This window comes from Arvicola amphibius, chromosome 2, assembly GCF_903992535.2.
Source record: "Arvicola amphibius chromosome 2, mArvAmp1.2, whole genome shotgun sequence".
NCBI lineage: Eukaryota > Metazoa > Chordata > Mammalia > Rodentia > Cricetidae > Arvicola > Arvicola amphibius.
In genome coordinates, this window is record NC_052048.2 from 105,933,638 (window position 1) to 106,005,726 (window position 72,089).

Here is a 72,089-nt window from a genome sequence, read left to right on the forward strand (position 1 = left end):
ATAACCCAAGTAGCACAGACACTGAGAGCAACAATAAATAAAGAGGTGCTTCTGTAAAACAAAGGACACAGTCAATAAGACAAAACAGTGGCCTACAGATTGGGAAAAGATCCTCACCAATCCCACATCAGACAAAGGACTGATATCCAAAATATATAAAGAACTCAAATTAGACATCAAAATTCTAAATAACCCAATTAAAAAATAGGGTACAGAACTAAACAGAGAATTCTCAACAGAAGAATCTCAAATGGCCAAAAGACACTTAAGGAAATGCACAACATTCTTAGTCATCAGGAAATGCAAATCAAAACAAGTCTGAGGTACCATCTTACACCTGTCAGAATGGCTAAGATAAAAAACACCAATGATAGCCTATGCTAGAGAGGATGTAAGTAATGGGAACATTCATCCATTGCTGGTGGGAATGCAAATTTGCACAACCACTTTGGAAATCAGTATGGCAGCTTCTCAGAAAATTGAAAATCAACCTACCTCAAGATCCACCAATACCACTCTTGGGCATATACCCAAAAGATGCTCAATCATACTACAATAACATTTGTTCAACTATGTTAATAGCAGCATTATTTATAATAACCAGAACCTGGAAACAAAACTAGATGCCCCTCAACCAAAAAATGGATAAATAAAATGTGACATATTTACACATTAGAATAGTACTAAGTCATAAAAAAAATGACATCTTGAAATTTTCATGGAAATGGATGGAACTAGAAAACACCAGCCTGAGAGAGATAACCCAGACCCAAAAAGATAAATACTCATAAGTGGATACTAGCTATAAACAAAGCATATTGAACCTATAGTTTATGATCCTAGAGTGTAACAGGAGGGCCTGCTTGTTGGGGTTTCTGTTCTGCCCAGTTCCCACAGCTGGTTAAGTCCCAAAGAAAATCACAGAGAATCTACATTATATAAGTTATAAAACTGGCCCATTAGCTCAGACTTCTTATTAACTCTTATAACGTATATTAACCCATTATTCTTATCTATGTTAGCCACATGGCTCAGTACCTTTTTTGGCAGGGTAGATCACATCTTGCTTCTTCTGTGGTCTGGGAAGGACCGCGGAAAGAACTTCCTTCTTCCCAGAATACTCCTGTTCTCACTGCCCCGCCTCTACTTCCTGTCTGGTTGTCCCACCTATACCTCCTGCCTGGATATTAGCCATTTAGTGTTTATATAAAACATACTTGACAGAGTACAGAATTGTACCCCACCACTAGAGAAGCCAAGCCACAAGGTGAACCCTCAGAAAAATATATATAGATCCACCTGGAAAGTCGAAATAGACAAGATCACTGCTTATACATTTTCTAACTTTTCTTTTAAACATTTAAGTCTAAAGTTTCATGCACAGGAAACCAAGGACTAGTCTTTTGTCTAAACTGTAAATATTCTGATAAACTGTGTTCTTGAACTTTAACACCCTTTTGAAAGGGAACTTTAAAGGATATCAATATCTATTTTTTTTAGAGGAGTTATTTTGTCTCATATGCTTCTTACTTCTCACTCATTTTACCCAGTCTTTTCTTATACCATGGGTCTGCAACACCCTTACAGATATAGTAGCTATGGCAATGACTAGGGGGTTGTCTCTTTTTCTTGGACCATCCCCAGTGTTGCACCCAGGAGATGCCTCTGTCTTGAACAGTCTCTGAGAAAAGCTACTTCTCTGCCCTGGGCAGTCTTCTTGATTAGCTGGTGCTGCCCTCATGTTACAGAATGGTGCCCACGTGGATAACTGCATCCACGGAAAGCCTGAGAAAGCTTGGGAAAGAATAGAGTAAAGCATGTTTTCTTGGTAGCAGCAATATCTTGGGTCTGCTCTGCTTGCTAGAGGCAAGCAAGCGCTCTCATTTAAGAGATGCTTCCTGACTCAGCTTTAGCTGCAAAACCCTGTAGCTCTTTTAAGAGGTCCTGCCACGAAACACTTAAATGATGTTGATGAAAAGCTGAATGCATGCTTTTCAGTTTTCAGCTATAGCAGGAGAAAAGCTGCACTCTTTTAAAATGCCAGCTTTCTGGGCCGTCCTGCCAGGACAAACTCTGACTCTTTCAAGCAGGCGGTCCTGACTAGGGAGCTTTTGAGTGTTGTTTAACACTGTTGCAGCTTGCTTGCTGGCAAGGACCTTGAAACGCCATAGAGTTGTGGCAATAAACATGGCTTCAGTGGTATCTGAAATCTCAGAAAGCTAAGAAATGGGCTGGATATAGCCATCAAAACCATGGCTTTAATCCTCTCCATACTGCCTTGTAAATTAAAGACTCATGTAGTCAGAAAAAGAGAGATATACAGTAAAGAGAGATTCAAAGACAAAGAAAACCTCTAAAGGGTTTGCAGTGTGTTAAAAATATATGCAGGCTTGAAAAAAGGTTAAATTCCTTAAAATAAAAAGGAAAGAGAGAGTAGTTGGATGTGGTGGCACACGCTTTTAATCCCAATGCCTGGGAGGCAGAGGTAGACAGACCTCCAGGAATTCAAGGTGTGGTGGCAGACACCTTTAATCCCAGAACTAGGGGGGGGGAGGCAGAAACAGGTGGATTTCTGTGAGTTCAAGGACAGCCTGGTCTACAGAGTTATTCCAGGACAAAGATATACAGAGAACCTCTCTCAAAAAATAAAAGTAAAAATAAAAGTAACTGAGGTTAAAATAAAGCTGCATAAAGATGGAAAATACACAGAGAATCTTGATACTGTATGCTATTATGCTCTCTTTGAATTGTTTGAATGCTGAGGAAGGAGCAACAGCTGCTAAAAGATATTTGCTTATAAATGCTGCTGAATTAATCTAAGATAGGCATTTTGAAAATACCTTGACTTCAAAATTGAAGTCAAAAGATATGTTACTTTGGAGAAGAGATTTTGCTTTTGTTTCCACAGAAAATGAGAGGGTGTAGATTCATTCTGAGTTAAGAAAAATCCATTTTGATCGAGGAAGACCACCTGAGAAATCTCTGGTAGGAACAGATCGCCCAGATATCTGAGTTCTACATCCAGAACAGATTCAAGATTGCTGCCTGAGATGATCAAGACTCACAGGATACTCCAGTCAGGACTTGATCATATTCTAAATTTTCTTTAGGTCCCCATAAGATTATCAGCACCCCTACCAGCCAGAAGTAGCCTGGAATACTACGTCCACATTCCCAAAAAATGGACTATGGATGTTTTCCTTTGTTTAAAAAAAAAGAAAGAGAAGTGGTGCAGGATAATTGTCTGTATTCTATCAATCATGCTTTAAATAAATGCTGATTGGCCAGGCAGGAAGTAGAGGCGGGTCAACCAGGCAGGAAGTAGAGGCAAGGTGATGAGAACAGGAGTATTCTGGGAAGAAGGAAGCTCTCCCCCCCCACTCCTGCCCAGACCCCCAAGAAGCAAGATATAACCTGCCTGGCTGAGAAAGGTACCAAGCCATGTGGTTAACATAGTTAAGGATAATGGGGTAATATATGTTATAAGAGCTAATACAAAGCCTGAGCTAAGGGGCCAATCAGTATATAACCTAATGTAGACTCTCCGTGTGATTTTATTTGGGACTTGCCGGCTGTGGGAGTGGGGCAGGAGAGAAACCCCACAAGCCCGGCCCTCTTGTTACAATTATCCTTTCAGTATCTCTGTTTCTGAAGAGCCAGCCTCCAGCAGCACAGGACTTGAAAGGAATCCACAGCTGATGCTGTGGATTGGACATTTTTATCTGAGGGGTATAAATCTTAATTCTCTGGGGCAGGCAAGGGGGACAAAACTTAACTTTCTGGGGCCAATGAAAAAGCTCTCAATTCCTTTTTGCTTTAGGGTATGTTGCATTATATCATGATGAATCTTTCTAATTAGATTCATTATCATCCACAACTTTTTAAAAATTCTGTTTTGTATCTATAAAGAGTCTTTTAAAAAACTCTTTATATCCCACAACTTATGTATAGTTCTTAACTTTCCACCCAACTCTAGTTACTGGTTTGTTTCTTATCAAGGGGACTCATGAACCCCTTTTGGCGAAGTCAAATCCTTACCACAAGTACATTATCTCTGCAGGTCCATGTTCTGATACATCCCTGATGGTGAACAGATCCCAGTCAAGGCTGCAAGGAGTTGGTGGGGAACAGAGGTGAGCCAGGCCATGATGGTTGGGAGAATCTTGCAACCTGACTGACTAGTAGCCAGAATGCTTCTTTATTTACCCAGAATTTTGTAAGCAGAGATAAATTCATGCCATTATTTTTGGACCTGTGATTCAGTTCCTTTTGCTGATCTTTTAGTTATCATTAATAAACTATGACAGCACAGAATTACCATTTCCAATCATTTTTTTAAGTTTTGATAGCATTGGTAAACAGTTACCTTTTATAAACATTTTTACTCATCAATCCCATAACCCAGTTTTTAAGAATATAGAAGCATATGTCAGCTTGTTCTCAGGCTAGTAAATTTTGTAGCTATAACAACACTAGATCAAGTCAGCCTGGGCATATGGCCATGTCCCAAGCAGTGTAGTATTAACTCTTAATGGTTTGAGTGCCCTTGAAAAATATTCAGGCTAATGTTGCGGCAGTTATTATTCAAACTGTGGCATAATATAATTTTTACATTTTATATCTTTATAAAATTTGCCTATATGTTTAATCCTGGCATTCTGTTGTTCCTTAGTCATATGACACCACAGAGGCCCTGCATGTGTTAACTTTTCTAAGAAAGGGAGGTCCTGCCTGGTATCTCATCATTTTTCTACATCATTCTCTGCCCATCAATATGAGGACAAAGCTTAAATTTCTGAGGCAATGAAAAAACTCTCAATCCCTTTTTCCTTTAGGGTATGTTGCATTATATCTATGATAAATCCTTCTATTTAGACTCATTATCATCCATAACTTTTTAAAAGTTGTTCAGGACAGAGGTAAGTTCAGCTAATCTAACTTTGTTGCTGTATATGCCATGTAATTGCCTAGGTGTGCAGTGGGAAGAGGCCTGCAACCTGATCTGTGGCCAACTCCTCTAACCTAGTGAATCTTGTTGACCATTTTGAGTTTACTTTGTTTTAAATATCTTGTTCCTGTGTAATTACAGGGACAGATGTTTCATAGCCTCATAAAGAGACCTCTGGCTTCTTTATATATGTCACGACCTCCAAGGTGTAAGGAAGACCTAAGTAGGTAAGCTTTCTTCCTAAAAGTGGGAGGCGTAGTGTGTTCAGGACCTTCCTGGGGAAGCTGAGAAGCAGTACTCCTGGGAAAAGGCATACATGGTTCATAAGAAATTTTCCATTAATCCCAATTCCCCAAATCATACAAATATTAAAATTCACCCAAATAACGTAACAGGTGGAGATGAAAACAAAAGGTGGCCCTGCGGCCATCATGTGGCTCAGCTTTGCAGAATCTTTGTCAAACAGCTGTGCTGGCCTTGTGACTTTTGCCAATCTCGTCAGATACGGCTGTGCCAGGCAATAGCTAGATCACAGACTGAATTTTAAAGTTATGTGTTGTGGGGGTCTCCATCATAAAGAAGAACCTGACAGGGCAAGGGGAGTGACTTTCTGTGTAATTTCCCAGCACGTATTAATGCCTTTCATGTGAATGAAGAATGACAGAATTGGTGCAAGGTGAAAAACAAAGGAGGGAGGAGGGAGATCATGAGCAAGGAAGTCAGGACCGCGAGGGGTGCACCCACCCACTCAGATGGTGGGACTGATCTAATGGGAGCTCACCAAGGCCAGCTGGACTGGGACTGAAAAAGCATGGGATAAACCCAGATTCCCTGAACATGGCGGACAATGAGGGCTGCTGAGAAGCCAAGGACAATGGCACTGGGTTTTGATCCTACTGCATGTACTGGCTTTGGAGGGGCCTAGCCTGTTTAGATGCTCACCTTCCTAGACCTGGATGGAGGGGGGAGGACCTTGGGCTTCCCACAGGGCAGGGAGCCCTTACTGCTCTTCGGACTGGAGAAGGAGGGGGAGGGGAGGGAGGGGAGAGGGAGGGAAATGGGAGGCAGGGAGAAGGTGGAAATTTTTAATTAAAAAATAATAATAAAAAGAAAAAAAAGAAATTATACCAGAAAAAAAATAAACTTCTCCCTAGAAAATGGAAAAACAAACAAACAAACAAACAAATGAGGGCTGGAGAGTTGGCACAGTGGTTAAGAAACCTTGTTAATCTTCCAGAAGACCTGGGTTTGGTTTCTAGCATCCACATAGTTCACAATCACCTGTAACTCCAGTTCTTGTGGAACCAATGCCATTTCCTGACCTCCATGTACGCCAGGCAGCTACATGGTATACATACATGATATAGGCAAAATATTCATACACATAAACTAATAAACTAAATAAATTAAAACAATTAAGGACAAAAGGATATTTGGATAAAAGATGGGAGTGAAATTTGTTCAATAAGGTAATATCCTATAGGATAAATAAATATTAGGTAAATGTAAGAAAAGGGATAACATTTAAAGTCATAAAAGCTTTTAAAAGCAAGATGTAATGGTTTTAATCTCTGCACTTGGGAGGCAGAGACAAAATATTTCTGTGAGCTAAAAGCAAACATAGTGAGTTTCAGCCTATAATGTGAGACACTGTTGCTTTAATTAAAAAAAATCTTTTAAAAAGAAAAATATAGGGAGGCAGAGGTAGGCAGATTTCCGTGAGTTTGAGGCCATACTGCTCTATAAAGAGAGTTCCAGAACATTCAGGGCTGTTACACAGAGAAACCCTGTCTCAAATAAAATAAAATAAAATAAAATAAAAAATAAAAATTTAACAAAAAGGTTAAATGCCTTACGGTGGTGATACATGCCTTTAATCCCAGCAATCAGGAGGCAGATGCAGACAGATCTCTATGAGTTCAAGGCCAGCTTAGCCTACAGAGCTAGTTCTAGATAAGGCTACCAAAGAAATCCTGTCTCAAAAATCAAAACAATCACACATAACACAAAAAAATTAAAAAACAGGAAAATGAAAATATTCAATGCTAAAGTCTTAGAACAGCATCTTTGTGAACACTGGAATCAGACAAGTGGATAGGTTCGTCAGTTGAAGCTGGAGTCTCTTGTCTCTCCTAACATTCAGTCTTGTTACTGAGCAAAGCCAACAAAAGCCAGTTGTCTACAAAGCCTGCATTCACTTCATAAGCTTCCTTCTTTCTGCATGAGAAGCCACTAGTGACCTCTCAGGACAGTGGGTTCTCACTTGTTCCAGAGACACCCGAAGTTTGTTTACCTGTAGATGCCTCGTGCTTGAGCCAACCGGTTTCCCCCAAGTGTACTTGAGAGTGGAAGAAACAAACAATACAGAAGCATTTTCAAGTAGTAATGTCCATGACAATATTCATGTTGATCCCCCACAACCCAAAAGGAGTTTCCGCTCCTATTGTGCCTTCTGACACTGCCCTATGGGAGGGAAGAGACTTTGAAAATGGACTGACTCTCTGGACCTGAATTAGAATTATTCAGTGCTACCAGAAGCAAACCGCGTATATGGGAACTGGAGGCTGAGCAATCTGTTTCTTAGAAACACAAGTCTACCAATCTCCAGTGTAATCTCAAGGCAGGAAATTTCTCAGCACAGAAGGCAGGGCCATATACTACCTTCACCTTCACAGTGCAAATCTGCTGTCTACAAATCTCATCATGTCATGTCCAGCTTTACGTTGCTCCTATCTGCTTCCTATAACACTCTCCAATATATACCATATCAGAGCATCCCTGACTTGTGATATGTAATTCTGTTTAAACATTAATGTATGGAATCTGGAATTATTGAGGGGTTTTTTTTTGGTCTGTATTTACAAGTGTAGGTCTGTGATTCGTGATCTTTGTAATGTCTCTGCTTTGTTCTGGTGTCGTGGCACTATGGGGACTCATAGTATGAAATAATTCTTACTTCTCTTACAGTGTCCTGGAAAGGGCTTGGTCAAAACTGCCTTGGGTGATTATCCACAACTATTTTAATATTGTAAAATAAGGGTTCCTTTGTTGTTGTTTTTTTTTTACTTATATATGTGTGCATCTGTGCATGGGATGTGCACATGCACGCAGTTGTTAACTGAATCTAGTATTAGGGCCCCTGAAAGTGTAGTTACAGCTGGCTATGAGCCACCTGAGGTGGTTGCTAGGAGCCATACTCAAGTTCTCCAGAAGAGCGGCAAGCTCTCCTAACCACTGAGCCATTTCTTCAACTCCTAATTTTTTTAGTATATATATTCTTATATTCTTTGACTTCTTATGAGTTTTTGTTGTTCCTTGTTTTGTTTTTTTTGTTGAGGTAAAACAAACAAAAACAAAAAAGCAACCTCTTCATTTCTCCTTCTTCCCTCCTCTCCAACTGATGTGGGATTCCCCTCTGTATGCTGTGAATACCATTGGTTTATAAAGAAACTGCCTTGGCCTGTTGATAGGGTGGAGTAGAACTAGGCAAAGAAAGCTATACTGAATGCTGGGAGAAAGACGGCAGAGTCAGGAGAAGCCATGTAGCCCTGCCAGAGACAGATGCTGGTTGGAATTTTGCCAGTAAGCCATAGCTATGTAGCAATACACAGATTAATGGAGATGGGCTAGTTTAGGATATTAGAGTTAGCCAAAAATACACTTAAGCTATTGGCCAAACAGTATTGCAGATAATATGGTTTCATTGTGTTTATTTCAGGGTTGAGCAGCCAGGAACAAACAAGCAGCCCCTTACTACATCCAACACCTCTTCATTTGTCCTGTTGGCATTGGAACATGTATGTGTCATATAGTATACCCTTTTGTTTTATCAGTTTTACTAGCAAATGTTCATTACAATGAGACACTGGTCTGGTTCAAGGCCTCTGGTGTCCAGTACACCATCATCACCAGATCCTCACCAAAACTCCTCTGAGATATCCCTTGGCCACCCTGAGTCTTGGAGATCCTGCAGATATTGTTCCAGAGGACCAGTCCCTTCATGAGCTCCAGCAGGTCCCAGATGATAGATGTTTGGGTGGGCCAACTGAAGGCCCTGCTGTTGGCCCGGGTGGTAGCTGAGTCCTGGCCACTGTGGTTACCCACCTCAGGGAAGGGGGCAGAGTCAGCTCCCCTAGACCCATGCCCTCAGGGTGGGTTCACCCTTGCTTGTGGTGAAGGGTGAACCACATTAGAGACCTAATATTCCAAGCTATCCAAAATACAGAAGAGTTAATCCACTTGCACGTGTCAATAACCTGACCAATGGACCATATCTCATAAAGGTAGGAATATTCCTAGGAAGGTAGGAACATCTTATGTCATGCTAATGAGATCTGTAGAATAAGTATCTCTCTAGCAAGATGCTGTGCTTTTCCTCTCCAGAATTCCTGCTCCCTAGTGCAGTGCCTGCCATCCTCTCTGAGGTTCAGATGGGTCAGGTCACCTTTCTGAGAAAGGTATATTTTTTTCTTTCTTTTTCAGATACTGGTCAGGCCCTAAATACACTTTTTCTGGTGCCTTTGCTATCCTCTGGGTGTCTTGATTGGGTTTGTTTTCTCTGCCAGTTGAAGAATTAAAAGTCAGGGGCTGGAGAGATGGCTCAGCAGTGAAGAACACAGGCTGCATAATGAATAAATCTTTTTAAAAATTTTTTTAAAAAGAATTAAAAGTCAAGAAAATTCTCAAGTGCAACAATTAGCAATGGGAAATCTCCAACACTGCAGACAGAATTAACCTGTAAGGGTATTTGGGGTGGTGCACACAGAAAGACCCTCTGGAAAGCAAAGGGGTAAGGATCAGGAAGCTTGGAAGGGTCTTTCCTAACTTAGAGTTGTTCAGGTTGAACAAAGACAGGGAATCGAATAGGCCCATACTTTGGAGTAAACATGTCTGATCCCTGTTTGTGAGCTTGTAGGACCTCTCTACAGTCAGGAGCCCTAGGAATAAAAGCCTGCTAGGCCTTTTAGACATTTGTCTATATGTAGAAATATAAGGAAAAAGCTGGAAGTTTGCCATCTTTATTTTTAATTGTGGCCCCTCTTTCTGTCTGCCTGTCAGAGATCTGTCTTAAGTCCTAGACTATGACTTTGGGTTGCTTGCTTTCCCCGTAGTTTCCCTCCCTGCCACGTAACTGTCTGCCTCAGTGTGGCTGGCCTCCAAGTAGGCAAAATTCAAATGGCACGCTTTCTTCTTCTTTTCTCCATTCTTCTACTCCAGTAGCTGCTGTGACTTAAAGCTTTGCTTCCCTGGATTTTTTTTTTTTAATTCTAATAGAACAGATTTAATTGGCAGAGCAAACGAACTGATTCTTCCGCCCCTAGAGGACGTTATGATGCTACCATGTAACTACACTTTTCATGTACATCAACTCTATCCTCTTGGCATGTTTTTCTTTTCTTGACTGAAAGAGTGAGAAGGTAGGGAAAATCTTCTGCTATGGTGCAAGCTACATTATCTCAAATTTCTTGAGCGTGACACAAATACCTTCTCTTCTTTTCCAGTGTGTCCTGCCCTTGCCTGGCACCCCATTTTCTATGTGGCTGATCTTGGAACCCTTTCTCTAAGGCTAAGTCCGTGGTACACACTAAATCTGACCTTTAAAAAGTCGACTCGGGACCTCATTTCCAGGAGGAAGCAGCAGGAAAACCCTTCTTTGGGAAAACCAAGTGAAAATTCTGCTTAGATGCAGTTAGCTATCAGGATGGACCGACTTCTGCCTGGGCAATGAGAACTGTGGATGCGACCGGACTTTTGAGCCCTGCTTCTTAAAATCAGAGCTTACACCAGGCACAGCGTAGAGGGTGGGCTCTGACCGCTATCCAATCAGTACCGCGGAGCACAGCGCGGGCTACCCAATCAGAAGCGTCGATTGGTGGAGCAGCAGTTCCTAACCAGACATCTCTCTTCTTGCCCGGCTGTGAGGGTGACACTGTCAGGTGAGGGAGTCACAGGTGGCCGTACACACCAGGAGCATCCCTAAGGGCCTCACGGAGCCCGGGGCTCAGACGTGGTGAGTATCCTTTGGTCCAATCAGGAATACCGGGAGGCAGACCGGATGTTCCTCACCCGCCATCTTTCTTTCTGGCACCGTTGGGCCAGCTGAGAGGGGCGGGAACATGGTCAAGCCTCTGGCTGTCTTGAAACTTCAAAGAGACCTAAGAAGCAGGCGTGGTAAACGTTGGCGAGTGAAGAAGTCCCTGGGTCTGCACCGCCCCTGCTTTGGGAGCTAAGGGACTCAGGTTCCTCTGCTCTCTGTGTGACGGAACCCAGGGCCTGCCCCAACTCTTGCAGAATTCCCTTCTCTGCCTTTGCAGCGATACCCTCTACTGAAAAGTATATAGAGTTAAGCATGTTAGCACATGCGAGAAGGTCATGAGTAAGACCAATTTGGAGTGAATCCCACATTCTAGACCAACCTGAGATAGCTGCAAAATTTTGTTAAAGAAAAAAAAATGATGTAGAAAATGCTTTCTAATTAGTTAATTTGAAAATCGATTAAGAAATTCCATAATCTGTGCCGGGCGCTGGTGGCACACACCTCTGATCACAGCACTAGGGAGGCAGAGCCAGGCGGATCTCTGTGAGTTTGAGGCCAATAGACTAAAGTAGAGTTCCAGGACAGGCTCCAAAGCTACACAGAGAAACCCTGTCTCGAAAAAACCAACCAACCAAACAAACAAACAAAAAAACCAAAACAACAAAAAAAGGAAGAAAGAAAGAAATTCCACATTCTAGCCAGGTTTTCTGGTACATTATAATACGTTATGACCCTCTTCTACAGTGATTTGTTCTTTTAACTTACACTAAATTAAAAAAAATGAGCAAAATAATGGGAACCATATTCACTTAATTTTTGCTTACTGACTACCATAAAAATTGCCTGGTTTTGCCTGGAGTGGTGGCCCATGTCTTTAATCTTAGTATTCAGAAGGGAGAGATGCCACGGACCACCTCTCGTGGAGACCACCGACCGCGAGAGAACAGGGGTGAAGGCTAGGAGAAATCAGGAATCGGCGAGGAAATGACAGACAGACACACTCAACAAGGTTGAATATGCTGCTGCAAATTTACTGAAGTTCAAGTATCAGTTTTATAGGATTACAGAAGGAAGTTGGCAAACAAAAAAGCTTAACATGAGAAGAATGATTACAGGCAATAATCAAAAGCTTTACATGAGAAAAATTGATTACAGGCAATAATCAAAAGCCTTACATGAGAAAAATGATTACGGACAATTGATTGTTTCCAGTATGTCTTGTGGTTAGGGCCAGGTGGGCAGAGCTCTTCTTTGAAATCTGTCTCACACCACTAACCAACTGCTTTCTCATAGCCCTAAATCATATCTGTTCTCATGGTAACCCAAAACACCGTTCTTTAGGGTTTTACTCCCAAGTCTTGCTCCGATACTGAATAGCCTGCCTTTCTCTCTTATCTAAGATGCACCTGGGGTTTCTCATTCTGGCTAGCCTCTCCCATTATGAGCTCCTTTTGTTCTAGGGTATTCATAAGTTTTCCCAGAGAGCGAGCCAGAGTCCAATATGCCTCAGTAGTTTGATTATTATTATTGGTAATGTCCTGGAACTTCTTGATCTGCTGGCAAGATAAAAGAAATACACAGAAACAAAGAAGGAACAGAAAGCTCAATACAGCTCCAGGGCTAGCGAGGGCGAGTTAGCTGATCCGGAATCATGACTGTGGCTGATTGCCAGGGAACCGCCTGGGGCTCAGCTCCTGGGAGCGCAGACCCCAACCCTTCAGCGTCGTTTCACCTTAGCGGCTTTTTTCTGCTACACAGGCGTGACAGCCGTGGGCGTAGCAGAGAGACAAGTGAATTTCTGTGAGTTCAAAGCCAGAGAAGTCCATTAGTTCTGACCTGAAATTCCACCTACTCAAGAGACTAAAGCAGAAGGACAGCAAGGGCAAGGTCTGTCTAGGCTACAAAATGAATTCCATACAAGCATGGATAACTTAGAAAGTGCATGTTTTAAAATAAAAAGAAGAACTGGGGATGTATGTAGTATAGTGTCAGAGAAAATTTGCAAGAAAAAAAATGGGAATGGAATAAATACTTCACAGGATGCCTGGAGGACATCTGATACCAAAACTAGGGTATTCACATGGGTTTGTTGTTGTTTTAAGAGAGTGTCTCATTTGCTTGACTGGAACTCACTATGAAGACCAGGCTGGCCTGGAATTCATAGAGATTTATTTGCTGCTGCCTCCTGAGTGCTGGGAATAAAGCTATGTCAGGAAACTCAGCCAAGTTTTCTTAATAGCCATGTACAAATGTCTAAAGTCCCCAGTCATCTGAGAAGTTGAAACCACAGCCAAGAAGGCTGTAGTGGCATAGCTTGTATTCCCCACTCTTGACAGGAAAGAACATCACAAGTTTGTGGCTAGCCTGGGTTACATAGTAAGACCTTATCTCAAAAAACTCTAATCATAGACAGGCAGTGGCGACAAATGCCTTTAATCCCAGCACTTGGGAAGCAGAGGCAGGCAGATCTCTTAAGTTCAAGGCCAGACTTGCCTACAGAAAGGAGACTCTGTCTCAGAAATAAATTGGGGTTTCTTTTTTCTGTGTGCATATTCAGTGTGTAAATACGTCAGGGTGTTATCCTTGAGCATTTCTGTTACCATATCCAACACTAATTCTGTACCAGCACTTGTTTGTGTGTGTTTATGAACAGTGTGGGGTGCTTTGGTCAGTCTAGCCTGGCAAGACTGTCACGAAACACTAAAGATAAGAAGCATAGGTGTGATGCATTTTGCTAGTTTAGTTGTTGCCATGCATGTTGTATTAGTCATTTTTCCCTTGCTGTGATAAAACACCGTGATCAAGGCAACGTGCAACATACAGAAAAACCGTATGGTTTCAGAGGAATAAGAGTTCACAGTAGCTGGGAAGCTGGAGGCAGGCACGGAAACAAGAGTAGGAAGCAAGGTCTCATCTTTAAGTGCAAGCATGAAGCAGAAAGGGTGAAATGGAAATGATAGGTGGCTTTTAATTCCAAAGTTCATCCCCTGTAATGCATTTCCTCTAGAGAAGCCATGCCACCTAAATCTTCCCAAACAACTCCACCAACCTGGCGCCTGAATGCTTAAGACGGTGGAGGAAGTTTCTCATTCATCCCTCTGCACACACATGTAGTATGTAATTCTGAGTGTGGACACGAGAGTCTGGAACTGAGCTTTCTTGTTACTTTGAAACCCAGCTGTCTGGGTGCATCCATTTAGCATCACTTGAAGATTTACAAGTGCATTTTTATGTTTTATTACACTTCCAATCAAATGGACCCTATTACCACCCCATCTCTCAACACATTCTTACCAAGTACCCTAGGTTGGCCTGGAACTAGCTATGCACACCAGGCTAGCCCCAGATTCATAGAGATCCTCATTACATTCTCTTATGTCTCTCCTACTCCCATGGATCTGTTTTCTTTTTCTCAACTAGTGCCTTCCCAGTTTCTCTACCACCAAAAGAAATGTCTCTTCCTCCCCTAGAAACCATTAACTACATACAGATCCTCAAGGAGTGGGTAAACCTCATGGGCCCTTCCTCCATAGTTTCTGGTTAATGGCCTATAATTTCATAGAAGTCCCTCTCCCCTCCATAAAAATATGTTGATGAGCCCAATAGTGTACATATATTTTGCAGGTTACCACAGCTGCTAGGAATTCAATTTCATGATCTCTAGATAGGATAGATGGATGGATGGATACATAGATCGATAGACAGATACGCAGTGTGTGTGTGTGTGTGTGTGTGTGTGTGTGTGTTATACGCACTTGATTGGCAGAGGCCAGACAAGTAGATGGGTCTCGCTGTACCTGAAGTGAGGATGGGAGTCAGTAGTGTTGTCTCAGCTCCTCCAGATAACTTCCCCTCTAAGGGCACATCCTAGGATCAGAACTCAGATCCGCTTGCTTATGCAAGCATCCATACCCACTGAGCCATCTCTCCACCCAGTATGTAGTGATATCAACCACATCCTTCAAGCCCTGTAGTTTTCCCCAGGTTATGAAATAGTTCTGATTATTTATACACTCAGTGCTGTCTCATTGTGACTTTTTCTTTTGGCTCTAATAACAATCTAGTCTACTCTGATGTCTCCCTTTGAAATACTAAAGGAAGTCACTCTCAAAAGCAGTAATTAAGGTAAGCATCAGGGTGCCATTTTGATTTGAATACTACCTTAGTGGGAGAGGGTATTGTGATTTGAATGTGAAATGTCCCCCATACTTCACATGGTAGGACACTTGATCTCCACCTGGTGGTACTCTTTGGGAGGCTGTTGAACCTTCAAGAGGTGAAGACTCACTGGACGAAGTAGAATGGGGAGCCGGGCTGAGACTTTATTGTGTGGCCCATTTCCTCCATTCTCCTTTCCTGAGTATGGGTGCCTGTGACCAGCCAGCTTCCTGCTCTTATCCCCGTGCCATCCCTGCTTGCTGCTGTGTCTTCTTTGCCATGACTGACAATATTCCTTTGAAACTGAGTTTGAGCCTAGCCTGTTATACATAGCAAGTTCCAAATCAATCAGGGATGTACAAAGAAACCCTCTCTCTACTACTACTACTACTACTACTACTACTACTACTAATAATAATAATAATAATAATAATAATAATAATAATAATAATAATAATAATAATAATAAAAGACAAGCAACTTGAGAGAATGGTTTATTTAGTTCTCGAGTCCAGGTTACAGTTTGTTACTGCAGGAAAGTCAAGGCAGGGACTTGGAATGGAATGTCACATGGCCTCCTACTCACAGTCAAGAGCAGAGAGAGTTGAATGCATGCATGCCTACCACATAGCTCCTTTTCATCTCTTACCCAGTCTGGGACCCAAACTCAGGGACTAGCACCACCCACTTTTAGGCTGGATTTCCTCACATCAGTTAACACAACCAAGACACTCCCTCACAGACATGACAGACCAACCCCATACGGCCAGTCTCACACTGAAACTTAGTTCCTAGGTAGTTATAGATTTTGTAAAGTTGTCAATGAAAGCAGCCAACACAGTTCCCTTTAACTGAATGTTGGCAGAGAAATGGACAGCAAAGCTTTAGTGATGAGATTTTAATTAGAAGTAAGGACGTCTGATTGTAAATGGGAAATTGCCATCCTCATTACAAGTGTCTAAAAGGCTGAATTATTTTTGTGTCTAAGGACAGTATGGAGAACAGAACTTCAGTGATGAGCTCGTATATTTGGAATGAACGCTCTCAGCTAGTGTTTGGGTAACTGCGTCGCTTCCGTTACTGTGAGTGAAAGTGGGGATCTGACTGCTCCAGGATGGCTGAGTACAAGAATTTTATCTTAGATGTGGAGAGTTTAGTCTGAGGCATGTGGGAGGGTCCAGCCTGAACCAAACCATGAGAGGAAAGAGTGGGGCAGGGGTTGGGGGGACATCAAGAGAGGGAGAGAGAGAAGAGAGCCAACAGGGCAAGGAGACAAGGGTGAACCAGCAAGGTGCTAAGAGGCCAAGAGAGCACATGGGATCCAAGAGAGTGTGGCCAGCTTGGCTGGCTTATAAAGGGTCAGAAGCTGGGGAAGGGAAGGGAAGCCCAGCCCCTGGGCTGCAGAGGTTTAGGATAGGGGGTGGGGTTAGAGGTGCTGGGAGAGCCACAAATACAGAATGAGACTTGTTCCAGGTTTCTTTTGGATCTGACAGCTGGCTTCTAAGGAAATGCAGGAAATGAGAAAGGACATAAAAACTGTTACTGTAATCAAAGAGGAAGTTGTGTGTCAAGATCTGGAACATTCTCAGCCTAAGTATATAAAATATAAATACAGTATATTTTGAGAAGAACAAGTAGCATCCAAACCACCTTACCTGGTAGATTTGGCTACAAGGAAGCCTGGTGCTCTCCAAGAAACTCCCCTTCCCATATTTGCAAATGTATGGATTATTTTGTTCATGTTGGGTTTTGTTTGTTTGTTTGTTTGCTTGCTTTAAGACAGTATCTCCTTATATAGCCCAGGCTGGCCACAAAAATAACAGTCCTGTCTCAGCCTTCTGAGTGTTGAGATTATAGAGATGTATCATATAGTCATGCCCTTGACGCAGAAGAGTTTAACATTGAGGGAGGGGAGCTCGGAATACCAACTAACCTTGAGGCTAAGGCCACAATAAATCTGGTTCTTCCTTGCTGTACTTGAGTGAGCCAGTGACTTACCCTCTGTCTTCTGATGAGAAGTCACAAATAAATCTCAAGCTATGTGTTTCTAATACTCCAGGTCTGCAGAATATAAAAACTGAAGAGAAGAGTAGACTTCTCCATGTATATTCCAAGAAATCTTTCCAACATTCCTAAGGCCAAGGCAAAATTGTCTGGTGGGAGGAGAGCTATCACAGAGACTCCCAGCAGGACAAAGCCCAGACAAATTGTGGCTGTTGCAGTCTTCAGCAATACAGTACATGTAGGGTCCATGGAAGAATGGTCATCCGTGACACCCCAGAGATGGAGCTCCACCAGCATGCAGCAGAGTTATGTGGCAGTCGTAGGGATATTTGCTCAATGTGTGACAACAAAAGCATTTGCTTCACCTCCCAAAAGGTTTCCGGTAAATCTATCCAAGTTTTGGGCTTTGAGCACGGCCAATATATTCCACATCAACCAAAGAAGAAAAGTGCCGTGTACTGTGACAGAAACTGACTCATTGGGTATCACTGCTGTAGTTCTGTTTCACGGTTATATATACTGTTGTAAACCTCTTCTTGTGTCTACTTAGCTAATTAGAGTTTCTCACATGTATGCGTAGGGAAGCCATAGTATATATTAGGTTAACTACTAGCCACTGATGTTTTCCACTGCAGGTCTTGGGACACACCTCCTTCAGATACTAGTCATTGCTATTTATTTATTTTTTCGTATTTGTACTTTTCACAATTTCAGATACGTATATTTTGATCTTTTTCACCCACCCTTACACTCAGTCATCCCCATCCCACTTCTAATGAACGGGGTCTCAGCAAGTCCCCTCTGACTTTCCCTTTTGTGTTGGTTTGCGACCTTGTGACCCTAATTACGGTTAGTTGACTTAACATGGGTGAGAGTTATAATTTTCTGTACCATGGCCAGTTTATCCGTGGCTATATCTCTGAAGACAGTGACTCTGCCCCAGCAAACCACCAGTTCTTAATAGCTCCTCTGGAAGGGTGGGGCCTCCTTGTCTAATGTCAGAGGCCCCATTTTCTGCAGGTCTGTGAGTTCAACAGCTTTATCGTGTGCATAGGACAGCATTCACAGCATTACTCCCCACCCTCCAGTGCATGTATTCTTCCTGTCCTTTGTGATATTCTCCATGCCTTGGATGGGTAACAGACATCACTTACTCTCAGAACGTGGACCACTTACCAGCGTCTGTATTGAGTATCACCCGCTGCAAACAGATGCTTCCCTGGCCAGCCCTGATCTTCTGAGAGCAGCACTCATTTATGAGCACAACACAGATATTTGTAAGACAGCCTGACATAATGTCCATATAGCAAAACAACAGAACAGTTCTCGCCTGGGGCCTATGCCCTCCCTAGTGATGGGCATTTGATTTTTTTTTTTTTTTTTTTTTTTTGAGACAGGGTTTCTCTGCAGCTTTTAGAGCCTGTCCTGGAGCTAGTTCTTGTAGACCAGGCTGGTCTCTGCCTGGTCTCGAACTCACAGAGATCCGCCTGCCTCTGCCTCCCGAGTGCTGGGATTAAAGGCGTGTACCACTACCGCCCTGCAAGTGATGGGCATTTGAGTAAGTTTACATTATCACCCATTAAGTTCCCTCCTGGAAAGAGAGCTTAAATGCAATCAGAAGTTTGTTACAACCGTAGCTCCCATTCCACTATTATACCAATGGGTATGTCATGACTCGCAGGTCGATACTGATGTTACAGGGTTCATAGCTGGCTAGGACGCTTGATGGCTCTCAGCTGCGAGGGTATGGTTTGATTTTCCTGGTTTTTTGCAAAGTGGTGTGCTGTCAGCATTAGAGTCCTCCCGTTTAGTTCTAATGGTCAACCAGAAGCAGGCCTCGAGCCAGCTAGAAACCTAGGAAGCAGATGTAAGATGTGCCCAAGGTTGGGGGAATCTGTCAGTTCAGAGGCGGAAGTTCTTTACCCGCCATCTTTCTTCCTGGCGCAGCCATCCTAGTGTCAGCGGAGGAAGTCTTGGCTCAGTCTCCGCAGCCAGGGGAGCTCCGACTCCAGGAGCGGAGGTGAGGCCGCAGGCAGCCGCAGGCGGAGACATGGTGAGCGCGGGGCTGGGGTGTGCGGTTCTCCCCGGGTTAAGTCCACGGTCCACGGGGGTGCACCTTGGGGCTCGCGGGAGCGCTCAGCCCCTCTGCTCCATGGAGGCGGGAATCCGTCGTTTTACCAAAACCTGGCTTCTTGTCTGCAGCTCTGCCCTCGCTAGACCAGACCCCCGCCCGTGTGGTGACAGCCAGAGGGTCCTGGGCAGAGCTTTCGCCTCTACGTGGGGCCGTGAGCGGGAGCTGCTGCGGGGCTGGGTGCCTGGCTCTGTGCTGCAGCGGTAGTTTTCCGGGACGTCTTTCCAGTTCCCTCCCGAGAAAGCACAAATCTGAACTCTATGACCTTCAAATCTCCCCGTACCCAGGCGTCCCCTCACACTGCCCAGCTCTGTGGAAAGTATCTGCGCTGTTGGAGGAAGAGACTTGCGCTCCTCTCTGACGTCATTGTTATTGTCCTTTGACCGTTAGTTCGTGACAGTGGTTTTAAGTTTGCATGCTAATTGGAAGACTTGGCTGTGAAAAGTATCGCAATCACGATAAGCCAGGAAATAGGCAGAAATGGGCGTAATGTTTATGTTTCCAAGTTTATGTTTCTACACTGGGATAGAAAGGAGGTGTAAGGGAAGGGGTGAGGGGTTCCCCCTCGGGTCATCCTGCTCTTTGGGTGAGCATCATGGAAAGGTTGTGTGCATTAAAAGGAATATTTCACAACAACACTGCTCTTGCAGAATACTTATTTGATTCCCATATCCATGTTAGATAGCACAAAACAGCCTGAAGCCTCAGTTCCAGCAGGGTCCTAGCTCTCTGGCCTCCTCAGGCACTCAGATGCATGCACTGCATGCACACATGCAGACACATGCAAAATTTAAAATAAAGGGTTTTTTTTTTTTTGAAGTAGAAAGGACAGAGGAGAGAACAGGGTTTTTTTTTTTATTTTTATTTTTTATGACCTTAAGCTGAAGTTCATGGAAATAGGAAATACTTGTCTCTAGATTTTCAAAAATTAGAATCCTCCAGCCTTGGGAGTATTGTATATTTTCTATCTGGGTATTCGATTGCATACTGAGTTTGTAGAATATCAGAGCATTTCTACTGACCAAATCTTGGCAAAATGTAGACTGGATTGGACGTTTGCTCTGGAGATTTTTTTTTTCCTTTTGACTCTTGTCAAGAAATGATGGGAAAAATTCAAACCTCACTGGAACACTACAGTGAGCTACTGAAGCACCTAATTCTCTCCTGGGTTGTTTGTATTCTGTTTACCCCAGTCGTGGCAAGTCTCTATGTCTGCTCCCAGTCTCTTGAAAAACTGCATAGTCTGCTATTGCTTCACGACAAAAGAGAGATCACTGTATTCTTTAGTCTCCCTCGCCACAATCCATGCTCCATGCAGAACTAACCTATCAGGATATTTATGTCGGAGGTGCTATCCATAACTGTCCCATGTGGCACCAGCCAGTCAATGTGGATGGATGGATGGATGTCCACCAGTGCTCTTGAGATGTGGCTGCAATGGATTGGCTGGTCTCTAGGGTAAAGACTAATGATAGCTGTCTTCTTAGGGTGGATACTGACTGTTGCACTACACATTTGCTTACCAATTGATTCAATGGGCTTTGTTGGGCTGAAGCTACCTTGTTAGCTGACTCTAAGCTTCAGATTAATTAATACTGTTCATCCAAGGGATACATCCTTCTTTTGTCTGTGTCTGTGCATGACCTCGCTCTCCAGAGAAAAGGTTCCCCTAATACAGTGGCTTGAGTCTCAACCTTCCTAACGCTGCCACTCTTTAATACAGTCTCGTGTTGTGGTGACCTCCAACCATAAAATCATTTTGTTGCTACTTTGCTACTGTTGTGACTCGTAATTCCAATGTGATATGCAGGATATCTGATATGGGACCCATGGGTTGAGAGCCACTGCAGTGAGGGTCCTGGGAGCATTCCCTGGACTTAAGGGGCTCCAGCCCCATCTTATTCTGGTAAGCCCTGTTGATTGACAGTGCAGGGATTGCTTAGATCCCAGCATGCCCTCCCACCACCAAACTGTCACCAGATAGGATTCTCAGTCACTTTTGCCTCACCTTACCTGGATCCTTCACTAGGTTGGGTAAGTCCCTTGGACTACTATAAGTAGGGCAGATATTGGTGCCACCCACCTTGTCCTCACCTGGGACCTACCTACAGTGACAGATGGGAGTTACCACCTCTGTCCAGAGTAAGGTGAGCTATCTCTGGCTTCCAGCTGTGGCAGATGGGGCACTAACTCACCACTTCTGATTCCGCTTTATGCTATTTCCCTTCCTCCAGTGGGGCATTAAAAAACTAACCTTACCCCTCTTCTTTTGCTCCTCCCTGCCCCCCATTCTGGTACCATCTTTCCCTCTGTTCACAAGCTACCTCTGGACATCTGTATTGTTTTTTGTTCTGTGCTCATTCTTAGACACCCACCATTGCTGCTGCTACCAGCAACAAACCTTCATCCTCTGTTCTGGCTGCATTCTCCTCTCCAAGTTACTCAGGGAAGAGGGGATGGGGCCAGCAGTCTGTTTATTAACCCAGCTTAGAGAAGATGGATGTTGATGGGGAAGGGTATGAGGACCACCTTCTCTTGTTCTGCAGGGGAGGGGTGGCTGGTATTTGTCTCACCTAGGGCTCTCCCTCCGGTTTCCAATTTGTGGTTACTTGAATAAAAAATGACCTTTTCTTTTTTTTTTTGGGGGGGGGAGCTTCAAGACAGGGTTTCTCTGTAGCTTTGGAGCCTGTCCTGAAACTATGCTGGGATTAAAAGCATACACCACCACTGCCCGGCAAAAGTAACCTTTTCAAATGGGAGTGGTGGCATCTTGAATTCATTTGCGTTCCATTTAAAATTTGTGGCACGATTCCTATTATTTCATTGTTTTTTGGCATTTTCTATTTTTCTTAAGTAATATTTGTTATTACCTTAGTAAATTCTTCTCCAGAATTCCCATGGTTACTTTGTAAGAAACCAGGTATAACCTCCCAGAAGTTTTCTATTAGTGCACAATAAATATATTAAACTCCATAAATAACAAGTTATGAAAAAAGTGATAAATATTATCACACCAACTCAATGAAGATTCATCTTTCAGATGGCACTTTGGGGAAGAATCAAGTGGTCTCCCTCTGGTGATAATATTGGAAATTTTCAAACATTTAGAGGGAACTTAAGGAAATAATGTTATGTACAGAAACTATATGGATACATTTTAACTCTGGACCCTGCTAAGATCCACCCAAAGAGCAAGAGCTAGACACCAGCGAAAATACACCAGTCATTTCTAAGGCTATGATGGTAGCTAGTGTTAGCTGTGTGTGCACTAAGTGGCAGTGGCAGGACTATTGTGAGAGAGTCTATGTGTACCAAAAAAAAAAAAAAATGGATCCAGCAGCATTATTGGTGTCCCTGTTCCTATCCTGTTGTTTCTTTAACAAAGAGTTCTCATCCAAAGAAATGCTGGGTAAAAGGAGGAGTGTTGTATGGTGAATAGAGTACCATGACCTCTGAAGGGCACAGAACCCTGTGACTTCCTGCAGAGTACATCTGCGTTACAGTGCTGTGAATCTTACTCTTCCTCCTGCTGTGGGATGTTTTAGGACTGTCTCACTTTTGAGGATGTGGCTGTGAGCTTCACCTTGGAGGAGTGGGATTTGTTGGATCCTTCCCAGAAGCAACTCTACACAGATGTGATGCAGGAAACCTTCAAACACCTCGTTGCTATAGGTAAGGATGAGGTTATTTCCTCAGTTAACGATAGAGAACAAATCTGCCTCACTCACCAATGCCGTTTAGTGCTTTAGGATGTGAAGGGTAATGTGGTGAATACACCAGGCATAGATATGTGATATCATGGACTTACAGAATATTATAAGTAGACTTCATCATGATTTTTCCTACCTCTGCGTTTTAGGACAAACTGAGGAAGGCCAGAGGATTGAAGATGATGAACATTATAGGAGAACCCTAAGGTAATCTGCCCCCTCCAGATGAGAATGCTGTTTGAGAGTGTGGGCATCAAAGGTAGAGAGATGGTTCAGTAGTTAATAGCACTGGTTGTTCTTTTAAAGGACCAGGATTAGATTGGCAGCATGCCCACATGATTCATAACCGGCTGTAACTCCAGTCCCAGGAGATTGGACGCCCTTTTCTGGCCTCCTGAGGCACTGCACGTAGGTGTTATACAGACATACATGTAAAACACCTATACACATAAAGCAAGATAAAGGGAAAATGTTTCTGTGAATCTAGCAATGACTAGAAATTTAAAAAATAGGCCAACCAAATAAATATGCCCAACTTTAAAAAAACTAAATCTCAAATAATTTTAAATAAATTCATAGAGGAGGGCTGGAGAGATGGCTCAGAGGTTAAGAGCACTGACTGTTCTTCCAGAGGTCCTGAGTTCAAGTCCCAGCAACCACGTGGTGACTCACAACCATCTATGAGATCTGATGCCCTCTTCTGGCCTGTAGGTGTATATGCAGGCAGAATGCCGTATGCATAATAAATAAAAAAAAATTTTAAAAAATTCATAGAGGATTGGTGACATATGATACACCAACAACATGATATGGTTGACTTTCTGATAATCCAGTATACACAAAATTTGTTTCATAGACAAAATTAGTTTAAAATGATGCTGGACAGATAGATGGGTCAGGTGGCAAGAATACTTGCTGTGTGAGGATTAATACCTGAGTTCAATGATCCCCAGCACCCACATTTAAAAATAAAAGTGGAGCCTGGACCGTCGTTAGGGTTTGCTGACTCCCAGCCTAGCTGGGGGGAGGGGTGAGACAGGTGGCATGCGTTCCATATTCAGTACGAGGTCCCAGTCTCAGGGGTAAGATTGAAAGTGGTAGGAGAGGGGCCTGACCTTCTCACGACACAGCACGTGTATATACATTAACCACATAACACACAGTAGGGACCAGTGAGATGGCTCAGTAGGTAAAGTGCTTGCCACCAACCTAATGACCTGACTTCCATCCCCTGGACACATGTGGTGAATCAAGAGAACCAACTCTTGGAGGTTTTCCTCCAATAGCTACATTGAGGTAGTGGTGCATGCATTTTCACTCACTCACCTGTGACCACACACACACACACACACACACACACACTAGATACATACATACATACATACATACATACATACATACATACATACATACCAGTGCTGTTTTTGATTAGAGCCTGTTTTTGTTCCCAGCATCCATGTTGGGAAACTCACAAGCACCTGCAGTCCATCCAGTTCCAGGAGGTGTGAGCTCTTGCCTCTACAGATACTGCACTTATGTGCACGTACCTACACAGACACTCACAATTAAAATCCTGAGTGCTGCGATTAAAGGTGTGCGCCACCACCGCCCGGCCCATGTTAAAGAGTTCTAATGGTGCAATATGAACAATTCTCCTAACAGGTAACTTGTAAACAAAATTTGAGTAATGTGCCTTCTGCTTTTCACAGAAATGAAATGGTGGAATTATTGTATGGACCCAGTGAAGGTAGACAATGTGAGAAAATCTTCAGCCAGTTTCCAGGTACTGTTGTGAACAAGAAAACCCCTCATGGAGTAAAGCTGTGTGGAAGCAATCTAAGTGAAGGCATACTTATTGGTCTTCCACCCCTAAGAATGCATAACCCTGATCAAACAGGACATAGACCGTACGGATATGAGATGTATGAAGACAGACTCTATAAATTTAGGGAATGTAGGAAAGCCTTGATGTATCCTGAATGCCTTCTGAAGCATGACAGTAATCACACCATAGAGAAACCATATAAATGTCAGCAGTGTGGAAAAGCCTTCTCTTCTTCAAGTAAGGTTCGAAGACATGAAAGAACTCATACTGGTGAGAAACCCTACATATGTAACCACTGTGGGAAAGCCTTCCCTAGTCGTGGTTCCCTTCGACGCCATGACAGGATTCACAGTGGAGAGAAACCATTTATTTGTAAGTATTGTGGGAAAGCTTTCACTGGTCAAAGTTCGCTTCCTCGACATGAAAGAATTCACAGTGGAGAAAAACCCTATGTATGCAAGTACTGTGGGAAATGCTTCATTTCTTCAAGTACCTGTCGAGTACATGAGCGCACTCACACGGGAGAGAAGCTCTATGTCTGTAACTTGTGTAATAAAGCCGTCACCACTCGCACCTCCCTTCGAAATCATGAAAGAATTCACAGTGGTGAGAAGCCCTATGTCTGTGAACAGTGTGGGAAAGGTTTCATCTCTTCTGGTACCTTTCGAATACATGAGCGAATTCACACGGGAGAGAAGCCCTATAAATGTAAGGAATGTGGGAAAGCCTTCACTATACAGAGTTCTCTTCAGCGTCATGAAAGGATTCACACTCGGGAAAAGCCCTATGACTGTAAGGAATGTGGGAAAGCCTTCAGTGGTTACAGTTCTCTTAGACGCCATGAACGGATTCACAGTGGAGAAAGACCCTATGCATGCAAGCAGTGTGGGAAAGCCTTTCCTGCTTTGGGTGATTGTCAAAGACATGAACAAATTCACACGGGTGAGAAACCCTACATATGTAAGCAGTGCGGGAAAGCCTTCACTCGTTGTGGTTCCCTTAGAATACATGAAAAGACCCATACTAGAGAGAATTCTTAAGCGTAGAATGCAGAAATGCCTTCTTATTGCATGTCCCTTCTATAAATATAACTTGACATTGTTTAGGGAAGAAAACAAGTGTCAATATGAAGTTGTGAGGACTGCCACTAATCATATTGTTAAATTAACAAACATAAAGGAACAAACTAAGGATAGGGTACATCCAATATCAAAACTTGTACAGAAACATTAGAAAGTTGAAGATTGTAAGAAATAGTTTTCAAGTTCTGTGAAATTCTTCAGGTAGTGGAGTATACAAATGTGCATTCTGAAAGGTCAGTGCGAAGTAATGTATGCAGAATGCTCCAAAAGTTACATAACCTGGGGGAAATGTCCAAAAATTATGTTATACTCTTATTTGAAATAGATACATGAACTATTTATTTCTAAGTTTAACTCTTGTAAGTAAATGGTGGCATGACATAATTCTCTGAAGTTTGCTTAAACAGTGTGCCAAGGGTTAATAGGTAGTATCTTTTTTTTTTTTTAACCATGTTCCCTACTGTTGTGAAGAATTTTGGTTGATTGAATGGTGGAATGGCCTTCCGAAATGTAGTTTTAGTGGTAGTTCACAGTCCTTGGGCAGGATTCTCCAGAAGGATGGGTTTGCTCTAAACTTGACATCTAATATGCTATCGTTTCTTTTGTGGGTCTAGGAGTCAGGGCAGGGGAATCATCCCTGGAACTCACAAACTTTTGCTTCCTGTTCTACTGATCTCATGGCTCAACAAAGGGATGTCCTACTACCAGGAGGAGCAACCATTCCTTTGAACTGCAGGCTAGGGCACCCACGCACGCTGTGACACATCCCCATTTACTCCAGGTTCCTTGTGTCCTTGTTCCCTTTAGTTAACTAAAATCAGTTACTATTACCACGAGTGGTGCTCAACACTACCAAAGAGGAATGAAACTACACTGCAGCAAAGGAGTTGTGCCAGGTATTTTTTGTCTACTTGACACTATTAGAGTTACCTGGAAAGAGAATCAGTTGAGAGATTGCCTCCATTAGATTGGCCTGCAGGCAAGTGTATGGAGATTTTCTTGACTAATGATGAATGTGACAGGGCCACTGTGGGTGGTGCCACTCCTAGGTAGTGGTCCTGTGTTGTATAAGAAAGCAGGCTGCGCATGCCAGAAGGAGCCAGCTAATAATCACTTTTCCTTCATCGTCTCTGCTTAGGTCCTACTTCCAAGATCTTGTCTTGAGATTCTACCCTGGCTTTCTCGGTGCTGAAGTATAAAGTGTAATCCAAAACAAACCCTTTCCTCCTCAAGTTGACTTTGGCCAGTGTTTTAGCAACAGCAGCAACACACTGCACTAGGACAAGGGAAACAGGAGAGATTCCTGGATTCCCTTTGTATTACCATGTCTGGTGATCAAAGCCCATGGGAAGCTACAGCTGAGCTAATAAATAGCTCAGATACTTCAAGAGTGGATTCCAGGTCACTTTTCAAGGTAAAGAGCTAGCTAATTTGGAGGTCTGATGCTTTTATTTACTTACAAACTTTTTTGCACTAAAATTTATTTTAAATTAAATTTTTAAAAACCAAGATGCTTAGTGCTTGCTGAAGATGAAGACGTACAAAATGACACCAGAAAAAGATACTTATAAATATAGTATACCTGTGGGACCTCACAATATTCTAATTGTTTTCTGTCTTATTTTGTTAAGAATATATATGCTGGGGTAGGTTTGGTGGCATATGCCTTTAATCTCAGTACCAGGAAGCAAAGGCAAATGAGTTTTGATGAGTTCAAGACCAATTTGGTCTCCATAGTTAGCTTAGTTAGCTCCAGAACAGCTAGGGATGCATAGTCAGACCTGACTCAAAAACAAAAAGAATATATGTGCTTATTTTTATAGTGTGATGGTTACTGTCGATAGCTAGCTTAAAAAAAAAATCTAGAACCACATGTGAGATGGGCCCCTGAGCACTCCCGTGTGCAGTTATTTTGACTGAATAATGAGGTGAAAGGACTTACCCACTTTTGGAAGTGCCATTCCCTGACTGGGACCCAGGAGTGTATAAACGTGGAGAGAGTGAGCACAAGCACACGTGCATTAATTCATTGCTCTCAGCCTCCCCTCCCCCACCACCCGTGGATGTAATGTGATCAGCTGCTCCAAGTTTCTGCCATGTTGGCTTTCTTACAGTGATGGAATTATGAGCCAAGAAACCCCCTTTCCTTTATATTGCTTTTACCTGCATATTTTGTCACTACAATAGAAAATGAAGCTGAAACATATATACACATATGTTAAGAAACTGGTCGTGTTTTCTTTCATGGATGTTCCTTCACCATCGATGGTATTTATTGAGTTAATGCCAGCATTGGTTTTGCTATGTATTGTCATATTTAATTATGGTATAATAAACGAATAAAGTTTCTTCAGGGGACTTTGACACCTATTCTAAGGAAACAATATGTTTTCAGTTGTACATGAAAATTATGTTAGGTGAAATACCTTATTGTCTTTCTTTAGAAACTGTGTATAACATAGGATGTTGTTGGGTATTAAATTAATGAAGGCTGGACTTGGAGTGGGTGGTCTCTGTTATCCACTTGGCTGGTGAAATACACCTGTGTATTTTGATGGGGAAACTTCCACAGGGGTGACATGCGGAACAGTGACTGAAGGGGAAAACTCACACTTAATGTGGGCAACAACTTCCAGCAGCGTTTCAGAGGCGTCTCAGGAAAAGGCAGCAGGTACACACCTGCCTTTCCTTCCGGCTGAGCTCATCTGTCAGTGCTGCTATGATCCTCTGCTGATACCAGACTCCATTTTCTTCTTCCTCTCAACATGGCCTCAATTTGAGTGACTCTCCAGGAGTTTCCAAACTTTTAGCCTCAGATTGGGGCTCCTGAGGCATTTGGCTTCTTGGAGTGGGCATCTACCAAGTTTTCTTCTTCCCTGGTGTGCAGCCAGCCCTTTTTGGATCACCAGCCTCTATCATATACAACAATCTCATAATGCCTTCTATAATAATTTCCTTTGTTCCATTCCTTTGGAAAACCCTGACTAACATGGGCTCATTAGCTCAAAGATGGGTTTTTCTCTTTTTCAGCTTGCAAAATGTATTCAGTTTTAAAAAGAAAAATGTTAAAGACATGTACAGAATCAGGTTTTGTTTGTTTGGTCTTGGTCCCTGCTACTAATTGAGTACTGTCTACTTTTTAAAGGCCTATGTGTGTGAATGTGCATAAACTACAGAAAATGTGTCTAAGGTCCAAGGTCAGCTCTGGGTGTCAGTCTTTACCTTCCACCTTAGGTGAGGCAAGAACTCCTGTATCTGCTGCATATGATAGCTACCCTGTGAACTTCTGGGATTCTCCTGTCTGGTCATAGGAATGCTGGGATTACAGCTGTGCATTGCTGCATCTCATGTTTACCTTGACTTCAGGAGATTTTAACAGAAGTCCTCTCACTTGTGTGCTAAGTGCTTTATCCAAAGCCACATCACTAGACCGGAATTGTTTTTCAGGTGTGTCACGTGTCTCATCATAGAGCAGGACTTTCCTGTGACTGTTAATGCCATTCATCTGGACGAATTTTAGTTTTTATAACTTACTCAAGTATTTCCAACAATGCTCTGGACACTGCCTTCCAGTAAATATAAATGCTCTTCACATATTTGCTTCCATAAACTCAAGCTGAAATGAGTTCATAAATTGAAAGTGAGTACTACATCTAGGTTGTCGAGCTTCAAAGCTGAGTTGAGGCTAAGTTGAATATGTTCAAATTGAAGCAGACTAGAAAGAGAGAATTCAGGAAAACAAGCCACCCCCACCCCATGGTCTCATTGGTCCTATTTGCAAATAAAAACAGGAAACTTGAGATATCACTGATAAAACCCAAATTGAAAAGCCTGGCATGGTAGTGCACACCTTCAACCCCAGCATTTGGGAGCCAGAGGCAGATGTATCTCTGAGTTTGAGCACAGCCTGTTCTCTGCAGCCAGTTCCAGGCCGGGTAAGTCTAAATCTACACAGTGAGACCCTGTGTCAAAAAAGAAGGGGAAAAAAAAAAAGGAAGAAAGAAGAAAGAACCAATTTCCCCGTGTGGAAACTAATATATATTCTATGGCATTCTTGTCAAAGACAAATTTTTCTGTGAAGGCCAAAATGATGTATAACCTTGAGTTTCAAGCACTTGCCTCTCAGTGCCAAATCTGGAAAATTACCCACATAAAACTGCCTTACAACTTGGTTTATAAAACATTCTTTTTTGGTTTTTGCTTTTGTTTTTTTTTGTTTTGTTTTGTTTTGTTTTGTTTTTAACAGGTGTGTTTGGGTAGGGTAAGGGGATTTTTCACAGCAATCTTTAAAGAGATTATTTGAGAACCACCAAAATATATATTTTTTAATTTTTTATTTAATTTTTTTGTTTTCTTTTCATTTTACATACCAACCACAGTTCTCTCTCCTGCCCCTCCTCCCACTCCTGCTCCTTTCTCCAACCCAATCCCCCATCTGCTCAGAAAGATTAAGGCCTCCCATGGAGAGTCAACAAAGCCTAGCTTATCAAGTTGAGGCAGGACCAAGCCCCTCCCCTCTGTATCTTGGCTGAGCAAGATAGGGAATGAGCTCCAAAAAGCCAGTTAAGCACTAGAGATAAACCCTGGTCTCACTGCCAGTGGCCCCACAGACTGCACAAGCCACAGAACAATCACCCACATTCAGAAGGCCTAGTTTGGTCCTAGGCAGGTTCTCTAGTCCATAGTCAGTGAGTTCTGGTCAGCTGTCTCTGTGGGTTTTCTCACCATGATTTTGGCCCCTTTGCTCATATAATCCCTTCTCCCTCTCCGAATGGATTCCAAGAGCTCAGCCCAGTTCTTAGCTGTGGATTTCTGCATCTGCTTCCATCAGTTACTTAATGTAACCCCTCTCAAAAATTTCACTACAAGAAAACTTTTATACATAAAACTTGGAAAAAGAATCTGCATAGTCTTTATAAACCAATTACAAGAGTTAAGTCCTCCATCCCATTTCAGGGGGTCAGACTTTTCCTGAAACCCTCTTCTTGAATTAGGGTTTGCCTCCCTGAGACACTGAGCACTGTGCGATCCCCACTTTCAGTAACAGGAAAGGCTTCTTGAAAAAAAGGATGCCAGGAAGGCAAAGAGAAAATTCTGTTAGACATTTCCTCAGGTTATGAATGGAAGTAGTTTAGTTGATAAAGTACTTACCAAACATGTAGAAGGTTCTCGGTTCATCCCCAGCATTGCATAGAGTATAGTGACTCACCCCAGAAGTTGATAGAGGAAGAGCAGAAGTCTGACTATAAAGGGAGACTCTGCTTTTGTTTCCCAGCCACCCAGACCCAAATAATCACACAGAAACTATATTAATTACAACACTGTTTGGCCAACAACTCAGGCATCTTAAATTAGCCTATTTCTATTATTTTATATTTTACTACGAGTCTCATGATTTCTTACTTCACATTTCGCTTCTTGGGTGGCTACATGATGTCTGCCTGTCTTCATTTTCTTTCTCCTTGCATTCAGTTTAGTTTTCCTACATAGCTATATTCTACCCTGCAATAAGCCACAGCAGCTTCTTTATTAACCAATGGTAATAAAACATATTCATAGCATACAGAGGGAACTCCCACATTATTTCCCCTTCCTGTGTAAATAAAAAGGAAGGTTTTAACTTTAACATAGTAGAATTATATATGAATAAACAGTTATCAAAAAAGAATTACAGTTACAATATTTGGTCTATATTTGTATCTGACAAAATTAAAGAAAATATTCTATCATCTACTTTATATTTGTGAGTCTAAAGTTTCATATCTAATTTATCTTTTATTATAAGTAAGGAAAACTATAATTATAACTGTCTTCAACTCCATCATGGACCCAAGAAGGATATAATATTACCTAAGTAAATAGGAAGTGCATTGTAAGCAAATTCTAAAACACTAGAATCGACAGAGACATCATGCTGCCTAGACAGTCACCCAAAGTTCTTCTGTAACACTGGGGCATCCATCATTATCCTACAGTCCTATAATATCTGGCATTTCAGTGAAACATGAATTTGAAAGACTGTTTTGCCTATATTGGCAGTTTTTCAGTCACTTTCACCTGAGTACTTCAGAATGTCTGACTGTTTATTTGGTGAAGTAGAAACCCTGAAGTACTGTCTCCCCTTCTTTTGGCAAGTTCAGCTGTCTTTGTGTGTGTGTGTGGGGGGGGGGGGGGGGGTCCTGCATGTCCAGGTCATACAGTATACCATCAAACAATTCAGGTAAGAGTAGTTCCTTGCCCAAATGGCTAGCTTTGACATTGAAAGCAAATTACATAACAAGTTTCTTCTATGCCTATCAGCCTCTTGAAGGTCGGTGCTGCCTGAAGCAGACATGTCTCACTGTCGAGAAAAGTCTAAGTTCTTAAAACATTTTAAATGCCATATTCTGTAGGTCTTTTAAGTCTTTGAAGGTTATCTATCTAACTGAAATAAATCTCTGTATATCTAGAAAACCTAACTAACATGACTACAAGTTTAACTATTATAAATTACTATTAATCTGTAATTTTTAATTATATTATATTTTAAATGAGCTATATAAAATAATACTTTAAACAAGAGTAGAAATAGATAACAAAATTGACCTTCAGTTTGTCTCAATAAACCAATGTCTTACTAATGTATTCATGTTTATATCACACCCCTTTTTTTTTCCTTTAGAAAAACCTTGACTATAACCATTAACTATTTATAATCCACCCCTTCAAATGAAAACAAACATTTATAAACAATCATTTTGGGGGGGAATTTGGACATTATTTTCTCCAAACTGCTTCCTGCTGATTGGTGGGTAAAATATTTTTAAGGTTCATGAAGATCTTTCAGGGGGTTTTGTTCCATCAAACCACATTAGCTTGGAAGGAATCCACAGGTTCTCACCTTCTGTAGAAACAAAAGAACCTTTTTTCCAAAGTAACATATCCTTAGAATCAAATTTTGAAGTCAAGATACCTTTAAGATATATATGTTGGTTTAGCTTATCAGGCCCCAGAATCAAATGTTTTTCATCTGTTAGTTCATTAACAGTCAAAAAATCCAAAGAAAACACAATAATACACATAGTTTAGAATCTCTGTGTATATTCCATCTTTACGTGGCTTATTTTTTACTATGTTAAAGTTTAATATTTATTTTATTATCTTTACTCCTTTTATCTATGATTGTCTATACTATTTCTTCTCTTTCCTAAGTCCATGTACATTTACCCAACACTATGACCCTTTCAGAGGTCTTTTTCATTTGAATCTGTCTTATAGTGTATCTGTAATCATTTTCTGACAAGGAGAGGTTTTTCTTTTTTTTTTAAATGATAAGTAGGCATAGCTAGGACTAACACTGTAGCTTTGCCTATTTGCACTGCCCCATTCAACATGGAGGAGGTATGTTCACTGCCTCTGTGAGCTATCCTTACTGCCCCAGTTTCAGGGATGCAACGGATCTATGTCAGCATTAAGCAAGTTGTAGCATTCTGCTCACAAACCCCATTTAAGTGCTGTGTAGGAGGATCTTCCAAAGTAGGCTGAACAATCTATAGTCAGTAACCCAGCAAGTAGCACCCCTCCACAAGTCTCTGCCTCTAGGTTTCTACCCTATTTAGCTCCTGTCAAGATTACCTTTAATTATGAAGAGTGATGTGGAAGCATAAACAAAATAAACCATTTTCCCTGCAAGTTGCTTTTTGTCATGGTGTTTCATTACAGCAATAGTAACCTCAACTAAGACAGCTTATAAGTAATTGTGTGTGCATGTGCAGATGTATGGTATGGCCAAAAGTTACTATCTGGTGTCTTTTACTCTTTATTTATTAAATGAGATAATGTCTCTTACTAAATCCAGAGTTAACTAACACTGCCAGTCTAGTTAGCTGACTTGCCCTGGGTATCCCATCTCCACCTCTAAAACAATAAGATTATAAGTAGGCCACAATGCCTGCTGTGGTCATTTGAATATAATTGGCCCACATAATCTCATAGGGGTTGGCACTATTAGAAGGTATAGTTTTGCTGGAGTAAGAATGGCATTATTGGAGGAAGAGTGTCATTATGGGGGCAGACTTTGAGGTTTGTTTCCTATGCTCAGGATACTGTGGAGTATGCCAGTCGACTTCCTATTGCTTGCAAGATGTAGGACTATCAGCTACCTCTTCAGTGCTATGTAGGCTGGCAAGCTGTGAAGACATTATCATGATGATAATGTCTGAAACTGTAAACAAGCCACCCCAATTAAATGTTTTCTTTACCACAGTCACGGTGCCTTCATAGCAATAAAACCCTAACTAAGACACCTGCCCATCTGCCTATAAATGCTTTTTTTTTTTTTTTTTTTTTTTTTTGGTTTTTCGAGACAGGGTTTCTCTGTGGCTTTGGAGCCTGTCCTGGAACTAGCTCTTGTAGACCAGGCTGGTCTTGAACTCACAGAGATCCGCCTGCCTCTGCCTCCTGAGTGCTGGGATTAAAGGCATGCGCCACCATTGCCCGGCCTGTAAATGCTTTTTTTTTTCTTGCTGGTATTCCTCTTCTCACTCTTATTTCTTCTGTTCTATCCCTGCCACTGCTACTTCTGGTCCCACAGAAATAGGCAAGATTAGTTGGATCCACAAGACAGCTGTTTCCAGTTCCAGTCCTTGCTCCCCACCATGGCTAGTGACGTAGCGGCTTAGTCACAGGACAGCTCATGGTGCTAATTTTTCTGTCTACTTCATGTATGAAAAATGTGTGAATGTTGTGGCCACATGGATGTAATTTTGTTTTAAATGTATGTTCTACATGGCCTCCATGTCTTTCTTGTTATTTATATCTGTTTGAAATTCCTTCTGAGGCTCTAAAAACATGGTTTCTCCATTCAATATATGGCTGCTGCCATTTTAACTGAGGGTAGGTCAGATGACCTCACCACCATTTTGACTAAGGGCAGGTCAGGTGACCTTACCACCATCTTGACTAAGGGAATGTGAGGTGACTTCACCACCATTTTAACTAAGGGCAGTCAGGTGACCAAGTCCTGCCAACTTTACTGAGGTATTCCTTGCCTTGTTTTGCAGTTTACTTATGTGTTTGTCTCTAAATTCCTCTTGCTGACTCTTACAGGTGTGTTTTGTGAGGTGGCATGCTTTTGATAGGGCCCAGTAAAAGCATCCACTTTGCTCAACTCCTGTTTAATGTGTGAGTGTGCATGCATCTGACTTAACTATGTATAAACATAAGTTAGCTTTAACTCTATATGTATGTGTATAGAACTTAAATTCAACTAGGTATAAATGTACATATATTTACTGTTACTTAAAGCTATAATTGTCTGTTTATTGTTAAATGTTACAATTTCTGTACATTGTGTCTCATTCCAGACTAAGAAAACAATAAGTCTCATGTTTTAAATTGGTATGTACTCTTAAATCTCTTACAAAACTACTGTATATTTAATCCAACCCTGCTTTAAAATATATTAAGCTGTTCTCCACTATTGTCAATTCTACCATTAAGTTTCTATTGCAGATTTTTCTTTTTTGTCTTCCACAAGTATAAATCATACCTATTAAAAGCCAGCACACTCAAGCTTTTACCTAGCTCTCCAGGCAGATTCTATACTGTAGTTATAACTTATCTATCTATCTATCTATCTATCTATCTATCTATCTATCTATCTATCTATCTATCTATCTATACCCTATAAACAGCCCTCAACTGCTCAGAGATCTGGGGAATACGGCATTTAAATGTTTAATTATTAAAAGGTTTTTCATAACAGAGAGACAGGCTGACTCCTAGTAGCATCACCCCGTTTCCTCCAAAGAAGAGAGAAGACAGATGGGCACAGAAAAACATCCATCCGCAATTTACTTCATCAAGTGAAAGCACTAACCACTGGGCAAAACTGCCTTTCATCTAAACTAAAGATCTCCATATGTGGACAGAACTGGAATCGACAGCCTAGCTGTTCAGATCAAGGTAGGCTTCTCTTCCTACAGATTTTCTAGTCCACAGGATGTTCTAAACAGCAAAAGGCAAATACGACCCTCAACAACCATGGAGGACCCTGAGGAGAGGCTCTGGGTAGACAACCAAGTAAGTTTTCTGTCATTTTTAAATTAATAATACAAGTAAAATTTTATCCTTCTCAAAGATCTCTGATGCAGTTTGACAGCTAAAATGTTTTGTCAGTTTAAAAGGACAAATGCACCAAACAAATTTCAGAATAACTTCTTAACATTTTCTAAATAAAGAGTGTTTTAAGATATACAAGTGCAAGTTATTAAGTTGTGTGCCTGCAAGTTATAAAGGTCTGAGGACAAACGCAAGTTATCAAATGTTTCTCTCACACTGCCTTTCATAGTCTTTCATTGTGCAAAAACATCTGTCACAGTCATTCTGACATAAATATGCTGCTGCTTAGACAATTCATATATCTAAAACTTAGGTATTCACAAACTCAAAAAATTCTTGTGAGTTCCAGTGAGCTGAATTGAAGAATTCACCTTAAACAGGTCAGATACACCCCTGTGAATTCCCTGGTCTTGAAAATTTTTTCTTCCTCAACTTAGTTTTGTCCTCTGCTCTGCCAACACCATGCCAGGTCTAAGAAACACCAGATAGTTCCATACCACAAACGCTGGACAGGAGTAAAGTGACCAGCTACTTCAGGATGTGACCAGCACCCAGCTTGCTCAGTGCCCCCAAGACGACACCCACAGATAAGCAGGCAGCAGTCTTGAGACTCTGCCATCCCAATTCCCTCAGCCTGCTATGCATAACTTCTTGCCTTTTTATTATATAAAAAAAAGGATGGGAATGTTATAATCTGCTGGTCTGGTCTGTCATCTGGGTATCCTGTCCCTTTAAGAGACAAGCTCCACCCACTCCCAACCTCCCCCACTTCCCCAAGTCTCCTCTCCAGCCTCTTTTTCTTCCAATCTCTCTTCTGAAGAGGTAAATACTGCCTCGCCTCTGTCTTTCTCTCTCTCTTCTCCCCGCTTCTTCCCCTCACCCTCCATAACCCACCAAATAAACTCTATACCCAAACTTTCTCTCTCTATGGCCTATCTGTCTGTCTCCCACCCTCCAAGGGGACCCACCACAGCCCCTTGTGGCACCAGCTTCAGGCCCCCATGTCTTTATAACTGATAATGCTCCTCAGCCCACGCCACCTCTGGAGCACAAAACCAACTTGCCAGACTGTGAAGTCTTCCCTAAATCTTTGTCGCCATGGCCAAAGCCAGGGAGATCTCTGGGCGGAGCAAAGCTACCCGGCAAAGGCTCTGCTAGCTTCCACACGCAGGGGCCCGGTAGGACACAGAGGCTCTACGGATTAGCCAAGCAGCACCAAGCAGGCCAGAGAATGACTGAGAAACTAACTAAGGCGCACAGACTGCAGAGTTGAGGTGAGAAGCAGGAGAAGCCACAGCTGTCAGCAGCAGTCCTGTCCACTTTATCTCCCCGGGTCTGGGGACCTGAGGATTTTGGGATGAAGTGGGCGGGACAGTTTCTCCACACTCACCATTTTCTTGCCTCCGTGAGGTCCTTTGTCTTTTTCCCGCCTCAATAGCAGTATATACAAAGTCATCGCCCCTCTGTAAGCGAAGCACCTAACCGCCACACCAGAAAAGAACACTCTGCAATTTAAGCCGGGTGCTTCCTCCTCCCGGTTGCCTTGGCAATTCTGTTTGACCTGTGATCCAAGTCCTCAACGTCCTGGGAGACCGGACTGCCGAAAGCTAAATCAACAGGCTTCAACCACACAACCTCTTAGAAGGCATGGCTTCCTCCTGGGTGCAGATCCCGCCCACGGAAGGATTTTAGTTATATTTAAACAGAACTTGATACTGTTTTTTCAAGAGTTTCCTCTGCTTGTTTCCCTCGAACCTCACCCAGAAAACTTCACATCTGGTGTCCCAGGGAGACGACCTCTTGCTCTCAAAGGTGTGTTGGCAGGTCAGGTGAGGCTTTCCGGAATAGGCTGTCATACGCCCAGAACTTTGAGGAAGGTACTCGGTTTCGTGGACAAGGATTTCTCTCTCACATCATGCCTCATACTATTGGCACAGTTAATAAAAATACCGCCAGAAGGACGTTAACATTATTAAATATCCAGAGAAACTGGAGATTTAGCACCACAGATGACTGAAAAGAGAACGGAGGTGGGGGAGGTGGGCTTTCCGAAGACCACATGGCACACACACACTCTCACATTTTTATATTTTTATTTATTTTTTGCTAGATTCATTCCTTGTATTTTAAGTATTGCTCTTTTGCCTGCATTTATGTGTGTGCACCATGTGCATGCTGAGTGCCCGTGGAGCTCAGAAGAGAGCATTGGGTCTCCTGGAACCACCGGGTAAGTGTTGGAAATCAAACTAACGTTTGATATATAAATATAATATATATATATATATATATATATATATATATATATATATATATATATTTTAAATTTAAGTGTATGGGTGCTTTGCCTGTATGTCTGTTTACCACGTACAAGCTTGATGCCTGAAGAAGCTAGAAGAAGTGTTGGATACCCAGGTCCTTTGCAAGGGTGACTGTAATGATTCTGCTCGAAAGGAGCCTTGATGGTGGGTGGGTCCACACTGAAAGAAACAAAACCTGTCAGAGAGACCTAATTGCTCTCTGCCTGAACCACGCTGTTTAGGCCAGGCTGTTTTGAAAAACACTTTATGCGTGTGACAAGGGCCAGAAGCCGATAAGGACTAGGAGAGCATTGCCAAGAACTGACCAATTAAAAATGTGTCCATAGTATGCTTCATCTGCATACCCCAAGGGCAGATAGGAACGGGCCAACTGAGAACACTGGCCAACTGAGAACAGGCTCACGTCCATACTTCACTTGCATAATGGCATCATGCTTATTGAATTCCGCGCCCTTTTGTAATCATTTGCTGTCCTCAGTTAGGTCCAGGTTTGCAAATTAGGTGAGAACTGGTGGTCTCTTTGGGGGGCAAGAAGTCTGGGGACAACACACACCACAGTGTGTGAGAGCCCATGCTGGGTCAGGGACAGGCAGGCCATTCAGACAGAGCTCAAGTGGGGAGTTTTATTGACATAAAGGGAGAGGGGGAAGGGAAGGAAGAGAGAAAGAGACAGACAGAGATGCAGAGGAAGAAAGAGGAAGAGAGAACTAGTCAGAGTTTTGCCTCTTAAGGGGACAGGGTACAGTCGTCCATGCCTGACACAGGAGTGACTGCACACTGTCAGGTCCCCACGGGGCAGGGGCAGATTCTCCTGGATCTTAATATACCTCCTTTCTTTATTAAAAAAATAAAAATAAGAAAATAAATAAAAGGTAAGGAATTAGGCATGGCAGCTTAGGAAATGAGGGCATTAAGTTCTAGAGACTACTTCCTGCTAATCTGGGGACATCAGCTTCTTGGGGGACCTGAGAGAGCTGAGATGATGGCCACATCCTGGGGTATCTGGCTGCTTCACTGTTGTCTAGGATATGTGGAACCATCTGGTGCCTCTTGTACCTAACAAGATGTTGGCAGAGCAGAAGGCAAGGTTAAGTTTAGAGAAAGTTTTTTTAGATCCTGGTAATGTGAGAAGTGGGCGGGGTGGGGGTATCAAGACCAGGCAAAGGTGGGGAGGTTTAGGCTGCTTAGGGTCTGGTAAATGAGGGTCGATCTGGCCTGTTTGAGGTGAATCCAAGTCGACTTCCTGGAACTTACAAGAATTCTTTGAGTTTGCAAAAAGATATAAGTTTTAGACACATTAGAAACAGCAGTATGAAGCTGGGTGGTGGTGGCACACGCCTTTAATTCCAGCACTTGGTAGGCAGAGGCAGGCAGATCTCTGCAAGTTTGAGGCCAGTCTGGTCTACAAGGGCTAGTTCCAGGACAGGCTTCAAAGTTACAGAGAAAACCTGTCTAAAAGAAATGCAGTATACTCATGCCAGAAATGATTTTGTTTGAAAACATTAACCCTCTTTCTTTTATCCAGAAAATGATGACATATTTTTAGCACAATGAAAGCGTCTTTTAAGTCTATAGTTAGGAAACAACCAAGGGGAATTTGAGATCTTGAGCCCGTGGCTATGATGATAGTGGTAGGTACTTTGCCAGGGCTAGATTAATGGCTTATCAGAATTTTATTAATGTTAAGAGTAATGGCTTATCAGAATTTTATTAATGTTAAGAGTAACGGTCCATCAGACCTTTATCATTTGCATTTGTACACCTTAAAACACCTTCTTAGACCCTGAAACATTCTTAGATCCTCACATCTTAAGCTTTGCGTCTTAAGACACATTTTATTGAAACAAAGGGATGGTAAGAAGTTATACTGATCTGCTTTGTGAGTTTGTACCTTTCCTAATCTGGTAACGAGGTAAATTATGTCTAGGTTTAGTATCGACTCTAGGAGAGTGAGGCCTGTGACCTGAAATTTTACACAGAGAACTGAGAAGCAGCTGAAGCCTTGGTTCCTGCTGTTAACCTGGCAAAGCTGTGAGCTGTCAAGCTGCATCAGAGTTCTCGAGAAGGATAAATCTACCCGAGCGAATGACACAAGGATGTGGTCTCTTTGTCGGTCTCCCAGACTCAAGCCTGTACCTGCAACATCATCACTCCCCTGGTCCAAGGCAATGCCGATTTTGGTCAGAGGTCTCAGTGTTCACCATGAGTGCCAGGGCAGGAAAAAGATCTGAACACATTTTACTTTCATGCCTTCACCAGTTGTTGTCAATACTCATCAGAGTCTACCCACTTTCTCTATTTTCCCTTTCTTTCCCCTCACTTGGAGTGGCAGCCTTTTTGGCTTCATGGAATGAGGAAAAGAATGAGGCAGTCCCTGAGGCGGGGGGTAGAAGGAGTTAACCTGCTTTTTCTTGTTGGCACTGGCTACAGGGGCATGTGGAGAAAGATAAGAAAAACACTTATGAGCCTGGCAGTGGTGGTGCACTTCTTTAATCCCAGCCTGGTCTACAAGAGCTAGTTCTAAGACAGGCTCCAAAAGCTACAGAGAAACCATCTCTCAAAAAACAAAAACAAAAACAAAAACCAAAAAAAAGGAAAAGAAAACACGTATGAGGGGCCAGAAAAATGGAATAGTGGTTAAAAATACATACTGTTCTTCCAGAGGATCTAAGTTCAGTTTCTAGCACCCACATTGGGCAACTCACAGCATCTTGTAACTCCAGCCTGCAAGGATCCAAGGCACTCTTCTGGCCTCTACAGACACACACACACACACACACACACACACACACACACACACACACCACATACACGAGAGAGATCAATATAAAAATTCTTAAAAATATAATAGGTTTATGAACAATGGACCACACCCTGTCTAGTTGGGCTCAAAACAGGGATGCATTTAGGGAGGAGCCCTGACCACCAGTTTAGGAAAACCTTTCTTTTGGAGAAAGCTTCAGAAAAGACCACTTCTGGGTGGTAGTCTCCTCCTTCTCTCCATTTACTCCCCTTCCCGTCCCCCCAACACACCAGAAGCCCAGAACTCAATAAGCACTTTTAAACTAAGTATGCCGAAGTAGGGACAGACATAAGACTTCTGGGGTTAGGGTCCCTCACCTCTATACTCCCACTGAACAGAAGGGAGAAGAGTTGAGGGAATTTGGAATCATTAGATCAAGCAGATCGACCCTGATTAGCTAGATTGTGCCTCGTCTGGGAGTGAAGGCCTGATGTGATGTGCTTCCTAGGCCTGGCCTCCTAACTCCTCCAGGGCAGCATTGTGGTACCCAACAGGAAGATACAGAAAAGCAGTAGCAACAGCTTTCCATGGGAAGCAGCTTCACTGAGTCAGCCGTAAATGGAGCCTCCTTCTCTACAGGGCTATGTGACACTTGTACCTTTTCTGGGGGATCCTTGGGAGGTCATCACCTGTAGGACCACCCAGCCCAGTCATCCAGACTGACAGAGCCGTCTTCTTCTGAACTAAACTCCATGGCAGCCTCGTGAAACCACTCCTTCAGCAGGAAATTGGGTGATGCATGGGATATTAGAACAACAAGAATCATCAGTTCAGAAAGCTGCTCCTGGCAACTGCCTGGGTAGCCTGCAGATCCTCACTGTCCTGATAAAAGACCAGGGCATCAGCAAGAGTCTTTCTGCTTTTTGATGCTGAGCCTGCTTTGGCCACAGCCTCCTTAAGGTTCTCACCTCTCCCCTCTGGCAAAGCACACTTAGCAGATCTGAGCCCCTGGGACCACACAGCTCTGGGAGCTTTACTTTCCCCACTTCCACCTCTCAAATGCCCCACTGGTGATCCTCTAGGATCTGTTCCAACTTCACAATGGCTTTCGCTTCCCTTTGTGAGCTGAATGGTTCAGATTTCTTAACCAAAAACATGGAAAGGTTTGGACATGCTTAAATCACGTAAAAGAAGTGTGGCCTCTGGGCTGGAAAGCTGACTCGGTGGTGAAGAGTGCTAGAAGTCTCCAGCAACTACTTGGGGGTCTCACAACCCTCTATAGTGGGATCTGATGCCCTCCCCTGGAATAAAGGCATACATGCAGATAGAACACTCATCCATAAAATAAATAATCTTTAAAAAAAAACAGAAGTATGGTCTCTTAAAAACAAATAGACAAACCTGGGCCCAATAGAAATGACTGGGTCGTTACACAGTGCTTGTGGTCATCAGAGGACCTACGTTCAGCTGCATCAGTATCGGGTGGTTTATAAGGCCTATGAGGTCACTGCTTTCAGGACAGGCATGCAGGCTACACACACAAATGAAACACAAAATAATTCTCTAAAAAATATTTATAAATTCAGGGGAGGAAGATTCAAAGAATCAGACAGAATCTTTTTCCCTCCCAAAGGCGCTCGCTGTTTCATGTGAATCAAACCAACTCATGAAACCTGCCTCCCTGGAAGCTCCTGTGTTGAGTAGGGGGTGCTGATCTGTCCCCTAGTCTCTCTGTCATCACTGGCAATGAGATCCTCAATGTAGGCATCCAGCTCGTCATCTGTGCTGATGTTTAGGTCCTCTTGTGCTTTCTGCAGGAGAGCCAGAACATTGGTTCGAAGTTTCTGGAGTTTCTCCTCTGTCTCCCGGAGTTTCTCCTGGGAGATGCGCAGGCTCTCCTCGGACGCCTTGGCTCTTGAGTCGGCGCAGCTTTGGTAGGAATTACAGAGATTCTGGAGCCCAGCTTCATATTGCTTGAAACACTCTTTCAGAGGAAGAGACAGCAATTCTTCTGAATTCATAGCACCCAACTCCTTCTTGGATATGGAAAAGTTCAGAGGCATGAAATAACGTAAGCAGTTCCAGAGAATCTGGACCAGGAGGTCATTGGTCTCGTGGTTGGCCTTTAGAGCAGTGGTGTCGGGTTCAGTGCGGAAGTAGTCAGAGGTGGAGGTCCCCTCTAACGCCACAGCCTGTTGGTCCACTGTGTCGCCGCCCTCCTCCTTTACACCCTCTTGCTGCCAATCAGCGCTCTGATACTCCGGAGACAGCTTTGTCAGCCACACGTTTTCACTGCCTTTTTCGACCCAGCAGTTTCCTGGTGTAGTATCCTCGGGCGCATCCTCAAACTTGACCTTCCACCAGACCACATTGTCTCCCACCTCCACGGCTGTGACGTGGCCCTTGTAGCACTCCCCTTTCACCCGCACCTCCACGTACAGACCTTTATCCTGCTGAGCCATCGTGAGGTCAGCTGGACCCTCCTCCTCAGAACTGTCCGAGAGTTGGTTTGCGGGCATCTTTTCCTCCTTCACAGTCAACCTGCTCCGTTTGCGTGACTCCATCCTTGTCTCCTCAGCCTCTTCCTCATCAGAGGTCTCAAGACTCCGTTTATGATCCCACCACACTGGTGAGGGATTTACGGGTGGGTCTGGGCTCTCCAGCACTGCAGTCTTCATGGTTTCAGGGGTTTCCGCCTTGCAAAGGTGGTTGGAATTAGGGACCACAGACATTGACATGGAGGACTGGAGCAGAGGAGTGGGCTGGGGTACAGTTTTTACCAGGGGCCTCTCTGGTTTTGGGGGTGTCTCAGGTGGGTAGAGCAGGATGGCCTCCCTTTGGGCTGTCGGAGCAGGAGAGTTGGGGTTGGTGCAGAGAACAGAAGCCCTTTGGAGCTGTCTGGATGGTCTAGGAGCATACATGGACTGGGTTATTCTTTGGGCATTCTTGTTCACTCCCCACAAAGGTGGTTGAAGGCTCTGGGCAGCACATTTGGTGAGAGGTCTGGAGGTCACTTCCAAGGGTAATTTTTTCAGGTCACCTTGGCAACAGATGGGTTTGGTTTTCTCAAGGGCCTTAAGCTTCCTCTGCTGTTGGCAAATATTCTCTGTCAGCTGCTTCTGCCTTTCTTCTTGTGTCTTTCGAGCCCTTTTTAATATTCCGATAGGAATCTTCTGCTTCGGTTCAAAAGCCTCGCACTGGTCCTGCTCAGAATCAGGGTTCATGGCGCAAACCCAGTTGTCTGGATAACCTTCTTCTACAGCACTTAACTGGAAGGGAAGGGTCCTCCACTTCAGACACAGATCACACTGTATGGTGGTCGGGATCTGCATCGACCTCCTGCGTTTGAAATGCAGCTCATCTGATGGGGGCCGGGCCCAGTTGGCAGAGAGGTAGCCAAACTCATCCCAGAACTTAGTGATTCCACCCTGGGCAATGGCTACGTCCTTCCAGTATTGTGCCAGGTGCTCCCCCATGGCTCGCAGCAGGTGGCGGTACTCCTTGGCATCAGCAAAGTCTTGCTTGTTGTGTGTAGGCTCCAGGACCAAGTAGGGCACATCAATGACCCCAACAACCCCACCACATGTCATGCCCTTTTCCAGCTGCGGGCCTACTTTCTCATACATCTTGATCAGGCGGCTACAGTTGTAGATAAACATGCCATCGTGGTCACGGTGTTCAATGTTGACCCCAAAAACAAAACTCAGTTCCTTAGGTTCTTTGAGTGCTCGCTGCTTGGCATCCTTGATCCTTTTCTTGACATCAGCTTCTCTTCGAAGGGTGATGGCTGTATTCTGGACCTGCCGCAACATCACCCTGGAGTCCCGTGAGATGTCCTTACCTATGTGTACTTCTAACGCACGAGCTTTGCTCTCTGCTTCCCGAGCCTTCTCTTCAGCAAGTCGGGCTACCTGGTCTGCTTTCTTCACCTCTTGCTCTGCCCGGGTCTTGAAACGGCTTGATGTGAATGTGTACTTCCTGGGCTTGTACAGGCAGCAGGAGAGCTTTTTGGTCCGCACCTTGTGCCCATGAATGAAAATCCTCATCCGAGGATCAATGTAAAGAACAGCAGCATAGGCACAGAAGGAGTGTCGCTCTGGCTTCACGCCTTCTTGGGACAGATCTGCCATCTGGATATCTTTTGGATTTGAGGTTATGTCTAGTTCTGGCTCTCCATTGTCCATGAGCTTGAGATTAAATATGATCACCAGGGTCCCACTATCCCCAGATATCTTCGTGAACTGGGTCATCACTTCTCCCTCTGTGTGGAAAGGAGAATACTTATAGATGAGTTCTGTCTCGATGGCAAACTTCTCCAGGTTGTCTGTGATAGGTTCTCGTGTCTGCATATTCCAGGTGGGCAATGGAACTATCACTTCATCAATGCCTTCTTCCTCATGAAAGGTTCGAGACAGGAAGAGGCAGCTCATGGTGTCTTCCTTCTTGGTGAAGAGGATAAAATCTTTCCCAATGCGCATTGAGCCCGATTTTAGCCCATTCCCATACCGCCCAATCTGTGTGGACTCTGGTGTTCGTTTCCCTGATTTCCCAAATTGGATCACACTGATGGCATCATTTGGATCCATTCCCACTCCGTTATCCAGAAAACATAGCATGAATCCACCTCGCAGGTCCTCTCTCCTTTCAGCATAGATATCTATTCGGGTGGCATCGGCATCCCTCGCATTATCAACCAGCTCAGCAAGGGCTCCGAACAAAAATTCATGAGTGGTTGAATTTGTGTGTAGATATTCAAAGGTTAGTTGAGCTCGGTTAAGACTGCTGTAACTGGTGAATGCCATGAATCTGACGAGGTCTCCGCTAACTGAGAGATGTGTGTATTGAAGCAGATTTTCTTGGGTTCTACACAGTAAAGGGTAATTCTTGCTTCTTAATGACAAATGAAACAAGCGATCTAGTAACTAAAATACAGAGATATTTGAATCTGAGATGGAACCCTTTTTTCTTTCTATCTTTTCAATGACTATGATGTAATTTTTGTTTGTGTATGTGCGTGCGTGTGTGGGGGGGGGGGCTAAACCTGCATTTCTAAAGAACTTTGAGTGTTGTTTCCTTAGTTCATTTCAGACGGCCTGGGTCCAAAGTGGATGGTCCGTCCACAACAGCCACAGAGCTGACTGTTATGGTTTTATCTTGACATTATTTGAGCCATGCCCTCTTCTCAGTTTTTTGATGAGAAGACTTACCAATGCAGAAATCTACTTCTATCAAGAAATTTAGCTTTCGTCTACATCGTCATCACCACAGACCGAAGTATCCTTAAATAGATGCTGTCCTGGAGGGACCCTGGCCAGAGCAGATAGTTGTACTTCCGGTGACCCCGTGGGCAACTGATAATGGTATTTGGGGCTCCTTACCTATCTTTCGAACCCAGACTAAACCCAGCTTGATGTTATGCCACAATCACCACTGATGTGTGAGATGACCTCACAGTGGTCCACAGAACCACCCAAATCTCCAGTGGCGGGCAGTGGCCCTAAGCCACTTCTCTGCCAGGCCTGGGTCTTGTGGCCACTTTCTCTCTCCTCTCCGGGAGGAGTCTCCTTTTCCAAGGCCCAGCCCCAGAGTGTAAGACAGTTATCCGCCACAACTAACCAGTTCGCGCGAGCTGCTAGCAGCTCCCGGAAGCCTTTGTCTGCCTCTCCCTTAGAACTGAAACTCAACCGTCCTCTGCGGGCTTGGAACCACCTGCTGCCTCTGCCTCGGCGGAGCGCCACCTGTAGGTTGGACTATATCACTACAGTACTAAAGCGCAGAAACGGACTGGGTGCTGGACCAAAAGATGTTAACAAAAAAGTAACAAAAGTAACAGCAGGGATTCAGAGTTTGCTGCTTCTCTGCCATCGCTAACTCTATCTCGGTTTCTGCTTTGTGTCGTTTAGTGCGCACTGCCCTGGGCCTTCTTTTACTAAACGTTTTTCTTTTTATGTTGTCTGTGTGACTGTATGCCACTTGTGTGTAGATGCCTGCAGAAGCTCACGGGTCCTCTGGGGAGAGAAATAGAAGCAGTCTGTAAGCCCCTAGGCCTGGGTGCGGGGAATCGACGTCGGTTTTCCAGGGAGGGGAATGGACAAAAATCTATAGCTCAATAAAAGCAAGCCATGAGGAGCAAGCCACTAAGCAACACCCCTCAATGGCTCCTGCATCAGGGTCCTGCCCTGCTTGGTTCCTGTCTTGACTTCCTTCCGGGATGGACTGTGACTTTGGCAGTGTAAATCAAATAAACCCTTTCTCCTCCCCTCCCCCAAAGAATGGATATTGTTCAAGCTGTTAAGTTGCTGACAGGTTGTGCAGTGTGCTCCACATCCCCAGTTTTCATGAGCTCTCACCCATGCCGGGTGGGCTGTGGTTAGGCAGCTGCTTTTTGAGTCACTTCTGCTCTGGTCAGTAACCCCTCCCTTGTACTTCTGTAAAGATCCTCAATTACACTCACTGGTTCACTAAGTAGTACTTAAGTGGGTATCCAAAATTTCTGTGCTCCCTGTCTGAGGTAAGTCGGCATGTGTGTAGCATCTCCCCTGGAAATAACACCTCTGTCACATGACACCTCTGTCGCTGTCTCCTGGCATTACAGGGCTTTGCCACCACCACCACCACTTTTCATTTCCTTTAAGTGAGTTAGATTCATGGGTGCATGGAAAGTGATACAAATAAGCACTTAGTTTAGTGAGTGTATGTTTTCAAAACTATTCTTTGATTAGAACGAAACTTTGCTGATGGTTGAGATTTGGTTACGGGCCTCAGGGGCAGGTTCTGGTTGTCACTTATGCATTTTGCAGGTTCTATCTTTGTTTCTAATGGGAAAATTGTCATTTCTTTACGTTCTGGCTTAATGCTTATTAATTTTGCATGCTAGATAATAGGTGGCTTCTATTTGTAAGTATATCACTCATTTTTGTGAATTTTTATCCTCCTTCACTGCTTTGTGACCTGGTGTACAGTTGTGACTTTGTTGTTGTTTGTTTACAGTAGTGAGGGGGTTGTTAGATTTTGAAGCACCTGTCCTAAGTACTTTATTTATTTGTTTGTTTTTTTTCCTTTTTTTTTTTCCTGTGAGGAGACACCACGACCCCATCTCTTGCAAAGGAGAACATTTAATTGGGGCTGGCTTACAGTTCAGAGTTTTAGTTGTCATGGTAGTAAGCATAGTAGCATACCAGCAGACATGGTACTGGAGAAAGAGCTGAGAGTTCTACATCTTGATCCACAGGAAGCAGGAAGTGACTGTCATACTAGACATGGCTTGAGCCCTCCCCCACCCCAGTGACTCATTTCCTCTAACAAAGCCACATCTACTTCCATGCCTCATCTCCTAATAGTGTCACTCCCTATGAGCCTATAGGGTCCATCTTTCAAACTAGCACAGCACCATACCTGGTGAGTACTGTGTACATCGTGGCTATGCCAGGTCATGTTTTCTAGTTCCTTGGCTTATCAATCAAAAATATCTCTCAAACTTCCAACAACTCCTTCCTCCCATTTTCTCAGAATTATATATCTGCTCTTCTGTGCTTATTTTTGTTTCTATAATGATAACTTGCTAATTTATAAAGCAGATAACTTCCTCTTGTTACAGTTCTGAGAACAGAAACTCCAAGATCGAGGTTCTTGGTTCGGGGTTTGGTGGGCAACCTATCTCTGACTCCATGACAGCACTTGTTCTAGAGGAGGCAAAAATTGAGCCTCACAATATGCAAGGCTTAAAGAGTAAGGTAGCAAAATGAACATAAGTCTCTCTCTTTATGATGTATTTTTAAAATCCATGTGTGTGGGTGGGTGGATATGCAGTTGTGCATGTATGCAGGTGTCCTTAAAAGAAAAAAGAGGGTATCTGCTTTCAGATCTCTTGGAGTTGGAGTTACAGGTGGTTATGAGGTACCTGAAATGCATGCTGGGAACCAAACTCATGTCCCTTGCAAGAGCTGCAAGCACTCTTAACTGTGCATCCATCTCTCGAGCCCTCCTTCTCTTTATGAGGTTCCAAATCCTATCCCTAAGTGTGAAAACTCATTTATGATTTTACTTATGTGTTTGCTTTGTGTATATAGTGGTGGGGCATGCAGCAGATTCTCAAGTAGCCTAGGTTACTTTTGAACTTGCCCTGATTGAGTGCTTGTCCTGACTTCCCTCAGTGATGAACACCAGTGTGGAAGTATAAGCCAAATAATCTCTCTCCTCCCCAGTTTGCTTTTTGGTCATGTCTTTTGTTCAAGCAATAGAAACCCAAAGACAGTCTGCATGTGCTGTGTGTGTGTGTGTAGGCATGTGAATGCCACAACATGTGTGGAGGTCAGCATACAACTTGAAGAATTTGGTTTTTTCTATCTTGTAAGTCTGAGGGATTGAACCTATGTCCTCAGGTTTGGTAGTAGGTGCTTTATGTCCAGTGAGCCATCTCACTTGCTTAGGTCCCATCTCCCTTTTGTTTGTTTGTTTATTTTTTAGAGACAAGGTTTCGTTCTCTGTGTATCAGCTCTGGTTGTCACTCTGTAAACCAGGCTGGCCTTGAACTCACAGAGATCCTCCTGCCTCTGCCTCCTGAGTTCTGGGATTAAAAATGTGTGTCACCACTGCTGGTTTTAGGTCCCACCTCTTAAAATTTCCTAGTGGGTATTAAATTTCCAGCTTAGTTTCACAGGGGACAAGATAGTTTCAAACCACAGCAAAAGACCTGTGAGTTAAATCCCCAGATTTCCATATATCTTTTCACAGTCCCCAACAATGCTTTCCTAATTTAAAGCAACATTATCCACAATTTGAACAAAAAATGTTTGATTCATATTCCTTACTATAGTTGTTATTTTTCCATAAGCCAGTAAATAAATACATCTCTTAAAAATTGCTTTTTCTCCTCAGATGGGAAGAAAGAAGATACTGACACACTCATGGAAAACAACTTAGTGCCTCTTTCAGTTTCTGTAACTACAGACATATTGATTTTTATGTGTGTAATTGTTTTGATTGCATGTTTGTCTGTGTCATGTGAATATGTGGTGCTGATGGAGGCTGGAGATGGCATCAGAATCCCTACAACTGGAGCTACAGATGGTTGTCATCCACTTTGCCATCCTCCAGAGGAAGAGCCAGTACTCTTAACTGCTGAGCCAACTCTCCAGCCCTAATACAGACATCTTATCAGAATGTCTTTGGCTTGGGGTATCTTATGAGCTGATATATGCTCAATATAACTTCCCATTCTTTTTCTAGCTGTAGGTTTTAAAATTGTCAACCAGTGGTAACCCAAGATGCCTATAGTGTTCATGTTTTTTGGAGTGAGTATTAGTGAATATTAGGGTAGACATACAGGGCCTTTCAAGGGTTCAGCGGATGCACTGGGACTGGGAAAAATCTTTTACATCCTTGTGACCTTACAGTTCACTTTTTTAAAATAGAATTTTGTGGTTTGTGGGCACTTGTGGGTGGTCCACTAGTCAGATACTAGCATTGAGAAGACAGGTAGAAATGACTCTGCCTTCTGAGTTCTCTCAGTCTAGTTAAGGGGAAAAACAATCTTGGAGGACAAGAAAATTGAACTCATTAAAGGGAATGCCAGACCCAGGCCACTTAGTCTTTATTGGGCACAGAGGACATGAACAGGAGCAACTTTTAAACATTGCAACGGGATGTTGTCATCTCTCCAGTTCATGTTTAGAACTGCAATCAGAGCTGAAAATAAAAATCTCCATGTTTTAGGTAAGTTTTCTGTTCTCTTAAGAGCCCTCCTTGGTTGCATATGTGGCCTGGGAGATACAGGTTGGATGCCTGCCGGTGTTGGGCATTTAATACTCTACTACAGTGAACAGGATGGATCGGGGGGGGGGGGTCAGCATCCTAGATAATACTGTGACTTCTCTTAAAACCCTAGTCCAGCTGGGCTTGATGGCTCTTGCCTGTGATCTCTGCATTGGGGAGTTGGAGGTGGGGCAATCAGAAGGTCAGCGTTAGTCTGAGATTCATGACATTCTGTTCTTAGCAAATAAAACACCAAAACTTGAGTCAGACGTACCTCACTTCTACTCCACAATTGACCCGGGCTTAATTGATTTCCTCATTAAGTACTTTCCCCCCCTCATTAAGGGCCCATTGAGTGCTTTTCTTTTTTCTCACCCACCTGCCTTTCTTCATTGGATTTATTTACTTGTTTATTTATTTGAGACAAAATCTTGCTCTCTGGCCCTCCTGTCATGGAATTCATTCTGTAGCTCAGGTTGGCTTTGAACTGGTAACAACTTCTGCCTCCACCGACAGAGAGCTGAAATTACAGGTATGCAACACCATGCCTGGCATCTTCAATTTTTCTCTTCTCTTCCTTCTCTCCTTCCTGTCTTTCTGGCTGTCTTTTTTGTTTGTTTGTTTTTGTTTTCCAAAATGGGGCTTCTTTGTATAGCTCTGGCTGTCATGGAACTTGCTCTGTGGACCAGGCTGGCCTCGAACTCACACAAATCCACCTGCCTCTGCCTCCCGAGTGCTGGGATTAAAGGCATGCTCCATCACCACCTGGTTAGCTTCTCCAATTTTCCTAACAACTTAAAATATAAGATCCAAAGAGGCAGTAGCACTTGGATTTTAGGGGACCATTTAAGTAGCTAAGTTTCTATTACGTTAATTAATTTATTATATTTATTGTTGCTATTATGCACCTCACCCTTTTTGCATTTTAAATGTAATATTTTATTGAGTTTTTGAGAAGTTCTTATATGCAGATAGTGTTCATGGATCATCACTCTTAACTCCCCCATAACTCCCCCCAGATCCGTTCTTATGCCTCCCAACTTTCCACCTTTGAATCTGTCCTCTTTGTTTTAGTTAACTGTTTGATTCCGATTTATGCTGCCTTTGTACTAATAGATGTAGGACAAATCAGTGGAGTGCAGCTGACTTACTAGGCGGTACCTTCTTAAAGAAAACCAGCGCTGGGCTGGAGAGATACTCAGGGGTTAAGAGCGCTGACTGCTCTTCCAGAGGACCTGGGTTCAATTCCCAGCACCCCCATGGCAGTTCACAACTGTCTATAAAACAATCTTGGAGGACAAGAAAATTGAACTCATTAAAGGGAATGCCAGACCCAGGCCACTTAGTCTTTATTGGGCACAGAGGACATGAACAGGAGCAACTTTTAAACATTGCAACGGGATGTTGTCATCTCTCCAACTGGGATGGTGTCCCAGTTCCGGGGGGACGGGGCACCCATGGCAAAACACCAATGCAGATAGCAACAACAACAAAAAAATCCCCCCAAATCAAGTCTTTCTTCTCCAGAAGCCATCAGCTGTCAATCAGCTCCTCATTTAGGAGTAACGGCTTGTGAGTACTTCCCCTGTCAATGTTGGAATGTTGATGGCTTGGTTGTGGACAGGTCTCGTGCAGTCAGCCACAGCTTCCAAAAGATGCTGTTTTATTCTGGTAGGATCTTTTAGTCTCTCCTTCGTGGTCGTCCCTGAGCCATACTGTGGAGACAGGCCGTAGTAATATGCTGTAGGCATCCCATTTGTGGCTGAGAGCTCCGCAGGCACTTATTTACTCTTGGCATCTTGACCACTTGTGAGCTTCTGCACTTACTGATATTCCCTGAACAAAGAGATTTCTCTATGAGATCTGAGAGATTTTCTAATCTATGGGAATAAAGGTACAAATTGAGAGGGAGCTTGGTATGGTCATATCATTTTTATGTATTTAAATGTGTACACACACGTGTACGTGTGTGTGTGTGTGTGTGTGTGTGTGTGTGTGTGTGTGTGGTGCATGCACCCATGCCACAGTGTGCATGTGGAAGGCACAGGACAGCTAGCTGGAGCTGGTTTGCTGTTGTATGATGTGGGCCTCAGGGCCCCAAGGATTGATCTTAGGCAAGCACCCAGGCCCACTGAACCACTCTGCCAGCACGCATATGTTATTATCATTTTCTTTTAAAATTTACTTGTGGTTTACTTGCCATAGTATCTTATATTTCTTTACCTGTTCTGCTTTTGGGGAGGCAGGGAATGGAGTTTTAGGACCAGTCTTCAGAATGCTACTAGAAATTAAAACCTTAGAAATAAGGAATATTGGAGGCTAGAGAGATTGATTGCTCAGTGGTGAAGAGCATTCATTAGCTACTCTTCCAAAGGGCTGGGTTCAATTTATAGCACCCACATGGCAGCTCACAACTGTCTGTAACTCCAGTTCCAGGAGATCTGACACCCTCACTCAGACGCACATGCAGACAAAATATCAGTGCACATGAAATTAAAGTAAACTGTATATACATACCAATATATGATTAAAATGTTAAAAGAAAGAAATAAGGAAAATTATTTTTCAATGATGGTCAAGAAAATAAATACACTTTTGGATGACAATGAGATAGATGTAATGGTGTATTAAAATTTTTCTAAAACATTTCTTCTAAGGTAAGACACTTAGATGCTAAGTAATTTTTTCCTTTTTGATGCCTGGTTTTGAAGGTAGCATAGACACATATTTCTTTTAATGTGTATGAATACTCTGGATATATATATATATATATATATACTATATATATGTCTGTGTGCTTGATGCCCATGGAGGCTAGAACATGGCATTGCCGTTCCTACAATGGGAGTTAGAAATGGTTGTGAGCTGCTATATAGACTCTGGGAATTGATCCTGGGGTCTCTGGAAGAGAAACCAGTATTCTTCACCACTAAGTCATCACTCCGACCCCTATTGTTAATAATTTGTAATGAATTAATTAATTGAGGCAGTGTTTCTTTATGGTAGTAGTTCTCAGCTTGTGAGTTGCGACCTCTGGGCGTTGACCGGCAGATAGATATTTACATTATACTTCATAACAGAGCAAAATTACAGTTATGAAGCAGTAATAAAAGTAATTTTATAGTTGTGGGGGGTCACACAGCACGAGGAACTGTAATGAAAGGGTTGCAACATTAGGAAGGCTGAGAACCACTGCTCCATGTAGCCTTAGTTGTTATGGTCTAGATCAGGCATTTCTAGGTTGTAGGTCTCTTACTCAGAGATTTCAAATAAAGGCTGACACACAGAGTGTAAAAGTAGTACAGGCAACTTTCTTCTAAGCAAAACCATGGAACCATTTGTGACATTGTCTAGAGGGACAGCAGGCCACCTGACTGAAAAAGTCCTTAAAAGTCTGGGGCTTCGAGCCGGGCGGTGGTGGCACCCGCCTTTAATCCCAGCACTCGGGAGGCAGAGGCAGGCGGATCTCTGTGAGTTCGAGGCCAGCCTGGTCTACAAGAGCTAGTTCCAGGACAGGCTCTAAAAAAGCTGCAGAGAAACCCTGTCTCAAAAAACCAAAAAAAAGAAAAAAGAAAAAAAAAGTCTGGGGCTTCCTTTTATACGGTTTAAGAGAAGGAGGAGTTTGGTTGGGAATAGGTATAGTGAGGATAAATCCTGGTTTTGGTTGACAGGCTTAGATGAGGTGGGCCTTTGCCCGCTATAAGTATCTCTTCTCATGGTGAGTCTTATTTTAATTCTGTGTACACCCAATTATACATGGGTGGAAGATGAGAAGTAGGGGATTCGTTCTAAAACTTCACTCAGAAAACACAAGTTTGCCTTGCTGCACACACACTCAAAACCAGTCTAGGCCAGACTGGACCCACAGTTCCTAGATATATCCCTGTGTGTGTGGTGCACTGTTTTTACTCTTACTCTTTTGACTCTTTTGGAGGCCCACTACCCAGCTCCCAAATAAATCATACACAGAGGCTTATTCTTAATTTTGAAGACCCAGCCTTTGCTCAGCTTGTTTCTTGCCAGCTTTTCTTAAATTTTCCCATCTATCTTTGGCTTTGGGGCTTTTATCTGTCTCTATTCCTGTATACCTTTTCTTTCCTTCTTACTCCATTTCTGACTGTGTAGCTGCGTGGCTGACTCCTGAAGTCCTTCTCTTCCTCTCTTGTTTCCAGATTTATCCTCATATTTATTCTCTCTGCCTTAAGCCCTGCTCATTCCTCTCTCCTGCCTCACTATTGACCATTCAGCTCTTTGTTAGATTACCAGGTGTTTTAAACAGATACAATAACACAGCTTCACAGAGTTAAACAAATGCAACCTAAACAAAAGTAACACACCTTAAAATAATATTCTACAATGTGTTTTTTAACAGAGATGGCTATTGAGGATGGCTGGAGGGAATAACTTGTTTCCGTCATTTACAGCAGTATCTATGTCTCTCAGTGTAGATAGGGACACGAGGCTAGCAGGTCGTTGAGTACATTGTTTGATAAGATGTGTACCCTGTGTACAGGTAATGAGCACAGCCTCTCATGTTCATTATTAGAGGAAGTGTATGTACATTGTCCCAACCAAGTACAGTCCCAGGCTGCTAAACTATACCTTATGCTTGCCTGTCTCAGGATGACCTCAAACTTGTGATCTTTCTGCCTTTGCCTCCAGGATGCTAGTATTACAGGTACACTCAACCGTGGGAAGTCTTTAAAATGATTGACATCTTTATTGTCTAGAAGACATAGGCATTTGTGCTTTGCTTTTATATTTTTGAGAGGGTGTGTGTGTGTGTGTGTGTGTGTGTGTGTGTGTATAGCCGAGGCTGGGCTGGAATTTGATTTGTGCACCTACTTGCTCTCAGTCTTGTGCAGTTGTCTTGTTTGTGTGCTGGTGTTGTGAGAGTTTGCTACCATGCCCGAGTGGTTTACTTTTCGTTCGTCTTACAATTCCCCCCCCCCCCCCCCGCACACACACACACACACACCCACAACACGCAATCTGAGACTCAGTTTTACTGAAATCTTCAGGTGTTTTCTCATTTTGAAGTAATTGCCTAGGGCTGAGGAGATGGCTCTGTGGGTAAATCGTTTGCCGTGCGAGTGTGAGGACGCAAGCTTGACTCCCCAGAACTTGTGTAAACACCCCTTGTGGTAGTGCACATCTGTAATCCCAGTGTTCCTGTGAGGACATGAGAGGTGGAGACAGAATTCTCTGATGCTGCTGGGCCAGCTAACCTGCCATGTGCAACAGTGACCGATAGAGAACTTGCATCAAACAGTGGAAGGTGAGCACCTGAGGTCCTTCTCCAACCCACACAGAAGACCGGGGTCACTGAGATGGGTACGTGGGTAAAAGTGCTTGAGGACAAGCTTGAGGACTTAATGCCTTCAGAGCCTGGAACCCACGGGATAGGAGGAGAGAACTGACTTCCCCCACAAAGTCCTCTCCACACATTCAGTACAAAAGGGCAGGAAAAGATAAGTAATTGACTGGTCGTAACTGGGGCTTAGACATTTGTTCCCAGTGATTTCAAGTGAAAAACAATGTTGAATCGGCAAAGAAACGTCAGGAAAGACCTTCGCTTCCTCCTGGAACCCTATCCTGGGCATGTCTGTGCTTTCTCACAGTAAGAGGAGTCCTTGGTAGTGAGACATTGGAAAGCTTGGGTTTAGATAAATGTGCTCATAGGTTGGAATTCAGGAGAGAAGTGTGTATTTTTCTGAGGTTGTAGTTGTTATTCCACGAGCTGTATCTATACATTGTCTTCCCCTCTCTCCTCTTCTTCCTCCTCTCCATTTTTCTGCGAAAGATTTGTTTTATTCTCGTGTGTGTGTGTGTGTGTGTGTGTGTGTGTGTGTGTGTGTGTGCGCGCGCGCACGCATGCGCGCGCAGGGATGTACAAGGTACTATGCCTAGTTAGTATTTGAATGTTGATTGGTCTTCAGCAGACAGCAGACATCGCGTTCACAAGAGATTCTAGCAAAAGACAACATTAAATTAGGACTTTGAACTGACTTTGAGACTATCCCAGTTTCCTTTCCTGTTGCTTTTATAAAGTAAAAAATCCTGAAAATGTAACTTAAAGGGGAAAGGTTTTTTTTTGTTTGTTGTTTTGTCTTTAAGAAAGCCATCATGAAAGTAGAGCTGAAGACCATTCTAACACATGTGTAGGGAAAAACACAAACCAGAGTTTATATACCATTGTTCCCTTGTTTTGTTATTTTCTTTTTGCAATGAGGATTGAACTCATAGCTCCACACATTGTAGAAGTGTTCAACTGAGATACAAAGGGTTTTCTTCTGTTTGAGTAGATAAAGGTTTTGTTTTGATTTACTAAAGGTCTGCTTTGGGAAATAATTGTATAAATATATGTAAGAGATGATTTTGGGAGGAACAGTGAGCTCTTGCTAACAATATTATCATTATTTCTTGGGTCTTTTGACATTTTTCAATAAGTGTTGGAATATTTTCTTGTTTGTGTAGAGAATTCTCTTTCCTAAGTCTTTTTTTTTTGTATTCAATACAGGTTGACAGTTGAGCTATTAGACAGTAACCTACTAAAGTTGTTTCCCGGTGCATTCACAGAGCATACCTTGTTTTCCTTCATACAAAGTTGCCTCAAGAAGCGTTAAGCATTCTCTGTCCAAGCAGATCTTTAGGGAGTCACCTGGGCATTGTTTTGTCATCAGGCAGGCTAATCTGATAGGTGTGTCAAAAACTTGCAAATATCTAGAGAGAAAGCATCAGTTCAAGTATATTGTTAGCCTGAGCTGGAGTAGCAGGCTGCTTTGCCCAGGCTCATTCAGTCCATCCCAGCAGCAGGCACCATATCCTGAGAAACAGATGAGCTGGTTCTCAAGAATTTCTAAGAAAAAGGCTGGAGAGATGGCTCGGTGGGTATAGGAACCAGCCTCCAAGTGGGCTGACTCACATGGTGGAAGAAACCAGCTTCTGCACCTTTCTATAAACACCTTAGTGTTGGGGCAGCTGGCCCAATCCCTGCGTTCAGGGGCGTGGCTGGCCCAGGGGAGTAGGATAGCCTTAAAAAAGGATCGGGGCGCCGGGAGGAGCCCCGTTTGCTATCCCCCGCGTTACCTTCTGCTCCGCTGGACCCTTGGTTCTGTAAGTTCCCTTATTTCCTCTTTTATTAAAACTGATTTATTATAAAAGGACTATTTTGGTTATTTCCAAACCCCTCTGACCGTACACGCCGGTACCCGCCGGTACACCTTAGCATATGTACCCCAACTCCCAGAATAAACCAATAGATCAATAGTTTTGTTTTTTTTTTTTCAAGACAGGGTTTCTCTGTGTAGCTCTGGCTGTCCTGGAACTTGCTCTGTAGAGCAGCCTGGACTGGAACTCTTAGAAATATACAGATCTGCCTTCCGAGTGCTGGGTTAAAGGCATGCATCACCACCCAGAACAAATAAATATTTAAAAGGAAGCAATACAGCAGGCTCAGTTTATAGCTATTAGCGTTATTTAGTAATACAGTGAGTGATCCAATCTGGCTGTTGCTGTCATTTATGGTTCCAGGCTAATGTGAGAATTTTTGTATGGAGGTTGCCAGCATCATAGGACTTATGATCTGACTTTAGATCAACAATGCTGTGACTTATCCTTCTCTTGGAAATCTGTGCTGTGTTTTAGGATTCTGTGACCTTTGAGGATGTGGCTGTAAAGTTCAGTATGGAAGAGTGGGCACTGCTGAATCCTTCTCAAAAGAAGCTCTACAGAGATGTGATGCAGGAAACGTTCAAAAACTTGGCTTCCATAGGTAAGAGTGAGGTCATCCTATTATGTAATTGTTTATATTTTGCTCATCAGTGAACATCCATATGTTGTGGAATATACAAAGGGAAGTTTTGACCAATATGCCATATTTTATGTTATATCATGAAGTTACCTAGAGTTTCATACTTTTGTATAATGCTATAGTAAATCACTTATTTTTCTGGGCCTGCATTTAGGAATGGAACAGGAAGATCAGAACTTTGAAAATGACTACAGAATTTCCCAGAGAAATCAAAAGTAAGTTGCCCTCAAAAAGTGAAGCAATATTCCTCTTTGAATGAGAAGGAATTTTAGAAACAAACTAGATGATATAGATAGTCCAAACCCCAATGAATAGAGCATCAGAAAACTGTCTCCAAAAACGCATATAGGTTGACAATCTATAGTTAGAAAATCCCTAAACACAGCATATCTTGTAGTTTAGATGTCCATAGCATCAAAATGTTGCTTTAAGTGATACTTATTACTATTATCCTTTCAAAAATTTGTTGTATTTAAAATTACATATATATATATATGTACATACATACACACACACACACATGGGTATGTGCACATGATTGAAGACCCCTCAGAGGCCAAAAGTGTCAGGTCTCACTTGATCTGGAGTTACAGGTGATTGTGAGCAGTCTGACATTGGTGCTAGAAGCTGAACTCAGGTCCTGTGGGAGAGCAGTATATGTTCTCAACTCCTGAGCCCTCCCTCTAGCCCCGTAGTTATCATTTTGTAGATAAGGTGTTGTGTTGCCTAGGCTAGCCTCAAGCTGATTATGACCTGGAACTTGATTTTAGCCTCCTGATCCTCCAACCTTCACCTCCCAAGTGTTGGGGTCACAGGCTTGCCCGACCACTGAGGCACAGATTGATATTGTGTCTTGAAAGACCTACGCAACTTCTAAAAAAGACAAAAATCAAAACAAAAGGAAAAAGCAAAACTATCTAGTAATACCACTATTTATAATAACAGCCTCAAGCCACACTGTCCAATGTTCATCTATTCATGTTTAAGACTTAGTGCATAAACTTATTTTCTTGGAAAATAATAATAAAACCTTGTCTTTCAGATGTCAAACAGGAAAGAGCCTTTGTGAACATAATGAAGATAGTCAATGTGTAGAAAATTCCAGCTGGACTCTAGAACCTACTGCATATAAAAATAATCCTCTTAGATTCAAGCCATGTGAAAGGCACATGTGTAGAATTGTCTTCAATGGCCATTCAGCTTTAAATGTGCCTGTCACAGTTCAGAATGGACACAGATCATTTGAATATCAGGAATATGCCAAGCAACTGTATGAAAGGAAGGAATGCAGAAATAACTCCAGCTTTCCCCAGTGCCATCTGAGGCATGCAAGAACTCAGACTGAAGAGGAACTTTATGAAAGTAAGCAACGTAGGGAAACTTTTAGTGACAGTCCCTTCCAGATACATGAAAGAATCCCTGCTTCGAAGAAAACAGATGTGTGCAAACAGCATAGGAAAGAATTCAGGAACAATACAGGTGTTGAAAGACAATGATAGCACACAAAAGCAATGGTCCATGCACGTGTAAGAAATATACTAAAGACTTTCCCTATTGCACTTCACTGTTTATGCATTCAAGTTCTCATATTGGAGAGAAGCAGTATGTATGTAAACAGTGTGGTAAAGAATTCCCTAATGCTGCTTCCCTTAAGTGCCATGGGAAGATGCATCGTGCAGAGAGACCCTATATTTGTAAGTACTATGAGAAAACGTTTACTCGTTCAGGTTCCTTGAGATGTCACAAAAGGATTCACACTGGAGAGAAACCATATGCATGTAAGCAGTGTGGGAAAGCCTTTACCACACACGCTTCCCTCCAATGCCATGAGAGGATTCACACTGGAGAAAAGCCTTATGAGTGTAAGCAATGTGGAAATCTTTCATGTTGTACAGATATTTGCAAAGACATGAACGGATTCACAGTGGACAGAAACCCTATGAATGTCTGCAGTGTGGTAAAGCTTTTTATGTCCACAGTGCCCTTCGATATCATGAGCGGATCCACAGTGGAGAGAACCCTATGGTTGTAGGCATTGTGGGAAAGCCTTCACTCATTCCTGTTACTTGAGATGCCATGAGAAAATTCACAGTGATGAAAAGCCCTATGTATGTAAACACTGTGGGAAAGCCTTCACTACACACAATTCCCTTCATCACCATGAAAGGACTCACATTGGAGAGAAACCCTATGTATGTAAGCAGTGTGGTAAGGCCTTCAGAACACAGAATTCCCTTTATCATCACGAAAGGACCCCACACTGGAGAGAAGCCCTATGGATGTAAACAGTGTGGGAAAGCCTTCACATTGTTCAGGTCCTTACAAAGACATGAATGAATTCACAGTGGGGAGAAATCCTAGGCGTGTAAGCATTGTGGGAAACTCTTTTCATGTTTAAGTGAGGTTCACAAGCATGAGCAGACACACACTGGAATAAAGTCCTATATATGTAGACAATGTGGGAAAGTCATATCTAAAAACAGTTACCTTGAGTACCATGAAAAGATTCACAGTGGAGAGAAGCCTTGTGTGTGTAAGCAGTGTGGGAAAGTGTTCGCTTTTTACAGTTCTCTTCAACGCCATGGAAGAACTCACAATGGAGAGAAGCCATATGTGTGTAAGCCATGTGGGAAAGCCTTCACTTGTTCCAGTTCCCTTCAACGTCACAGAAGGATTCACAGTGGAGAGAAGCCCTATGTCTGTAGGCACTGTAAGAAAGCCTTCCCTTCTCTGAATCAGGTTCAGAGACATGAGCAGACACACAGTACAGTGAACCCTTTGTATGTAACCAGTGTGGTAAAGCCTTTACTCTCCACAGTTCCCTTCGGGACCATGAGAGGGTCCATAATGGAGAGAAACCATATGTGTGCAGGCAATGTGGTAAAGCCTTCACTTACCTCAGTTCCCTTTGGTACCATGAAAAGATTCACAGTGGAGAGAAACCTTATAGATGTAAACAGTGTGGGAAAGCCTTCTTGCAGTCCACTTCCTTGCAAAGGCATGAACGGATTCACTCTGGAATAAACCCAGGTACTAAACAGTGTGAATCTGTGAGCTAGAGAAGCTCTGGAATGCTATAAAGGGTTTAGTGGGCCATTTTGGTGGGAGTGTGGAAGGTCAAAATGCCAATAGAAATTCAGAAAATAAAGACTATTCCTTAGGTTTCAGAAAGGAATGAGCTCTCTCTTGGGAAATGAATGAAAAACCATGCATATTTCATTTTGACAAATCTGGTTGCATTCTGCCCATGTCCAAAGAATTTGAGTGAGTGAGGTTTAGTTAAAAGACATGTTTTATTAGACCAAGGCAATTTAAAGACAGTGTAATATGGTTATTGCTTACCACCCTTACCTGGGTTTGGGGAGAGGGAGAGAGAGAGAGAGAGAGAGAGAGAGAGAGAGAGAGAGAGAGAGAGAGAGAGAGAGAGGAGAGAGAGAAAGAGGATATCTAGTTTGTTGAGATAACAACAAGCAAGTTTAATGTTGCACAAAAAGAATGTATTGTGGTGGAGGGCTGTCATTGTTAAAAAGCTTTGCTCATCTAAGAATAAAGCATGTGCTTTGCACTTGAACAATAGGAAGGATACAGTGAGAGCATAGCCCACCCATTGTAACTATATAAAATGGTTTGGAAGGAGAGGCTGAAGTAATCTCTTGGTCAAAATAATTGCCTAGGGAACAATTTTCCTGGTTCAACCAGTAAGGCACGCAGACTAGTTCTGCTAGAAGGGGGCCAGTCTACATCTCAAGCCAACAGCAGAACTTGACATCCTTCATGAATTCAAAATGCAAGACCTGACCTGAGTTATGGAGACCTGCTCCAAGTACACTAAGGCCAGGTGATATGTGTCTTGTGTGCATTCCCTGCAAGGAAGGTAATGTGTAGCACATTCAAATCTATGAAAAGATGTCCTGAGATGTCTCCTTTCATTGTTGGGAAGCTATGGAGGTGAGCCCTGCATTACAGCAGAGTCTCCAGGAGATGCTGGGACCGTGGTTGTTCTGCTGAGGAGGCAAGGAGTAGAACCAGTCTAGTGCTATGGATGCTGCAGAGTACGGAAATGGAATAGTGGGTGTATACATGCTAATGGAGCCCCAATGGTGTCAACAATAGCCCTAGATGCTGTCAAAAATCTTCAGGATTTGTAAAGGTATTACAGATGGCGAAAACCAGCCATTCAGGCTGTACAAGAACACAAACCAAAGGATGCCCCTCCAGAATCACCAACGGCCCTACCTCTAAAATGGTTGACTGAGAAACCGATATGGACAAAACAATGGCCTTTATCTGAGGAAAAGTTGCAAGCTTTAGAACAGCTGGTACAAGAGCAATTGGATGCTCAGCATATACAAGAATCTACCAGCCCTTGGAATTCTCCTGTATTTGTGGTTAAGAAAAAATCTGGTAAATGGAGAATGGTGACGGATCTCAGAGCTATTAACAAGGTTATTCAGCCTATGGGCTCTATGCAATCTGGACTTCCTCTGCCTTCTTTATTACCAAAAGGATGGCCTCTCATAGTTATTGATTTTAAGGACTGTTTCTTCACCATACCTTTACAAGAAAAAGATAGAAAAAAGTTTGCCTTCACAGTGCCTACTTATAATAACTCTCAACCTACCAAGAGATACCAGTGGACCGTCCTCCCACAGGGCATGTTGAACTCTCCCACCCTGTGCCAATACTTTGTAAATCAACCATTACAAATAATACGCAAGATGTTTCCCAAATCTATCATCTATCATTATGTGTATGACATTTTATTGTCTGATTCAAACGTGGATACCTTAAAAAGACTGTTTGAAGAGGTTAAAATAGTTCTACCTAAATGGGAATTAAAGATTGCTCCTTAAAAAATTCAGAGAGGAGATTCTCTAGGTTGATTATCTAGGTTATAGAAGGCTTGCAAAAAATTAAGACACAAAAGGCACAAATTAGGAGAGATCAACTACAAACTCTTAATGACTTTCAAAGGTTGTTGGGAGACATTTCCAGCCTTCGACCGGCTGTTGGGATAACACCTGATATGATAATTCACTTAAACAAAACCTTAGATGGGGAAAGAGACCTAAACAGTCCCAGAGAATTAACAGCTGAAGCAGAAAAAGAACTGACAATGGTTGAAGAAAGATTGCAGGAAGCACATGTGGATAGGGTGAATCCAGAACTCAGTTGTATTCTCGTCATATTGCCTTCAAAAATTTCTCCTACAGGAATTTTAATGCAAAGAGATGATATTATCTTAGAGTGGGTCTTTCTACCTCATAAGCCAAGTAAGAAATTAAAAACCTATGTGGAAAAGGTTTCTAACTAATCATAAAAGGCAAATTGAGACTTCGTCAACTAGCAGGCATGGACCCAGCAGAAATCATAGTGCCTTTCACCGCTGATGAGATACGAAAATTATGGGAGGATAATAAACCATGGCAAAGAGCTTGTGCTAACTTTTTAGGAGAAATTAATAACAACTATCCAAAAAGCAAAAGGCTTAACTTTATAAAGAGAACTTCTTGGGTTCTTCCTCAAATCGTCCGTGATGCTCCAATAACTGGAGCCCGCACGTTTTATACTGATGCTAATAAATCAGGGAAGGCAGGCTACAAATCAAAAGAATTGAGTAAGGTGGAACAAAGTCCTTACGATTCTGTCCAAAAGGCAGAGTTATTTGCCATTCTTATGGTGCTAAGGGATTTTAAGGAACCTCTTAACATTATTACTGACTCACAATATGCAGAAAGAGTTATCTTACATATTGAAACTGCTGAATTCATACCTGATGATACTGAACTAACCTTATTGTTTGTCCAGGTACAAGAAATGATCAGGAACAGACTTTGCCCTATGTATATAACACACATCCGATCCCATACGGGTGTGCCAGGTCCTTTAGCACGAGGTAATGCAGATATTGATCAGTTATTGATTGGTAGTGTGCTGCAGGCTTCCGAATTTCATGAAAAGCATCATGTCAATAGCAAAGGCTTGAAGAAAGAGTTTTCTATTACATGGCAACAAGCTAAGGAGATTGTAAAGAAATGCCCTACTTGCTCTTTCTATAACCAAGCACCACTGCCTGCAGGGACTAAACCAAAGGGCACTAAAAGGAATGAAATCTGGCAGATGGATGTGTTCCACTTCGCAGAATTTGGAAAATTAAAATATGTACACCATACCATTGACACTTATTCAGGATTCCAATGGGCAACTGCTTTAAGCTCAGAAAAGGCCGATTCAGTAATCACTCACTTATTAGAAGTTATGGCCATCATGGGTATACCTGCACAAATAAAGACGGATAATGGTCCAGCTTATGTCTCTAGGAAAATGAAACGGTTTTTTGCTTATTACAACATTAAGCACGTTACAGGTATACCCTACAATCCTACAGGTCAAGCAGTCATTGAAAGATCAAATAGGACTATAAAGGATATGTTGAACAAACAAAAGGGGGTGGAAAATACCCCCAGAAATAGATTACATAATGCTTTACTAACCTTAAATTTTCTCAATGCTAATGAGAAGGGGACGACGGCTGCAGAAAGACATTGGATAATGGAAAAGTCTGTTGAATTAAATCAACCAGTTTATTTCAAGGATGTGCTGACCTCACAATGGAAGCCAGGGGATGTGCTGCGTTGGGGAAGGGGTTTTGCTCTTGTCTCCACAGGAGAGGAAAAATCGTGGATACCATCAAAGTTAATAAAGGTTCGGTTTGAAGAGGAGAAGCCCCTTAAAAAAGAAACAATTCATGCACAAGGATGGTAAACATACTGATGGTAAGAGACCTATAGTTCGGGGGCAGGGTTCTTTTCTTATCTCCACAGTAAGACGCTCACCTTCAAAGGATCTGAGGGACCCTGGATATCTTGGATACTGATGGATGGAAACTAATTGCAACCCATCAAGGATCAGCATTAACATTGGGTAAGCTCCATGAGTATAAAAAACAATTTTTTGTATGTGTGTCAATATGCATTTCTTTATAGATGTTTAGAGCTGGTTTCTTGGAGTTGGACTCTGGCCCAGTCCCTCTCCAATTCCAAGCTTGTTTATAAAAGATTTCTCAGAGTTTCTGTCTCAGGTTAGGAGTCATGTTATGAGACAATAATAATAACAATAATGTTGATAATGGTACCAATATATTTGCCTTCCTTCATATCTATGGTTGTCTTTAATGCACCTTTCATTGAAGATATGCACGTATATGTCTGTATGTGTCTTTGTAGATAATGCTTATCTTTCTCGCAACAAACGACAAATTTTTTCTTCAGTAATCTTTGCAGTTTCCAGGATGAAGACGGGGCCCCGCAACATCAACTCCAACTGGTTATTATGACGTCATGTTTTTGTAGCGCTAATATTTGGCCTGTTTTTTGGTACCAACTGCACAAAACACTTTTGAATAGTGCATATATCCTAATTAAGGGAGCTATCTTAGAATTATTAAGAGACTTGACTCTAGAGGGGGTCCCAGGTATCCAGTGAGATGCCCACAGCTAGTTCCATGGGCAGCTGAGGAGAGGGAGTCGGAAAAGGCCAGATCCTATAGCCATACTGATGATTATCTTGCATATCTCCATAGCACCTTCATCTGTTGATGGAGGGAGCTAGAGACAGAGCCCCACATTGGAGCACCGGACTGAGTTCCCAAGGTCCTGATGAGGAGCAGAGGGAGGGAGAACATGAGAAAGAAAGTCAGGACCGTGAGGGAACCTTCATCTGGCTATGGATGGAGATAAAGACAGAGCCACACATTGGTGCACCGAACTGAGCGCCCAAGGTCCAAATGAGGAGCAGAAGGAGGGAAAACATGAGCAAGGAAGTCTGGACTGCGAGGAGTGCTCCCACCCACTGAGATGTAGGGGCTGATCTATTCGGAGCTTACCAAGCCCAGCTGGACTGGGAATGAAAAAGCATGAGATAAAACTGGTCTCCCTGAACATGGTGGACAATGAGGGCTGCTGAGAAGCCAAGGACAATGACACAGGATTTGGACCCTACTACACATACTGGCTTTGGGGGAGCCTGGCCTGTTTGGATGCTCACCTTCCTAGACCTGGATGGAGGGGGGAGGAACTTGGACTTCCCATAGGGCAGGGAACCCTTACTGCTCTCTGGACAGCAGAGGGAGGGGGAGTGGAGGAGGGAGGGGGTAAATGGGAGGCGGGGAGGAGGCAGAAATTTTTAATAAATAAAAAAAGGATGTGGTTAACTATATACAGCTGAGTGAGAAAGTGGGGTATTTGTAGTGGAATAAGGAGGCAGGTTTAGCTGGTCTTGGTAGGGGATCTCTGTAGGGGAGCAATCTCAGGCTGTATACATCCAGTAGGAAGAAGCTTATGTTGAGCTTAGTGGTTTGCTGTGTCCATTGTCAAAACCCACAGAGGGGCCAGGGGTAGCTTTCACCATTTCCCTGAGCCTGACCTGTGGAGGGATTTGCCATTCTCATGGGTCTGAGGTAATGGGATCCTTGACATGGCTGTGCTCATGTCAACAACAAACATTCACTTAGGACTTCTTCCACTCCTGACGGGACTTTATTTAAAAACCAAGGAAACCATTGGATAGTATCTGAGACTAGAGCAGCAATTTTCCCACTTGGCTGTACCTACCTACTTGACATCTTTACCAAAGGATTTTAAAAGTGTCTTTGTCTATAACTTTATTCATACACACACACACACACACACACACACACACACACACACGCACGCGCGCACACACACACACACACACACACACACACACACACATTTATTTTCCACACTGGGACATGGCATTTGTGCTAACCTGAGTCAAGCTACTCATACCTAGCACTGGAACAAACTACCACTTTATTCCTTCTGAGTTGTTGCTAAACATCTTTCCCTGGACAAGACATAAATAGAATCTTACCTCCACTCTCCTATCTTTCCAAGGTCCCAACAACAAACCAATGGACAATGCCACCATGGCTCGCCCAGGGGTAACATTAGGTTTACTGGGCTTACAGAGCCTAGGCGAGGAGTTGCTTACAGGAATGTAGGCTCTCCTTCCCCCAGAGGAAGTCTTCACTCAGTAGTGTTGATGACCTTCCTTCCCGTGGCTGTGCAGAGAGACACCTCTCTTCCCTAGTCATTTTCTTTTTACGTACTCTAGCTTCCTGTTACTGTCAGACACCAACTGGGGCCACATGCAAATAGGACAAAATTGTATATAACTGGTTGGGAGGAGTAAACAGATACTTGGTTGAGGGTCCTATGACCCTGTGTGCTCTCTCCTTCTATGAGGGTGGGTGAACAAGCCCAAGTAGGATGAGCCTTAGCTAGAAAGGTCAGCTGAACCCCTGACTTGGAGGCTAGTTCTGTACAAGATGATAAGGCTGTTCTGTGTCAGCACTGCAGAGAGATAAAAGGAGCTATTCTGCTTCTCCATAGCAGTGATAGAAACAGGCTGACAACAAGCAAGCTAGGGAAGAAAGGGTTAATTTGGCTTACTGTTCTAGAGGGGATACAGTTCATCATGATGGAGAAGGCATGGCCTCAGGAATGTCAGACTGTGCTGGTAGTGAGGAAACATAAAAGTCCATCAAAATAAGCACAGAAATTGGGGTGTTATGGGTCTGGGGTTGTTCAGAGATTCACCAGACTGACTTAAGTTTTGGTTTTAGTAAATTAGAGGGTTTTTTCATTAAAAAAAAACTCATCATGACCAAACCGAAAGAGTTCTTTAGGTAAGGCCCCAGCTATTGTTAGCCAAGGGATTATAAAGGCAAAAATAACAAGTAATAATTCGGGGGAGTCAAATTAACTTATCCTGTCTGGGCACAGGAAAGGCTTGATTTTATAACAGACGTCTAGCAGGTGCCTCAGCCATCCAAGCAAGCATGTATTTCATATGAAAGCAGAACTTAACAGTCAACCTGTTTAATCTTGCGAGCCATTACTAGTAAGAATAGTTGAGGCTGTCAACTATTTGTAATGATCAGGAATTTTTTAATAGCCTAATCAGCAATTGGGCAGTGGAGGTAGGTGGATCTTTGTGAGTTCAAATCCAGCCTGATCTACAAAGTGAGTTTCTCAGAAAGCCGTGGCTGTTACACGGAGAAACAAACAAAATATCCAGGTATTCTATTCAATTTCATTGGTCCTCCTGTCTCTTCTTATGCCAGTAACCGGCTGTTTTCAGTACTGTAGCTCTGTAGTATAGTTCAACGTCAGGGATTGTGATGCCTCTAGAAGTTCCTTTATTGTACAGGATTCTTTTAGCTGTCCTGAGTTTTTTGCTTTTCCATATGAGTTGAGTACCATTCTTTTGACGTCTGTGAAGAATTTTGCTGGGAATTTAATGGGCATTGCAATGAATCTGTAGATTGTTTTTTGGTAAAATTGCTATTTTTACTATGTTAATTCTGCCTACCCAAGAGCATGGGAGATCTTTCCACTTTCTGGTATCTTCTTCAATTTCTTTCTTCAAAGATTTAAAGTTCTTGTCATACAGGTCTTCCACTTGTTTGGTTAGAGTTAATCTGAGATATTTTATGCTATTTGTGGCTATTGTGAAGGGTGTTGATTCTCTGATTTCTTCCCCAGCTCTTTTATCCTCTGTAAAGGATGGCTACTAATTTTTTTGAGTTAATCTTGTATCCTGCTATATTACTGAAAGTGTTTATGAGTTGTAGAAATTCCTTGGTAGAATTTTTGGGATCACTTATGTAAACTATCATATCATCAGCAAACAGTGAGAGTTTGCCTTCTTCTTTTCCAATTTGGATCCCCTTGATCTCCTTTTGACGTCTTATTGCTCTAGCTAGAACATCAAGTACTATATTGAATAGATATGGAGATAGTGGACAACCTTGTCTTGTTCCTGATTTCAGTGGAATCGCTGGAAGTTTCTCTCCATTTAGTTTGATGCTGGCTGTTGGCTTGCTGTATATTGCCTTAAGTATGCTTAGTTATGTTCCTTGTATCCCTGCCTTCTCCAAGACCTTTATCATGAAGAAATGTTGTATTTTGTCAAAAGCTTTTTCAGCATCTAAAGAGATGATCATGTGGTTTTTATTTTTCAGCTTGTTTATATGGTGGATTACGTTGACAGATTTTCGTATGTTGAACCATCCCTGCATCTCTGGGATGAAGCTGACTTGATCATGGTGAATGATGGTTCTGATGTTTTCTTGGATTCAATTTGCCAGTACTTTATTTAGTATTTTTGCATCAATGTTCATGAATGAGATTGGTCTGTAATTCTCTTTCTTAGTAATGTCTTTCTGTGGTTTGGGTATCAGCGTAATTGTAGCCTCATAAAAACAGTTTGGCAATGTTTCTTCTGTTTCTACTGTGTGAAATAATTTGAGGAGTATTAATATTAGTTCTTCTTTGAAAGTCTTATACAATTCTGAGCTGAAACCATCTAGTCCTGGGCTTTTTTGGGTGGGAGACTTTTGATGACTGCTTCTATTTCTTCAGCAGTTATAGGTCTTTTTAATTTGTTTATCTGGTCTTGATTTAATTTTGGTAAGTGATATTTATCCAGAAAGTTGTCCATTTCCTTTAAGTTTTCCAATTTTGTGGAGTACAGGATTTCAAATCTTGACCTGATGATTCTCTGTATTTCCTCAATGCCTGTTGTTATGTCCCCCTTTTCATTTCTGATTTTGTTAATTTGGAGCTTCACTCTCTGCCTTTTGGTTAGTTTGGATAAAGATTTGTCTATTTTGTTGATTTTCTGGAAGAACCAACTCTTTGTCTCATTGATTCTTTTTATTTTTTCTTTGTTTCTATTTTATTGATTTCAGCTCTCAATTTGATTATTTTCTGCCATCTAGTTCTCCTGGGTGAGTTTGCTTTTTTTGTTCTAAAGTTTTCAAATGTTCTGTTAATTCACTAGTATGGTATTTTCCCAGCTTCTTTATATAGGCGTATAGTGCTATGAACATTCTTCTTAACACTGCTTACATTGTGTCTCATAAATTTGGGTATGTTGTGTGGTCATTTTCATTGAATTTTAGGAAGTCTTTTATTTTTCCCTTTATTTCTTCCTTGACCCATTGATGACTCAGGTGAGAATTGTTTAATTTCTATGTGTTTGTGTGTTTTCTGGTATTAGTATTGCTGTTGACTTCTAGTTTTAAACCATGGTGATCTGATAAGGTACATTGGGTTATTCCAATTTTTTGTATTTGTTGCGGTTTGTTTTGTTACTGAGTATGTAGTCAGTTTTTGAGAAGGTTCCGTGAGGTACTGAGAAGAAGGTATATTCTTTTCTGTTTGGAGAGAATATTCTATAGATGACTGTTAAGTCCACTTGAGTCATAACATCTGTTACTTCTCTTATTTCTCTGTTCAATTTTTGTCTGATTGACCTGTCCAGTGGTGAGAGGGGAGTGTTGAAGTCTTCTGCTATTAGTGTGTGGGGTTTAATGTATGATTTAAGCTTTAGAAGTGTTTCTTTTTCATATGAGGGTGTCCTTATATTTGGAGCATAGATGTTCAGTATTTAAATTTCCTCTTGATGGATTTTTCCTGTGACTAATATGAAATGGCCTTCTTTGTCTCTTTTGATTGATTTTAACTTGAAGTCTATTTTGTTATATATTAGGATAGCTACACCTGCTTGTTTCTTAGGTCCATTTGATTGGACTATTTTTTCATAACCCTTTACTCTGAGATGATGTCTGTCTTTGAAGTCGAGATGTGTTTCTTGTATGCAGAAGAAGGATGGATTCTGTTTTCATATCCAGTCTGTTAGCCTGTGCCTTTTTACAGGTGAGTTGAGTCCATTTACATTAAGGGATATTATTTACCAGTGATTGCTAATTCCTGTTAATTTAGTTTTCATTATTGGTGATGTTAATTTGTGGGGTTTTGCCTTCTTTGAGATTTGCTGCTATGAGATCATCAATTGTCTGTGTTTTTGTTGGTGTAGTCAAATTCCTTGGGTTGGAGTTTTCCTTTTAGTATTTTGTGTAGGGCTGGGTTTGTAGCTAGGAATTGATGAATTTTAGATTTGTCATGGAATATCTTGTTTTGTCCTTCTATGGTGATTGAAAGTTTTGCTGGATATATTAGTCTGGGCTGGCATCCGTGGTCTCTTAATGTCTGCATAATGCTTGACCATGACCTTCTGGCTTTCATTGTCTCCAGGGATAAGTCAGGTGTAATTCTGATAGGTCTGCCTTTTTCCTTTGCAGCTCTTAATATTCTTTATTTACTCTGTATGTTTAGTGTTTTGATTATTATGTGGTGAGAGGACTTTTTATTTGGATCAAGTCTATTTGGTATTCTGTAAGCTTCTTGTATTTTCATAGGCATATCTTTCTTTAGGTTGGGAAAGTTTTCTTTTATGATTTTGTCAAATATATTTTCTGTGCTTTTGAGTTGAAATTCTTTTCTTCTATACCCATTATTCTTAGATTTGGCCTTTTCATGGTGTCCCATATTTCCTGGATATTTTGGGTTAGGCTTTTGTTAGATTTAATGTTT

The 72,089-nt window shown here is 42.5% G+C and overlaps 2 protein-coding genes across 2 annotated transcripts; one reads left to right on the forward strand and one right to left on the reverse strand.

The window, feature by feature from the left end:
- The first annotated feature begins 19,049 nt into the window (after nucleotides 1-19,049).
- Nucleotides 19,050-26,335, forward strand: LOC119807932 (zinc finger protein 136-like). The gene is made up of 4 exons (XM_038320166.1): nucleotides 19,050-19,200; nucleotides 22,824-22,950; nucleotides 23,138-23,195; nucleotides 24,698-26,335. The coding sequence occupies exons 1-4, from the start codon at nucleotides 19,198-19,200 to the stop codon at nucleotides 25,851-25,853; spliced, it is 1,344 nt and encodes a 447-aa protein (XP_038176094.1). The 5' UTR covers nucleotides 19,050-19,197; the 3' UTR covers nucleotides 25,854-26,335.
- A 15,547-nt stretch (nucleotides 26,336-41,882) lies between these two features.
- Nucleotides 41,883-45,859, reverse strand: LOC119807273 (ATPase MORC2B-like). Its single transcript, XM_038319332.2, has 2 exons — nucleotides 42,731-45,859; nucleotides 41,883-42,182 (listed from the first exon to the last, which is right to left on the reverse strand). Exons 1-2 carry the CDS (start codon nucleotides 45,857-45,859, stop codon nucleotides 41,883-41,885), a joined length of 3,429 nt encoding a protein of 1,142 aa, XP_038175260.2.
- Nucleotides 45,860-72,089: the final 26,230 nt, after the last annotated feature.

What these genes read in the sequence shown, in the direction of transcription:
- LOC119807932 (XM_038320166.1), top strand. An exon ending in CAAACACCTCGTTGCTATAG is followed by an intron (nt 22,951 to 23,137) that starts GTAAGGATGAGG and finishes TCTGCGTTTTAG; the next exon opens with GACAAACTGAGGAAGGCCAG. An exon ending in CATTATAGGAGAACCCTAAG is followed by an intron (nt 23,196 to 24,697) that starts GTAATCTGCCCC and finishes TGCTTTTCACAG; the next exon opens with AAATGAAATGGTGGAATTAT.
- LOC119807273 (XM_038319332.2), bottom strand. Translation starts at nt 45,859, where the DNA reads ATGGCATTCACCAGTTACAGCAGTCTTAACCGAGCTCAACTAACCTTT. An exon ending in AGGAGCTTCCAGGGAGGCAG is followed by an intron (nt 42,183 to 42,730) that starts GTTTCATGAGTT and finishes TGAACCATTCAG; the next exon opens with CTCACAAAGGGAAGCGAAAG.